Source organism: Ranitomeya variabilis, chromosome 3 (assembly GCF_051348905.1).
Source record: "Ranitomeya variabilis isolate aRanVar5 chromosome 3, aRanVar5.hap1, whole genome shotgun sequence".
Taxonomy (NCBI): Eukaryota; Metazoa; Chordata; class Amphibia; order Anura; family Dendrobatidae; genus Ranitomeya; species Ranitomeya variabilis.
In genome coordinates, this window is record NC_135234.1 from 759,199,030 (window position 1) to 759,271,118 (window position 72,089).

Sequence of the window (72,089 nt, forward strand, 5' to 3'; positions counted from 1 at the left end):
ACATAGGGGGCAGTATTATAGTAGTTATATTCTTGTACATAGGAGCAGTATTATAGTAGTTATATTCTTGTACATAGGGACAGTATTATAGTAGTTATATTCTTGTACATAGGAGTAGTATTATAGTAGTTATATTCTTGTACATAGGAGCAGTATTATAGTAGTTATATTCTTGTACATAGGGGCAGTATTATAGTAGTTATATTCTTGTACATAGGAGTAGTATTATAGTAGTTATATTCTTGTACATAGGAGCAGTATTATAGTAGTTATATTCTTGTACATAGGTGCAGTATTATAGTAGTTATATTCTTGTACATAGGAGCAGTATTATAGTAGTTATATTCTTGTATATAGGGGCAGTATTATAGTAGTTATATTCTTGTACATAGGAGCAGTATTACAGTAGTTATATTCTTGTACATAGGGGCAGTATTATAGTAGTTATATTCTTGTACATAGGGGCAGTATTATAGTAGTTATATTCTTGTACATAGGGGGCATTATTATAGTAGTTATATTCTTGTACATAGGGGCAGTATTATAGTAGTTATATTCTTGTACATAGGGGCAGTATTATAGTAGTTATATTCTTGTACATAGGGGCAGTATTATAGTAGTTATATTCTTGTATATAGGGAGCAGTATTATAGCAGTTATATTCTTGTACATAGGTGACAGTATTATAGTAGTTATATTCTTGTATATAGGGAGCAGTATTATAGTAGTTATGTTCTTGTACATAGGAGCAGTATTATAGTAGTTACATTCTTGTACATAGGGGCAGTATTACAGTAGTTATATTCTTGCACATAGGAGCAGTATTATAGTAGTTATATTCTTGTACATAGGGGCAGTATTATAGTAGTTATATTCTTGTACATAGGGGCAGTATTATAGTAGTTATATTCTTGTACATAGAGGCAGTATTATAGTAGTTATATTCTTGTACATAGGGGGCATTATTATAGTAGTTATATTCTTATACATGGGGGCAGTATTATAGTAGTTATATTCTTGTACATAGGAGCAGTATTATAGTAGTTATATTCTTGTACATAGGGGCAGTATTATAGTAGTTATATTCTTGTACATAGGAGCAGTATTATAGTAGTTATTTTATTGTATATAGAGAGCAGTATTATAGTAGTTATATTCTCGTACATAGGGGCAGTATTATAGTAGTTATATTCTTGTACATAGGAGCAGTATTATAGTAGTTATATTCTTGTATATAGAGAGCAGGATTATAGCAGTTATGTTCTTGTACATAGGGGCAGGATTATAATACTTATATTCCATGTTCTATATAACCAAGAAGATAAATACTACTCTACTGGTCTATCAGAAGCTGTACACCCAGGACTGCCACTAGGAATTTTGGGGCCCCATACTGGCAAAATTTTCAGGGCCCCCTTGAGACTCTGCCCAGGCTTCAACCCAGCCCCACCTCTACCCCTCGAACTGTGCACAGTCCCACCACCCTCTCTTGGAAAAACTCCATTTCTGCACCACAAAAGATTTTTTAATCCACCACCACAACAAGGTAGACACTTTTGGCTGAGCTCTACTTTAACCAATTAATCATTTGTTAAACTATCCAATAAAATTTAAGTAAATTTTTATTTATTTTTCAATGTTTAAAATGACCAATAATATCACATAAAAGCGACAAATAACACCGCACCATGACCAAATCATATATTACCACCACAGTGACCGAATACTACAATACTGATCATTAATTAAAAAAAAATACTAATATTACCATAAGTGCCAATATACACAGGAGATCTGTATATAGTATAGAGTATACAGTGTCCGTGTACAGGTAATACAGTGATCACCGGTGACATTGTACACAGGAGCTCTGTATATAGTATATAGTGTGTGTGTACATGTAATACACTGACTGAGCAGTGACGTCTCTAGGTGAAGTCCTTCATCTTCGCTTTTCATCTTCATCCAGCACAGACCGCCATCATTTCTTCCAGCCAGGGCTCATCTCTGCAGGAAATAACAGTTATCAAGAGCACCACTTGCAGAGCACATTACTTAATCTTTTCCCAACTTTTACACTACAATAGAAGCAGAACAAAAGGCGACATAGTGTCGCTCTGCACAATAATATCTCCCCCCCCCCAATGAAAACAGTATCCTCAAAAAATATGCGGTAATACATGACAGCAGTAATAATATCCCTTAATTACCCCTAGGGTAACAATATCCCCCATCCTGGCCCCCTTGTGTCTCATTCCTGGCTCCAGCCATATATTCTCCCTTCCTGCCCTCATGAGTATCCATTCTCCCCATGTGATGTCCCATCCTGACCCAACTGTCTCCATCCTACCCCATCTGTGCCATGATCCTGCTCCATCTGTCTCCATCGTATCATCCTGCCCCATAATTCTGCTCCATCTGTCTCCATCCTGCCCCATGATCCTGCCCCATGATCCTGCCCCGTGTCTCCATCCTGCACCATGATTCGGCACTATGTGTCTCCATCCTGCCCCATCTGTCTCTATCCTGCCCCATGTCTCCACCGTGCACCATGATCCCTCACCATGTGTTTCCGTCCTGCACCATGTCACCTGATGCAGGATCATGAGGCAGGAAGGAGACAGATGAGGCAGGATGGAGACAGATGAGGCAGGATGGAGACAGATGAGGCAGGAAGGAGACAGATGAGGCAGGATGGAGACAGATGAGGCAGGAAGGAGACAGATGAGGCAGGAAGGAGACAGATGAGGCAGGAAGGAGACAGATGAGGCAGGATGGAGACAGATGAGGCAGGATGGAGACAGATGAGGCAGGAAGGAGACAGATGAGGCAGGAAGGAGACAGATGAGGCAGGAAGGAGACAGATGAGGCAGGAAGGAGACAGATGAGGCAGGAAGGAGACAGATGAGGCAGGAAGGAGACAGATGAGGCAGGAAGGAGACAGATGAGGCAGGAAGGAGACAGATGAGGCAGGAAGGAGACAGATGAGGCAGGAAGGAGACAGATGAGGCAGGAAGGAGACAGATGAGGCAGGATGGAGACAGATGAGGCAGGATGGAGACAGATGAGGCAGGAAGGAGACAGATGAGGCAGGATGGAGACAGATGAGGCAGGAAGGAGACAGATGAGGCAGGATGGAGACAGATGAGGCAGGAAGGAGACAGATGAGGCAGGAAGGAGACAGATGAGGCAGGAAGGAGACAGATGAGGCAGGATGGAGACAGATGAGGCAGGAAGGAGACAGATGAGGCAGGAAGGAGACAGATGAGGCAGGAAGGAGACATGAGGCAGGAAGGAGACAGATGAGGCAGGAAGGAGACATGAGGCAGGAAGGAGACAGATGAGGCAGGAAGGAGACAGATGAGGCAGGATGGAGACAGATGAGGCAGGAAGGAGACAGATGAGGCAGGATGGAGACAGATGAGGCAGGATGGAGACAGATGAGGCAGGAAGGAGACAGATGAGGCAGGAAGGAGACAGATGAGGCAGGAAGGAGACAGATGAGGCAGGATGGAGACAGATGAGGCAGGAAGGAGACAGATGAGGCAGGAAGGAGACAGATGAGGCAGGAAGGAGACATGAGGCAGGAAGGAGACAGATGAGGCAGGAAGGAGACATGAGGCAGGAAGGAGACAGATGAGGCAGGAAGGAGACAGATGAGGCAGGATGGAGACAGATGAGGCAGGAAGGAGACAGATGAGGCAGGATGGAGACAGATGAGGCAGGATGGAGACAGATGAGGCAGGAAGGAGACAGATGAGGCAGGAAGGAGACAGATGAGGCAGGATGGAGACTCATGGATCTTCTATCCGTCTGGGTCGCAGGGGTCAGCGTCCTCCATTTTATTGGGGGGCCTTCCTTCCTTCTGGACAGGGATGTGATTACATTACCCTTTTGCACACTTGTTGGGTAGTCTGCACTTTTTGTGTAGCAGTTGGGTAAAGCTTGTACATGTAGGGGAGACCCTGCTCACCAGAAATTATTACACAGGTATAAAAGTTAGGAATGCTTAAAATAGCAGTCATAGGGGCGTGGTCAATCACTTTAAGGGCATGTCCATGGGAACACTTATTAATTATATGTCAGCACTAGAAGAAGCATAGACTCCTTATTTCCCTATATCACAGCCTCAGATGTCGGGCTCTTCAGTGCAGACAATCCCGGCTCCTCGGTGCAGCTGCCGCAGGAGTCCCGACAGCTGAGCGTGCGGCCCCGTGGCTGTCCCAGACCACGCCCCGAGACGCGCAGTGACGTCACTGCCCCGCCTGCTGGCGTCTTGTCCGGGTGTACCAAGATGGCGGCCCCCAGAGGCGGAAACGTGGACAATGGATCCCGGAGCCGGGATCCTGGGGACGGGGGATGGTTTGTGACTCTGGCTCTCGGGGTCTCCCTGCTGAAATGTCTCCTGATACCGACCTAGTAAGGACGGGGGGCTGCGTTATGTTTTGTATTAATAGAGAGCAAAGGGGACTACAAGTTCCAGCATCCTTTGCCTTGTAAGGGGGTGGGGATAGCAGAGCTGTATACCGGGGTCTCACAGCTGTCACAGATGTTATCTGCTCCTATAGACACACATTGCATGATTGGAAGTAAGTGCACCCCTTATATATTACCCCCTTGTGTGTGCTGTCAGTGCAGGGGGTGTACACATAGGGGGGGCCATGTAGACCACAGAAGTGTCACCTTATTAGCACCCCACCATTACCCCAGTGACCGGACTCCTCATCCTCACACAGTGCATGCTGTAAGCACGCATAATACCGCCATATAGTGCCCGAATAATGGTGCCTGCTACTGTGAGAATAACACTGTCCATGTGGTGCTGAAATCATGCTGCAATGCAACCTGCAGAGTACTGCCCTGAAGCCCACATAATACTGCTATATTGGGTTAAAGAATACTGCCACATACTATCCACATAATGTCCTCATATAGTGCAAAAGTAATCCTGCCATGTAGTGCCTTAAAGGGAAAACAGCCGCCCTCCTAATGTGTTTACATGGAGGTCATAGGGAGCTGAATACATTGATACTTCAGCTGTGATATCATGTCTTATTAAGAAAAACATAGATTTCTTTGGCATATGTAAATGAGCTGTTAAGATCTATGGGCGGGGCATAGATCTCCCCAATAATCTGCCTCCAGAGATTATTATAAATGATAGGGGGAGTTACCAGAGTGAGACACATAACGACTGACAGTCTGCTCTCATTATCGTATACAACTCTGTAGTGAGGTCAAAAGTAGAAGAGTACAGCAGAGCTAACCCGGGGTAGCAGAGCCAGGGCCGGACTGGGACTAAAATTCAGCCCTGGCATTTGAAGTTACACAGGCCCACTTGTCACATGGTGACGGTATAATATCTTTGTACACTTGTAGGCAGGGCCGGTTTTAGGCAAAGTGGGGCCCTAGGCAAAGTTTAAAATGGGTCCCCAAATGCTAACATATTGCACATCACACAGAAGCCTTTCTGTTGTATTTACGTGCGCTGAGTTCAGGACGCTAAATGAGTTTGATCGACAATACTGAAGTTGTTCAACGCTTGTTTCCCGGCCTCTTTCCACCAGCTGAGGAATAATGATGGGACAGAACGATCACTAATAGATCACTAACAGATCACCATACAGTATCATGTTTTCAGCAGCACATCTACAGTTTACACTGGCAATGTGCTGCTGAGAACAAGGATTTTTGTTCCGGCAAAAACAATCTGAATATGCAGCATTTTACTTGTTTAGTAAAATACACCCCATAGTCCTCCATATATTATAATGTGCTCCATAGTCCTCCATATAGTATAATACACTCCCTATAGCCCTCCATATATTAAAATACACTGCTCAGTCCTCAACATAGTATAATACACTCCTCATAGTCCTCCATATAGCATAATACACTCCTCATAGTGCTCCATATAGTATAATGCACCGCCACAGTCATCCATGTAGTACAATTCACTTCCCATAGTATAATGCACCCCATAGTTCTTCATATAGTATAACGTATTCCCCATAGTCCTCGATACAGTATCATGCAGCCCACATATAGTATAATGCAGCCACCCCACAGAGTATAATGCAGCCACCCCAGAGTATGTAACCCCCATAGAATATAATACAGCCCACCTCCCCATAATATATAATGTAGCCCCCCATAGAATATAATGCAGCCCCCCATAGTATAGAATATAATATACTCCCCATAGTATATAGCAAAGCCCGCATATTATATAGCACAAACCGCATAGTATACAGCACAGCCTGCATACTATAGCACAGCCTGTGTAGTAGATAACACAGCCCACAGAGCAGTATTCAGCACAGACCACACAGTAGTATACAGCACAGACCACACAGTAGTATACAGCACAGCCCACGTAGAAGTATACAGCACAGTCCACACAGTAGTATACAGCACAGCCCACAGAGTAATATATACAGCACAGCCCACAAAGTAATATATACAGCACAGCCCACAGAGTAATATATACAGCACAGCCCACAGAGTAATATATACAGCACAGCCCACAGAGTAATATATACAGCACAGCCCACAGAGTAATATATACAGCACAGCCCACAGAGTAATATATACAGCACAGCCCACAGAGTAATATATACAGCACAGCCCACAGAGTAATATATACAGCACAGCCCACAGAGTACTATATACAGCACAGCCCACAGAGTACTATATACAGCACAGCCCACAGAGAACTATATACAGCACAGCCCAGAGTACTATATACAGCACAGCCCACAGAGTACTATATACAGCACAGCCCACAGAGAACTATATACAGCACAGCCCACAGAGAACTATATACAGCACAGCCCACAGAGAAGTATATAAAGCACAGCCCAGAGTACTATATACAGCACAGCCCAGAGTACTACATAAAGCACAGCCCACAGAGTACTATATACAGCACAGCCCAGAGAGTACTATATACAGCACAGCCCACAGAGTACTAAATACAGCACAGCCCACAGTGTACTACATACAGCACAGCCCACAGAGTACTATATACAGCACAGCCCACAGAGTACTATATATAGCACAGCCCACAGAGCAATATATACAGCACAGCCCACAGAGTACTATATACAGCACAGCCCACAGAGTACTATATATAGCACAGCCCACAGAGTAATATATACAGCACAGCCCAGAGAGTACTACATACAGCACAGCCCACAGTGTACTATATATAGCACATAGCACACAGTAGTATACAGCACAGAACACAGCCCACAGAGAACTATATACAGCCCACAGTAGTATACAGCACAGAGCACAGCCCACAGAGAACTATATACAGCCCACAGTAGTATACAGCACAGAGCACAGCCCACAGAGAACTATATACAGCCCACAGTGGTATACAGCACAGAGCACAGCCCAGAGAACTATATACAGCCCACAGTAGTATACAGCACAGAGCACAGCCCACAGAGAACTATATACAGCCCACAGTAGTATACAGCACAGAGCACAGCCCACAGATAACTATATACAGCCCACAGTAGTATACAGCACAGAGCACAGCCACAGAGAACTATATACAGCCCACAGTAGTATACAGCACAGAGCACAGCCCACAGAGAACTATATACAGCCCACAGTGGTATACAGCACAGAGCACAGCCCACAGAGAACTATATACAGCCCACAGTGGTATACACCACAGAGCACAGCCCACAGAGAACTATATACAGCCCACAGTGATATACAGCACAGAGCACAGCCCACAGAGAACTATATACAGCCCACAGTAGTATACAGCACAGAGCACAGCCCACAGAGAACTATATACAGCCCACAGTAGTATACAGCACAGAGCACAGCCCACAGAGAACTATATACAGCCCACAGTAGTATACAGCACAGAGCACAGCCCACAGAGAACTATATACAGCCCACAGTAGTATACAGCACAGAGCACAGCCCACAGAGAACTATATACAGCCCACAGTAGTATACAGCACAGAGCACAGCCCACAGAGAACTATATACAGCCCACAGTGGTATACAGCACAGAGCACAGCCCACAGAGAACTATATACAGCCCACAGTAGTATACAGCACAGAGCACAGCCCACAGAGAACTATATACAGCCCACAGTAGTATACAGCACAGAGCACAGCCCACAGAGAACTATATACAGCCCACAGTAGTATACAGCACAGAGCACAGCCACGGAGAACTATATACAGCCCACAGTAGTATACAGCACAGAGCACAGCCCACAGAGAGCTATATACAGCCCACAGCAGTATACAGCACAGAGCACAGCCCACAGAGAACTATATACAGCCCACAGTGGTATACAGCACAGAGCACAGCCCACAGAGAACTATATACAGCCCACAGTGGTATACACCACAGAGCACAGCCCACAGAGAACTATATACAGCCCACAGTGATATACAGCACAGAGCACAGCCCACAGAGAACTATATACAGCCCACAGTAGTATACAGCACAGAGCACAGCCCACAGAGAACTATATACAGCCCACAGTGGTATACACCACAGAGCACAGCCCACAGAGAACTATATACAGCCCACAGTGATATACAGCACAGAGCACAGCCCACAGAGAACTATATACAGCCCACAGTAGTATACAGCACAGAGCACAGCCCACAGAGAACTATATACAGCCCACAGTGGTATACAGCACAGAGCACAGCCCACAGAGAACTATATACAGCCCACAGTGGTATACACCACAGAGCACAGCCCACAGAGAACTATATACAGCCCACAGTGATATACAGCACAGAGCACAGCCCACAGAGAACTATATACAGCCCACAGTAGTATACAGCACAGAGCACAGCCCACAGAGAACTATATACAGCCCACAGTGGTATACAGCACAGAGCACAGCCCACAGAGAACTATATACAGCCCACAGTGGTATACACCACAGAGCACAGCCCACAGAGAACTATATACAGCCCACAGTGATATACAGCACAGAGCACAGCCCACAGAGAACTATATACAGCCCACAGTAGTATACAGCACAGAGCACAGCCCACAGAGAACTATATACAGCCCACAGTGGTATACACCACAGAGCACAGCCCACAGAGAACTATATACAGCCCACAGTGATATACAGCACAGAGCACAGCCCACAGAGAACTATATACAGCCCACAGTAGTATACAGCACAGAGCACAGCCCACAGAGAACTATATACAGCCCACAGTGGTATACAGCACAGAGCACAGCCCACAGAGAACTATATACAGCCCACAGTGGTATACACCACAGAGCACAGCCCACAGAGAACTATATACAGCCCACAGTGATATACAGCACAGAGCACAGCCCACAGAGAACTATATACAGCCCACAGTAGTATACAGCACAGAGCACAGCCCTCAGAGAACTATATACAGCCCACAGTGGTATACAGCACAGAGCACAGCCCACAGAGAACTATATACAGCCCACAGCAGTATACAGCACAGAGCACAGCCCACAGAGAACTATATATAGCACAGAGCACACAGTGTTATACACCACAGAGCACAGCCCACAGAGAACTATATACAGCCCACAGTGATATACAGCACAGAGCACAGCCCACAGAGAACTATATACAGCCCACAGTAGTATACAGCACAGAGCACAGCCCACAGAGAACTATATACAGCCCACAGTAGTATACAGCACAGAGCACAGCCCACAGAGTACTATATATAGCCCACAGTGGTATACAGCACAGAGCACAGCCACAGAGAACTATATACAGCCCACAGTAGTATACAGCACAGAGCACAGCCCACAGAGAACTATATACAGCCCACAGTAGTATACAGCACAGAGCACAGCCCACAGAGTACTATATATAGCACAGTAGTATACAGCACAGAGCACAGCCAGAGTACTATATATAGCCCACAGTGGTATACAGCACAGAGCACAGCCACAGAGAGCTATATACAGCCCACAGCAGTATACAGCACAGAGCACAGCCCACAGAGAACTATATACAGCCCACAGTAGTATACAGCACAGAGCACAGCCACAGAGAACTATATACAGCCCACAGTAGTATACAGCACAGAGCACAGCCCACAGAGTACTATATACAGCCCACAGTAGTATACAGCACAGAGCACAGCCACAGAGAACTATATACAGCCCACAGTAGTATACAGCACAGAGCACAGCCACAGAGTACTATATATAGCACAGTAGTATACAGCACAGAGCACAGCCACAGAGTACTATATATAGCACAGTAGTATACAGCACAGAGCACAGCCACAGAGTACTATATATAGCACAGTAGTATACAGCACAGAGCACAGCCACAGAGAACTATATACAGCCCACAGTAGTATACAGCACAGAGCACAGCCCACAGAGAACTATATACAGCCCACAGTGATATACAGCACAGAGCACAGCCCAGAGAGAACTATATACAGCCCACAGTAGTATACAGCACAGAGCACAGCCCACAGAGAACTATATACAGCCCACAGCAGTATACAGCACAGAGCACAGCCCACAGAGAACTATATACAGCCCACAGCAGTATACAGCACAGAGCACAGCCCACAGAGAACTATATACAGCCCACAGTAGTATACAGCACAGAGCACAGCCCACAGAGAACTATATACAGCCCACAGTAGTATACAGCACAGAGCACAGCCCACAGAGAACTATATACAGCCCACAGTAGTATACAGCACAGAGCACAGCCCACAGAGAACTATATACAGCCCACAGTGGTATACAGCACAGAGCACAGCCCACAGAGAACTATATACAGCCCACAGTAGTATACAGCACAGAGCACAGCCCACAGAGAACTATATACAGCCCACAGTAGTATACAGCACAGAGCACAGCCACAGAGAACTATATATAGCACAGTAGTATACAGCACAGAGCACAGCCCACAGAGAACTATATACAGCCCACAGTAGTATACAGCACAGAGCACAGCCACAGAGAACTATATATAGCACAGTAGTATACAGCACAGAGCACAGCCCACAGAGAACTATATACAGCCCACAGTAGTATACAGCACAGAGCACAGCCCACAGAGAACTATATACAGCCCACAGTAGTATACAGCACAGAGCACAGCCACAGAGAACTATATATAGCACAGTAGTATACAGCACAGAGCACAGCCCAGAGAGAACTATATACAGCCCACAGCAGTATACAGCACAGAGCACAGCCCACAGAGAACTATATACAGCCCACAGTAGTATACAGCACAGAGCACAGCCCACAGAGAACTATATACAGCCCACAGTAGTATACAGCACAGAGCACAGCCACAGAGAACTATATATAGCACAGTAGTATACAGCACAGAGCACAGCCCACAGAGAACTATATACAGCCCACAGTAGTATACAGCACAGAGCACAGCCACAGAGAACTATATATAGCACAGTAGTATACAGCACAGAGCACAGCCCACAGAGAACTATATACAGCCCACAGTAGTATACAGCACAGAGCACAGCCACAGAGAACTATATATAGCACAGTAGTATACAGCACAGAGCACAGCCCACAGAGAACTATATACAGCCCACAGTAGTATACAGCACAGAGCACAGCCCACAGAGAACTATATACAGCCCACAGTAGTATACAGCACAGAGCACAGCCCACAGAGAACTATATACAGCCCACAGTAGTATACAGCACAGAGCACAGCCCACAGAGAACTATATACAGCCCACAGTAGTATACAGCACAGAGCACAGCCCACAGAGAACTATATACAGCCCACAGTGGTATACAGCACAGAGCACAGCCCACAGAGAACTATATACAGCCCACAGTAGTATACAGCACAGAGCACAGCCCACAGAGAACTATATACAGCCCACAGTAGTATACAGCACAGAGCACAGCCCACAGAGAACTATATACAGCCCACAGTAGTATACAGCACAGAGCACAGCCACGGAGAACTATATACAGCCCACAGTAGTATACAGCACAGAGCACAGCCCACAGAGAGCTATATACAGCCCACAGCAGTATACAGCACAGAGCACAGCCCACAGAGAACTATATACAGCCCACAGTGGTATACAGCACAGAGCACAGCCCACAGAGAACTATATACAGCCCACAGTGGTATACACCACAGAGCACAGCCCACAGAGAACTATATACAGCCCACAGTGATATACAGCACAGAGCACAGCCCACAGAGAACTATATACAGCCCACAGTAGTATACAGCACAGAGCACAGCCCACAGAGAACTATATACAGCCCACAGTGGTATACACCACAGAGCACAGCCCACAGAGAACTATATACAGCCCACAGTGATATACAGCACAGAGCACAGCCCACAGAGAACTATATACAGCCCACAGTAGTATACAGCACAGAGCACAGCCCACAGAGAACTATATACAGCCCACAGTGGTATACAGCACAGAGCACAGCCCACAGAGAACTATATACAGCCCACAGTGGTATACACCACAGAGCACAGCCCACAGAGAACTATATACAGCCCACAGTGATATACAGCACAGAGCACAGCCCACAGAGAACTATATACAGCCCACAGTAGTATACAGCACAGAGCACAGCCCACAGAGAACTATATACAGCCCACAGTGGTATACAGCACAGAGCACAGCCCACAGAGAACTATATACAGCCCACAGTGGTATACACCACAGAGCACAGCCCACAGAGAACTATATACAGCCCACAGTGATATACAGCACAGAGCACAGCCCACAGAGAACTATATACAGCCCACAGTAGTATACAGCACAGAGCACAGCCCACAGAGAACTATATACAGCCCACAGTGGTATACACCACAGAGCACAGCCCACAGAGAACTATATACAGCCCACAGTGATATACAGCACAGAGCACAGCCCACAGAGAACTATATACAGCCCACAGTAGTATACAGCACAGAGCACAGCCCACAGAGAACTATATACAGCCCACAGTGGTATACAGCACAGAGCACAGCCCACAGAGAACTATATACAGCCCACAGTGGTATACACCACAGAGCACAGCCCACAGAGAACTATATACAGCCCACAGTGATATACAGCACAGAGCACAGCCCACAGAGAACTATATACAGCCCACAGTAGTATACAGCACAGAGCACAGCCCTCAGAGAACTATATACAGCCCACAGTGGTATACAGCACAGAGCACAGCCCACAGAGAACTATATACAGCCCACAGCAGTATACAGCACAGAGCACAGCCCACAGAGAACTATATATAGCACAGAGCACACAGTGTTATACACCACAGAGCACAGCCCACAGAGAACTATATACAGCCCACAGTGATATACAGCACAGAGCACAGCCCACAGAGAACTATATACAGCCCACAGTAGTATACAGCACAGAGCACAGCCCACAGAGAACTATATACAGCCCACAGTAGTATACAGCACAGAGCACAGCCCACAGAGTACTATATATAGCCCACAGTGGTATACAGCACAGAGCACAGCCACAGAGAACTATATACAGCCCACAGTAGTATACAGCACAGAGCACAGCCCACAGAGAACTATATACAGCCCACAGTAGTATACAGCACAGAGCACAGCCCACAGAGTACTATATATAGCACAGTAGTATACAGCACAGAGCACAGCCAGAGTACTATATATAGCCCACAGTGGTATACAGCACAGAGCACAGCCACAGAGAGCTATATACAGCCCACAGCAGTATACAGCACAGAGCACAGCCCACAGAGAACTATATACAGCCCACAGTAGTATACAGCACAGAGCACAGCCACAGAGAACTATATACAGCCCACAGTAGTATACAGCACAGAGCACAGCCCACAGAGTACTATATACAGCCCACAGTAGTATACAGCACAGAGCACAGCCACAGAGAACTATATACAGCCCACAGTAGTATACAGCACAGAGCACAGCCACAGAGTACTATATATAGCACAGTAGTATACAGCACAGAGCACAGCCACAGAGTACTATATATAGCACAGTAGTATACAGCACAGAGCACAGCCACAGAGTACTATATATAGCACAGTAGTATACAGCACAGAGCACAGCCACAGAGAACTATATACAGCCCACAGTAGTATACAGCACAGAGCACAGCCCACAGAGAACTATATACAGCCCACAGTGATATACAGCACAGAGCACAGCCCAGAGAGAACTATATACAGCCCACAGTAGTATACAGCACAGAGCACAGCCCACAGAGAACTATATACAGCCCACAGCAGTATACAGCACAGAGCACAGCCCACAGAGAACTATATACAGCCCACAGCAGTATACAGCACAGAGCACAGCCCACAGAGAACTATATACAGCCCACAGTAGTATACAGCACAGAGCACAGCCCACAGAGAACTATATACAGCCCACAGTAGTATACAGCACAGAGCACAGCCCACAGAGAACTATATACAGCCCACAGTGGTATACAGCACAGAGCACAGCCCACAGAGAACTATATACAGCCCACAGTAGTATACAGCACAGAGCACAGCCCACAGAGAACTATATACAGCCCACAGTAGTATACAGCACAGAGCACAGCCACAGAGAACTATATATAGCACAGTAGTATACAGCACAGAGCACAGCCCACAGAGAACTATATACAGCCCACAGTAGTATACAGCACAGAGCACAGCCACAGAGAACTATATATAGCACAGTAGTATACAGCACAGAGCACAGCCCACAGAGAACTATATACAGCCCACAGTAGTATACAGCACAGAGCACAGCCCACAGAGAACTATATACAGCCCACAGTAGTATACAGCACAGAGCACAGCCACAGAGAACTATATATAGCACAGTAGTATACAGCACAGAGCACAGCCCACAGAGAACTATATACAGCCCACAGTAGTATACAGCACAGAGCACAGCCACAGAGAACTATATATAGCACAGTAGTATACAGCACAGAGCACAGCCCACAGAGAGCTATATACAGCCCACAGCAGTATACAGCACAGAGCACAGCCCACAGAGAGCTATATACAGCCCACAGCAGTATACAGCACAGAGCACAGCCCACAGAGAACTATATACAGCCCACAGCAGTATACAGCACAGAGCACAGCCCACAGAGAACTATATACAGCCCACAGCAGTATACAGCACAGAGCACAGCCCACAGAGAACTATATACAGCCCACAGTAGTATACAGCACAGAGCACAGCCCACAGAGAACTATATACAGCCCACATCTCTTCTCTTCCTCCCCTCACCTCCTCCGAGAATGGCCCCACAGTCCAGAAAAAAAAAAAACTCTCCTCACCTCTCCTCTTGCCAGCGTTGCTTCCGCCTTCCTGCTCCTGTCTCTGTCTCAGCAGCGTGCAGTCTGCCCGGGACACAGCAGGTGCGCGATGATATGACGTCATCGCGCACCCGCAGTGTCAGAGGCAGAGCGGGGAATGATGGGAGAGGAGCGTCTGTAGACGCTCTCCTCCATCATTGAATTCAACTGTACCGGCGTCTATACGCCGGTATAGTTGAATGCGACGGCGGGGGGAGGCGGATCGAGCGGCCCACTACTGGCACCGGCCCTTCTGGCATTTGCCAGAAGTGCCCAATGGCCAGTCCGGCCCTGAGCAGAGCCGACACCGTACAGTAGAAGTGAAGTTTGTTTCATTGCAAAAATATATGCAATTGTCCTCTTTTATGCTGCTTCCTATGACCTTCATGTCCATATAGGCGACTTAGAAAGGTTGATCCTACTAACAAATTACTTCTAATGCTGTTAAGTAAAACTTCCATGCACAGCCCACATAACGCGATTATATAGCGCCAAAGTAATGCTGCCATACAACCCACGTAATACGGATTTTCATTGGCCAAATGATTCTTGCAGTCTGTGCACAACTAATACCGTAGTATCATACATAGACCTCAGAATACCAACATGAAGGACAAAAATAGTTCTGCCGTACAGCCCATATAATACTGCCATATATTGCTACCATGCAACCCACATAATGCCTCACATTTCCTAGCCCTAGCATTGATGCCATATGCAGCCCACATGTTAGCACCGTATTGTGGTGAAATAGTGCTGCCATACAAAGCACATGATAATATGGACATACGCAGTCGAAATACTGCTGTCATTTAGTGTTCGAGTCATTGTGAGATACGCAGCCCTGGTAATACTGCCACGTAACGCGGCCATACAACCCACATAATATAATAATGCCGTCTTATGGGCAAATAATGCTGCAAAAGGCAGTAAGTTCATAATCCGCCTTTTATTTTTTGCGATGTGTTTACTCCGCAGTCACTCTACAGATTTTGAGGTCCACAGAAACTGGCTGGCGATTACCCATAGTTTGCCCGTATCGCGGTGGTACTATGAGGTAGGTGTTCTCTTAAAACACTAAAGAATATTTCTTTACTTTTTTTTCTGGTAGTTCTCCTTCATGACTATTGACACTCGGATGTTTTGGCTTTTAGTCGGCATAAGACATTTACAGTCATGGCCGAAAGTGTTGGCACCCTTGAAATTGTTCCAGATAATGAAGTATTTTTCCCAGAAAATTATTGCTATTACATGTGTTTTTTTTAATATATATATATATGTTTCCTTTGTGTGTATTGAAACAGCACAAAAAAAAACAGCAAAAAAAGGTAAATTGGACAAAATTACACACAAAATCCCAAAAATGGTCTGGACAAAATTGTTGTCACCCTGAACTTCATATTTGGTTGCATCCTTTGGGATAAATAACTGCAATCAGTTGCTTCCTATAACCATTAACAAGCTTCTTACTCGTCTCAGCTGGAATTTTGGAGCAGTTTGTTTCCGTTCATTTCTGGGGCTTCTTGAAGTATGTTTAGGGTCGTTGTCCTGCTGGAAGACCCATGACCTAGGATGTAAACCTAGCTTTCTGACACTGGACACTACATATTGACCCCAAATCCTTTGGTAATCTTCAGATTTCATGATGCCTTGCACACAATCAAGGGACCCAGTGCCGGAGGCTGCGAAACAACCCCAATAAATCTTTAAACCTCCACCATATTTGACTGTAGGCATTGTGTGCTCTTCCTCATTCCGTTTTCAGTAAACAGTAGAATGATGTGCTTTTGCAAAAAGCTCTTTCTTGGTCTCCTCTGCCCACAAGATGCTTTCCCAGGAAGATTTTTTCTTACATACATTTAGGAAACTGCAATCTAGCTTTTTTATGTCTCTGTGTCAGCAGTGGGGTCCTCCTAAGTCTCCTTCCATAGCATTTCATTCACATGTGGACGGATAGTTCGCACTGACACTGATACTCCCTGGGTTGTAAACTTCTTGATTATGCTGCACACAGTGGACAAAAGAACATGAAGATCTCTGGAATTTCACTTGTAACCTGGAGATTGTTGATATTGTTCAACAATTTTGTTTCTCAAGTCCTCTGACCGTTCTTTTCTCCTCTTTCTGTTCTCCATGTTTAGTGTGACTCACAAAGCAAAGATTGCATCAGCTTCTCCCCTTTATATCCGGTTACAGGTGTGAGTTTCATATTGCCCACGCCTGTTACTTGCCACAGGTGAGTCTGAACGAGCATCGCATGCTTGAATCAAAGTTATTTACCGACCGTTTAAGAAAGATGCCGACAATTTTTTCAAACCCATTTTGGGGTTTTGTATGAAATTGTCCCATTTGCCTTTTCTTCTTTGTTTTTTTTATGTTGTTCCAATACACACAAAGGAAATAAACCGCAGGGCGTGGCTATGGAGTAAGTGAAGAAGGACGCGTTCTGGGAGAGCTCCCCAATATCCTGCCACCATCCTGCCTATTAGACCCCTTTCTAAGTACATACCCCACTGCTGCCGGGACCCCTGGAGACATAGAAGCTGCTGGCCCCTGGAGAGGGCTGAAGCGGTGACTGGAGAGCGTCGGCGAGGGAGGAAGATCAGCGGTGCGGTGAGCCCTGCATGTGACGGCGGCCATCTTCCGGGAGGACGCTCCTCTGACACAGGGCACGGCGCTGCAGATAACGGCGGCTGAAGTTCCTCCTTAGTCTCAGGAAGGCAGTGGACGCCTGCAGGTGAGAGCTGCGGGACCCTGGCTCGGTGGGAGAGAAGAGGAAGATATACTGGTGGCAGGGGCGGCTATGTGTGGCGGCCATTACTGAAGCGCGCGCCCCTGCAGTAGAGGGTGCAGCGCAGCTCCTCATTGTTACAGCGCGGCTGAGCAGCGCATCTCTACTCTCCATACACTCAGGGACAACGTGGTGTGAGCTCTGAAAGATTGAGCCCCACGTTCCCCCATAAGTAATAATTCGGCCGGCTGTACTTCTAATTGGAGACCTCCTGGGGCCCCTCCCCTCACCGCTATCACCGCTACTTAGGACTTTCCCTATCGCAGGGACTGCCGTTAATTTTCAACCTACATCTCCTGATCATAGAGGCTCCCAGCAACATTACACACTATATACAACAACTCTGGTGTGGCCGCTAGACACTGCTGCGGTTCTGATTTGGACCACCCTGCTGCGTCACTCACCTATCAATCATGCAGCGTACAAAGAATACATCTGCAGCTGACAAGCTAAGAGAGTTTGCTAGGAGTGATGCCCAAGATAATGCAAGATCTCTTAGGAATAGCTCCTCACAAGTGCAGCGGGGGAAAAACCGTCCTTCTGATAATATTGATGAGGTTGAGCAAGATGAACTGACTCTTACGCAAGCATCTGCACAATTAATGCAAGCTATATCTCTGACTAGAACGCCCCTTTCTGAGCAAATAGAGGACGTGCACACTGAGGTGGGACGTCTAAGACAAGACATGCAAGCTATGAAGGGACGTATGGCGGAAGTGGAGACAAGGGTGTCTCAGGTAGAAGACACCATTAAACCTATGGAGGCAAAATTGGCAAAAGTTGCTGGTTCCACGAATGCCTGGAAACAAAAGGCTGATGATCTAGAGAACAGAATGCGTCGCAATAACATTCGCATCATAGGTCTGCCAGAACGTGCGGAAGGCCAGCAGCCTGAAAAATTCCTGGAGGATTGGCTTAAGTCCTCGTTGGGAGACACATTTTCCCCAATGTTCTCGGTGGAAAGAGCCCATAGAGTCCCCACCAAGTCTCTTCCTCCTGGAGCTCCGCCCAGACCTTTCCTGGCGCGTATCCTCAACTGCAAGGACAGAGATGCTATCCTGCGGCTGGCACGACAAAAGAGTCCCATCAAGTTCGACGATGCTACAATCTCGATATTTCCAGACTTCTCCGTTGAGCTCCAGAAACAGCGGGCAAGATTCGTAGATATCAAGAAGCATCTTAGAGATAAGAACATTATTTACTCCATGATCTACCCGGCGCGTCTGCGGGTTGTCAGCAATGGTTCCTCCCTGTTCTTCACTGACCCGTCAGAGGCAGCGGACTGGCTGGGTTCTCGTGGGAAGTCTAATGGAGCAGAACTCTGATAGGTTCTCAGCTGATTTACAGCTATTCAATTGTTGAATTGGAACTCTCCCTGTGAGCGTTTAATGCACCAACAATACCGGACGCTGGAATCAGCGGGGGTATCCCCAGGTTTATTTGAGGATGGGAGCGTTGAATTAAGCTCCTGGATCATTCAATTCTTGTTAAGTTGTTTTTTTTCCTTGTTAAAGTTAACTAGCCTCAGTAGGTATTTAGGTAAAAGCCGCCTTCGACACTGTTGTAACCTTCTATGTGTAGTCTGTGGACTCTTATTACTATCAATGCATATCATGTCTTTAACAGGTGGATATGGGGTCTGAGCTAATATGTATGACGTGGAACATACGGGGTATTAAGTCACCCCGGAAGAAAATTAAGGTGTTTTCTCAGATAAGGCAGTACCATCCCCATATTGTGGTCCTGGTGGAGACACACCTGACCAGAGATACGGCCAACTGTGTACAGAAGCCTTGGGTACAATGGCATGCTCACGCGTTTCACACTAGTTACTCGAGAGGGGTATCATTATTAGTACATAGAGATGTCCGATGGGAAGCCCAAACGACTCGGCGGGATTTGGAGTGACGTTTTGTTTTTGTCCATGCATTAATTAATTCCCACGAATATGTCATATTGTGTATTTACAACCCTCCTCCGGCCAGTACCTCAATACTTAAGATGGCAATGAGCTTTGCGTTAAATTACCCAGATGCGCATGTTATTTGTATGGGTGACCTCAACCTAATTATGGACAGTGATCTCGATAGAGTGAGATTGGGAGATGGATCTCCTGGGGGGTCCCCTGCCCTTCCCCCCTTCTTCGGCCCCGACTCAGCTGGCACTATTCATAGAAAATAGCGGCTGGATAGACCTATGGAGGATGCGCCGCCAGGGGGAGAGGGGATATACCTGCCACTCATCCACTAAACGTTCTCTCTCACGTATAGACTATATTTTCGGATCCGGCAACTTGGCGCAGTGGGTGGATAGTGTGGAGCACGGTAATAGAGGAATTTCAGACCACAGCCCGATTATACTTAAACTCGTGTTTGGGAAAATGAATAATGGTAGAATATGGAAGTTAAATCCCTTCTGGCTCAAACTAATAGACTCAGATGATAGGACGGTCGACCAGTTGAACTGCTACATCCAATCCCACTCAGATCTTCAGAATATTAATTTATTTTGGAATGCACTTAAGGCATATTTAAGGGGCTGTCTGTCTTCTACAATCTCTTATATCAAAAGGGTAACATCAAGGGAGGACGATGAGGTTGAGCAACGTTTGAGAAATGCTGAGGCCGCATATACGGCCGATCAGACTAATAATAATAGGATTGAGTGGCTGACTCTACAAAGATAATATACCCAACACTTGGACACTAAATCTAAGCGTAAACTTTTTTTTACGCGACAATCGTACTTTGAAATGGGGAATCAGGCGGGAAAATTTTTGGCCTACTTGGTGCGTCAACACAACACATCTAACATAATACAAATTCGCTCACCAGATAACTCATTAAATTCCACTACTGAGGACATTCTTCAATGTTTTTATAATTACTATAGAGGGTTGTATGAGTCTAGGAGTGGTTTTAGCGTTTCCGATTGTCTGGATTATTTGTCCGATATAGCGTTCCCCACACTGAGCCCCACCCAGCAGGCCTTTATGGACGCTGAGTTTACTCTAGAGGAAGTGGAGCAGGCTATAACGGATATGGCTTCTGGGAAGGCCCCTGGGCCCGGATGGCTTCCCTGTAGAACTATATAGGAGATACCGGGAGATACTGGCTCCGCTTTTGCTGAAAGTATTTAAAGAGATATGGGAGGGTGGATGTCTACCTGATTCTTTTTATGAAGCACATATTATCGTACTTAAGAAGGAGGGGAAAGATCCTTTGGAATGTGGATCCTATCGTCCCATATCGCTGGTAAACGTGGACTACAAGATCTTTGCTAAGATACTGGCGACCAGGCTGAACTCCATCATATTAGATATTATACATCCAGATCAAACAGGCTTTATGCCTGGTAAGAGTACATCTATAAACATTAGGCGGGTCCAATCAGTGATCCAATATAGCTCTTTACTACCAGATAACAGTTGGGCGCTGGCGTCGCTGGACGCGGCTAAGGCGTTCGACTCTCTTGAGTGGCCCTTTTTATCTGCTTGTCTGCAGAAGTATGGCTTTGGGTAAAAATTTTTGAAATGGGTTGGTGTATTATACTTGAAACCTAAAGCCCGCGTAATCATAAACGGCTCTATGTCTGAGCCATTTTCATTGCATAGGGGAACTCGTCAGGGGTGTCCCCTCTCCCCAGCCTTGTTTGCTCTAGCGATAGAGGCATTGGCTATACGTCTACGTTCTGCCCCCGATATTGATGGTATTAAAATAGCGGATCGTACCGACACCATTGGTCTATATGCTGATGACATGATAGTATTCATGGATAAGGTAGAAGAAACGTTACCAAAGGTAATTGCTACCATAGATAAATTTAGTGGGTTCTCAGGCCAATATATTAATTGGGATAAGTCTGCCCTATTGCCTCTGTCCCAATCCCCAATATCTAATCTTAACGCTCTTTCCCCGTTGCCTGTAGTGTCTGAATTTAAATACTTGGGTATTTATATGTCCCGATGTAGGGGATCGGATCTACAACTCAATGCCCTCCCCCTGCTAGAACACGCCAAATCGAAATTCACATCTTGGAGTAAACTTCCATTGTCTGTAGCAGGCCGCATTAATCTCATAAAAATGATTCTGCTCCCTAAATTCAACTATTGTCTTCAGCATAGCGCGGTAACTGTACCAAAATTCTTTTTCACTAACTTAAATTCTTATGTTGCCTCGTTCGTGTGGGGGAAGGGCAGACCCAAACTTAAAATGGCGACTTTGCAAAGGCCTAAGTAGGGGGGAGGAGCGACATTGCCAGATTTCTTTTTATACTATCTGGCGGGACAGGCCAAGGCACTTTGTAAATGGATGCCTCATAATTGTCTCCCTAATTCTGAAAGCCACCTGGTTAACTCTGTTGGTGCTAAGTGTCCACTGGGTCTTCTACAATCAGAAAAAATAAATGCCCCTCGGTTGTTGCCCATGATACGATTGGCGTGATCCACTTGGAAGAAAATTAAAAGGGTCACTAGGTTTGGGGACATTGTAGCCTCTATGCCTCTGGGATAATGGTTATTTCCCGACACTGGTGAATCACCCGTCTGCAAACTTTTGGGTTTCCCACGGAGTCCTGTCAATGGGAGATTTGTACGATCAGGGGGTCTTTAGATCCTTTGAGCAGCTACAAGTTAGATATGATCTTCCAAGATCTCAATTTTTCCGATACCTGCAGCTCAGATCTGCCATTCAGTCATTTGTCAGGAGTGTGGGAACAAACCGTAACATTTCATCTTTGCCCCTGATAGGCATTCTTAAGTCACAGGGTCCTCAGGGTCTTATCTCGTCCCTATACACATCTGCTATCAACGGGAGCGAATTCTGTTATAGACTCGGTGAGAGGCAAATGGGAGGGGCTTATCACTGATATGCAGAATGAGGAATGGGAGGATATTTTGGACTCCCCCCTCAAAGTCTCCCCGTCGGTCAATAACAGGATGACCCAGCTATATATACTCCACCAGTCATATTTGACCCCACTGAGACTCTTTCAGATGGGTCGATACTCTTTGACGGAATGTTTGCGTTGCCACTCACCAGAGGCTGACTTTGTACATATGGTATGGCAGTGCCCCATTGTTCTTCACTATTGGAGGGAGGTAACGTCACTATTGGCTTCTATACTGCCAATCCCGGTTCCTCTTGAGCCTTTAGTCTGCCTGTTTGGAGTGTGGGACGAGGAGGCTTGGGACCATTATGTGGGGATTTTTCTACGTGAAACCTTGTTTTTGGCACGAAAGTTGTTAGCCCTGCGATGGATGGGGAATTCACCCCCCTCCATTAGGTCCTGGATCAAGTTGGTGAATGCAGTCGTACCTTATGAGCGCACTCTTTATCAAAACAGGGGTTGCCCGGGTAAGTTCAACATAATCTGGGATAGATGGAACACCTCTCATCTCACCCTGTGACATGACTAATAGACAAAGACGTGGTTTATCTGACTTTTGTTCTGCAAGTACTGCGCAATGGAGGGGGGAAATAATATTCCACTATCGTTAAATGGCGGCTTAATAGTTTCAGAGGCTTAGTTTGGTTGTAGTTTACGAGTTTTATGTTTATAACTTTATGTTTTGATTGTTTTATAATTATACACATATGTTTTCCTTCTGTGAAATGATTGGCATATGTATGTGCTGTCCTTACCATCCTTTGTAAATGTAACCATGCAGACTAATGACAAGGACAAATATGTATGCTATACTTTATTTGTGTTTGAAAATAAACGAATTTTAAAAAAAACAAACAAAGGAAATAAACCTGTGTATAAACAAAACGTGTAACTGCAATAATGTTCTGGAAGAAATACTTTTTTTCGGGAACAATTTCAAGGGTGCTAATACTTCCGTCCCTGACTGTATTATGAGCCCTTTTTTCTTTCTATGTCTATAAACCTGATTGTTGATCTCCAGGCGACTTCCGAGTGGACGCTGGATTACCCTCCGCTTTTCGCCTGGTTTGAGTTCGCGCTCTCCCACGTGGCTCGTTACTTTGATCCAGAAATGCTGAAAGTGGAAAACCTAAACTACGCCAGCCCGAATACCGTCCTGTTCCAGAGGTTCTCCGTCATCCTAGCCGATGTCTTCTTCATCTATGCTGCCAAACAGTAAGATCCTGACACGTGTCCATACAGAGAATGGGTCCTCCGTCTCATTATTCCCCCTTCTCACTTGTTGTGTAGTTATTTGTAGATTATAAGCTTTCTGTCTCTGCTGCGATAAGTCAGTTCTCCTTCTACTTATGCCTTGGTCAGTTTGTGAAGACACAAGGCTGCAGGGTAAAGCATGGTGGCGAGACAGTTCTTTATTCCTATGCCATTTATTTTCAGGGGTGTTTTTGGTCTTATCCTCCCTTCCATTATTTAATGTTGTTCTTTTCATTTTCTTTTTCCTTTTCTGTCCTGGGTCTGCTTATTCCTAATGTTACATTCTTTACCTCTCTGTTCTTTGTCCACTGATTTTTCTTGCTATCATTACTAATTGTCTGTATCTCTCCTATGTCGTCACCTAGTCTAGGTCTCCTCTCCGTTGTCCTCACCTATGTATACAAACGAACCCAGGTGCATAATAGATGCCATTGAGTGGGGGTACTAAGTAGTAGCCCAACACATGAAGAGCGATTCAGACTCCATAGATACTATAGGACTCAGGAGCAAAATAGAGGAGCGACTTGAATCATAATATATAGAAAAAAGTACAAATTTATTTAAACAAATATTTTTTTAAAAACATAAGATATGATAAGGTTTCAGAATGTGCACACAGCAGGCCAATAACAAAGTTTTAACAGTAGTTATATATCAAGATATAATTACACATATAACTTCAGCCCTTTAAGAGCAACATAAATAGTTATAAAAAAATGAGTGCATGTCATGCAGTAATATAGAGCCCAGCCTTAATAACCACAGCACAATATTATGTCATAGCAGTTATGTATAAAACGCTGACACAGGTTACATTTTATGGTTGTGGCTATAGTTTGTAAACAGCGGCAAGAGAGGCAGGTAAATTCCAATATATAGCTGGATACAGCCCAGGTGGGCGTAGACTCAGTACACGCTGTGCTATGCTACAGGGCGCTATATAATAGTGCGTGTAAGTTGACATCTAGAGAGCGCTTACAACAATATCCACATCGCCAGTGAAATATGCTTATAGTTATGGCTGTAATCTGCGAGGAGCGGCAAGAGTAACAAGTAAGATCCGGCACAAAGCCAGGTGCAGCCCAAATGGGGAAAAAAAAAAAGACACACTATGCCATGCTATGAAGTGCTGCAGAACAGATATGAGAAAATAACACAAGGCGCGTACTAAGATAGCATCCGCAATGCTTACCGCTGTGTGCACAGACCCTCTCTAGATGGTGAGAAGCCCGACGCGCGTTTCGTGTCCACGCTGGACACTTCTTCAGGGGGTATACTGACTCAGTATACGTAGTCATGGAGACGCAGCATGTGACACATCACAAGGTCTAAATAGACCAATAGCAAAGCGGCATAAGCGGCGCGTGCGCAGTGCGTACCCCAGGTCCCGGCATGGTAAATACCGGGCGCCACGCGTCACAGCGCGTGCGCAGGGAAAAGAGGTCCCTGGGCACGCGCAGGAGGCTAGAGAGACGCCAGGAACCGTGCCGGATCCGGGGACAACAGCGCGCACGCGCACAGCCGCACAGAAATATATAATCAGGTCATGCATACGATACTGATATGTCTATAATAGTAAAGATCAAACATATGTACTGTATACATTACATTATAAGGACACAGTAAACAAGCGGCAATCACAATGACAGATATTAACAAAACATTTACAGCAGTGTTGCATCCGAGCCGCCAGTAAAGCGCTGTAATTGTCCATTGTGTATTATCGTTTGAAATGACATGCCAAATATCTGGATATTATGTTTGCGCAGTCTCCATGATGTGATGATAGAGGGAAATTCCGGAAGCGGAGCTTGACCATACAGACTTATCACTAAATAGAACAAAAATAAAAATAATTAAAAACAAGCGAAAAAGTACACCATCGGGAGGGACTAATTGAGCATAAAATGGGCCAATGAGTAGTCGATGTGGGACACATATTTATAAAAAAGAGGCAAAACTAAGAGACTCGTTTAGACCCTTTGGGGTCATGGTGTCATGTATTACAATCCATCTGGATTCTTTTTGGGCCAGTATCTTTTTATAATTCCCACCGCGGATCCCAAGATGGATGGCCTCAATCCCTCTCACTTTAAATGTAGTTGGGTCACAATTGTGATAGGCCTTAAAGTGGCGAGGGATGGGTTTAAGTTCAGCATAATCAGCCACTGTCTTGGCCGCGCAAATGTCCCGCACATGCTCACGTACCCTAATACGCAGTTCTCTTGAGGTGAGGCCAACGTATATCATGGAGCACCCGCATGTAGCGTAGTATATTATATTGGCGCTACTACATGATATACGCTGTCGTATTTGAAATTGCCTCAAGCCGTCAGATGATTGAAAGGTAGAGCAGCGCAGGACATTTGCGCAGGCAAGACAGTGGCCGCAAGAGAAGCACCCAGGGGTAGGTCCCTTTGAGTTGAATGGATTCACCACTTTTGGAATGTAGTGACTATTAACAAGTAGATGATTTAGATTTTTAGATCTTCTTGACGTCATGGAGGGAAAGCTGCCAATAAATGGACCTAGGGAGGGCTCTGCACTCAAGACAGCCCAATGTTTCGTTAGAATATTTCGCATATTATTCCACTCGTGGTTGAATGTTGAAATAAAGCAAATTTTTTGGTTATCAATCTTAATTCTATCTTCACGAGGGTATAATAAGTCGCTGCGTGGGGTCTTTCTTGCCCTATCGTAACCCTTCTTTATGCATCTATTACTATAGCCGCGGTTCTGAAAGCGGATTTTGAGATCTGCTGCTTGTCTTTCAAATCGCAAAGGAAAGACAGTGGGGGCACCACGGTCAGTGGGACTCAAACCCAGGCCTCAACACTACCAGGAAACATATAGCAAGAAAAAAGGTAGGCCTTACAAATGGGAGTCACCATAAGTCAATACAAAAACACAGCTTTATTGGACAAATGTACATGCAAAAAGGCAAAACACATTTAAAAGCATTTAAAACAAGGGGATGTAACATAACCCCATACTCACAAAAGCCCACAATAAGGCCAAAAACCCGCACAGACCCAAGCAGAGTGAAATACACATGCCCATAAATACAAAAGGCCTAAATGACAACATAATAACAAGATGTGACCAGCCCACCCGGTCCCATAGGGTCACTGACATGAACAGATGTAATATAAACCAAGGGACGAGCCAGACCTGACACGCACCCTATGATAAATATGCCGTGAAGTCCACAAATCAAATAGTTATACAAAAACTGAGACCGGCTATAAAAGTAGTGCAGGCAGGGCTGGAAATATAAGTGCAAATAAGCAAGTAGTCCTATACCCACCAGAAAATACGACCGGACGCCTAGAATGAAGTGAGAGCATAAAGTCACCGGTAATGGGCAAGACCAAAAAGGGCATGTGTACCCTGAACAAGGAGAGTGCGGGCAGCAGACACCCAACGCGTGTCGCCACGCACTGGTGGCTTCGTCAGGTTTGTCTTTCAAATCGATCATTAGTGGAGCAGATCCGCCTCATCCTGAGAAATTGACCGACCGGGACGGCACTAATGGTAGCAGGGTTATGTGAAGAACTAGCATGAATAAGTGAATTAACTGATGTCGGTTTTCTGTAGACGTCGGTCTGTACAGATCTATCAGTATCGATCGTAAGCGAGACGTCCAGAAAGTCGACAGTAGTATTATTGAACTTGTAGGTCAGTTTGATATTCTGTGAATTACTATTCAAAACAGACATGAATTCCCCGAGCTCCTGCGCTGTCCCGTCCCACAAAAATAAAACATCATCTATAAAACGAAGCCAGCACAGCACATGGGTAGCAGCCTGCGCGCCTCCGTCGCCAAATAAAGATCTCTCCCAGGCTCCCAAGAAGAGATTAGCATACGAAAGCGCACAGGCCGCGCCCATGGCCGTGCCGCGCTTCTGTAGATAAAAATAATCTTTGAAAACAAAAAAGTGGTGGGTAAGGACAAAGCGCAGGAGCTCGAGGATAAATTCCACCATTTCGCCGTCCAGGTCGGAAGTCCACAGGAAGAGGCGGACCGCATCCAGACCGTCATTATGATCGATGCAAGTATACAAGGATTCGATGTCTGCAGTGACCAGCAGCGTATTTTTGTCCACAAGGATGCCATCAACCCGCGCCAGGACATCCGTCGTGTCGCGAATAAATGATGGCAAAAGTTCTACAAGTGGTTTAAGGTAGAAGTCTATAAATTTACAGATTGGGTCACAAAGACCTTCAATCCCCGACACGATAGGACGTCCCGGGGGGTTAAGGGCATCCTTGTGAACTTTCGGAAGAAAGTGTTGTCCTCACCTAGTCTGGGTCTTCTCTCCAGTGCCCACACCTAGTCTAGGTCTTCTCTTCGGTGTCCGTACCTAGTCTGGGTCTTCTGTCCATTGTCCTCACCTAGTCTGGGTCTTCTCACCGGTGTCCGTACTGTGAGGCAGTGACCCCTGTTACAGCTCCAGAATGTGCACAGAGGTGTAGTGAGGCCATGAGGGTGTACAGCAGACACAGGTGTAGCTGTAATTAGAATGGTGAAGCAGTGACTGATTAAAAGCACTGTAGTATAGGGAGAGGTGTGTCAGTGTTGTTCTTGGAAGCAGACAGAGCAGTTGTCTGCAGAGCACTCCCTGTGTGAAGCAACACAGGGGCAAGAGGAACTAAAGAGACTGACACCCTGCGTCTTGGGCTGTCATATGTTTACCCGGCTGCAATCCAGAGGATAAAGCGTGCTGTGCACTGCGTGAGTACAGAGACTTGGTCCTGACGTGCGGTCGCCCAGGGAAACTGGACAAAGGGAAGTCCGGCCTGTTTATGGACTGCAAACTAAAGCCGTGTACTGTATATTTCTAATTACTGTGTGAAGTAACACATTAAAACAATGTTTTGTTTGAACTTGCTTGGGTCACTGCCATTTCACTGCGTACGGTGTTACCGCTGCATCACAGTACCTAGTCTAGGTCTTCTCTCCGATGTCCTTACCTTAATCTGGGTCTTCTCTCTGTGTCCGTACCTAGTCTGGGTCTGCTCTCCGATGTCCTTACCTAGTCTGGGTCTTCTCTCCGGGGTCTGTACCTAGTCTGGGTCTTTTCTCCAGTGCCTGTACCTAGTCTGGGTCTTCTCTCCGATGTCCGTACCTAGTCTGGGTCTTCTCTCTGGTGTCCGTACCTAGTCTGGGTCTTCTCTCTAGTGTCCGTGCCTAGTCTGGGTCTTCTCTCTAGTGTCCGTGCCTAGTCTGGGTCTTCTCTCTAGTGTCCGTGCCTAGTCTGGGTCTTCTCTCTAGTGTCCGTGCCTAGTCTGGGTCTTCTCTCCGGTGCCCGTGCCTAGTCTTGGTCTTCTCTCCAATGTCCGTACCTAGTCTAGGTCTTCTCTCTGGGGTCTGTACCTAGTCTGGGTCTTCTCTCCGGTGCCTGTACCTAGTCTGGGTCTTCTCACTGATGTCCGTATCTAGTCTGGGTCTTCTCTCTAGTGTCCGTGCCAAGTCTGGGTCTTCTCTCTGGTGTCCGTGCCTAGTCTTGGTCTTCTCTCTAATGTCCGTACCTAGTCTGGGTCTTCTCTCCGGTGTCCGTACCTAGTCTGGGTCTTCTCTCTGGTGTCCGTACCTAGTCTGGTTCTTCTCTCCTGTGTCCGTACCTAGTCTGGGTCTTCGCTCCGGTGCCCGTACCTAGTTTGGGTCTTTTCACCGGTGTCCGTACCTAGTCTGGGTCTTCTCTCCAGTGTCCGTGCCTAGTCTGGGTCTTCTCTCAGGTGTCTGTACCTAGTCTGGTTCTTCTCTCCTGTGTCCGTACCTAGTCTGGGTCTTCTCTCCGGTGCCCGTACCTAGTCTGGGTCTCCTCACCGGTGTCCGTACCTAGTCTGGGTCTTCTCTTCGGCATCCGTACCAAGTCTGGGTCCTCTCTCCGATGTCCTTACCTGTTTTTTTCCTTTCCTACAGTGTCTGTAACAAGGCCAGTCCTTCCTTTTCCATTCTGTTTCCTTCTTTTACCTTCCATCATCTTCACTTTCCATTCCTTTCTTTCTACGGGTTTTCTTCGATCCTTTTAAATTTTTTTGCCTTGTGATTTGATCCAGGTGCTGCCAGTGTATCAATGATAAAAAAGACCGGAGGGATTTGCTGGAGAAACCGGTGTTCATCTTCGCTGTCCTTCTCCTCTGGAACTTCGGGCTACTGATTGTAGATCGTATCCTTTGACGTCTCTATTCATGCCTACGATAAATGCTGATGTAAACTGACTTTTGATTTAATGACGTTTTCCACAGAATATACCATAAATGTCTGATAAGTCCTAGTGCTGGGACCAGGAGTCCCCTGGCCTGCCAGATCCCCCACTTTCAATGAGAGGGCTCTCTGATATTTAACACCTTCTTGACATAGGATGTACTATTATATCCTATGTTTGGGTACATATGTATGTAGCGGGCTCAGGAACTGTGTTATACAGCTAATCACATAGCAATCGATTCCACTGATTTCTGACGGCATTTAAATAATGCAATCCCACTTTGGTCCACCATCTTGCACCCCCCATGATGTTGCTGCCATTTTGGTCTTGGTCTCATGTGAAGCTCAGCCAAAGTCTTCATAGGAAACTGTAATTTTCATTCTATACTGCAGTAGAGAAGTGTTACAATATTTATAATACAAGAGATCAAACCATCGCAGGTTCAAGTCCCTTAGGGAGCTAAAAAAAAAAAGTATTCAAAATACTTTTTTGAAAATTAAAAAAATGTAGTTTGAATCACACTCTCCTTTTACCAAATGGTAAATTTGTAAAGAAATAAAAATAATAGAAACCCCAGAGTTGTTATTTTTTGATTGCCGCACCTCACCCCAAAAATACAATATAAAGCGATCAAAACACTGTATGCACCCTAAAATGGTATTGATTACAAACTACAGCTCGGCAGTCCTTACCTAGTCTAGATCTTCTCTCCAGTGTCCTTATCTAGTTTAGATCTTCTCTCCGGTGTCCGTACCTTTTCTAGGTCTTCTCTCCAGTGTCCTTATCTAGTCTAGATCTCTCCGGTGTCTGTACCTTTTCTAGGTCTTCTCTCCGGTGTCCGTACCATTTCTAGGTCTCCTCTCCGGTGTCCTTACCTTTTCTAGGTCTTCTCTCCAGTGTCCTTATCTAGTCTAGATCTTCTCTCCGGTGTCCATACCTTTTCTAGGTCCTCTCTCCGGTGTCCGTACCATTTCTAGGCCTTCTCTCCGGTGTCTGTACCTTTTCTAGGTCTTCTCTTCAGGGTCTGTACCTTTTCTACGTCTTCTCTCCGGTGTCCGTACCTTTTCTAGGTCTTCTCTCCGTTGTCCTTATCTAGTCTAGATCTTCTCTCCGGTGCCGGACCTTTTCTAGGTCTTCTCTCCGGTGTCCTTATCTAGTCTAGATCTTCTCTCCGGTGCCGGACCTTTTCTAGGTCTTCTCTCCAGTGTCCTTATCTAGTCTAGATCTTCTCTCCGGTGTCCGTACCTTTTCTAGGTCTTCTCTCCGGTGTCCTTATCTAGTCTAGATCTTCTCTCCAGTGTCCGCACCTTTTCTAGGTCTTCTCTCTGGTGTCCGTACCTTTTCTAGGTCTTCTCTCTGGTGTCCGTACCTTTTCTAGGTCTTCTCTCCGGTGTCTGTACCTTTTCTAGGTCTTCTCTTCAGGGTCTGTACCTTTTCTAGGTCTTCTCTCCGGTGTCCGTACCTAGTCTAGGTCTTCTCTTTGCCGTCCTTTATTAGTCTGGGTCTTCATTAGTCTTCATTATGGTTTCTGAACCTAGTCTAATTCTTCTCTATTATGTCCATACCTAGTCTGGATCTTCTTTCCGGTGTCATTACCTAGTCTTGAGTCTTCTCTCCGTTGTCCGTACCTAGTCTAGGTCTTCCCTCTGGTGACATTACCTAATCTAGGTCTTCTTTCCGGTATCATTACCTAGTCTAGGATCTTCTCTCTGGTGTCATTACCTAGTTTAGGTCTTCTCTCTACTGTCATCACATAGTTTAGGTCTGCAATCTGGTGTCCGTACCTAGTCTAGGTCTTCCCTCTGGTGTCATTACCTAGTCTGGGTCTTCTCTCCGGTGTCATTACCTAGTCTAGATCTTCCCTCTGTTGTTATTACCTAGTCTAGGTCTTCCCTCTGGCAACATTATCTAATCTAGGTCTTCTTTCCGGTGTCATTACCTAGTCTAGGTCTTCCCTCTGGTGTCAATACCTAGTCTAGGTCTTCTCTCCGGTGTCATTACCTAGTTTAGGTCTTCTCTTTAAAAAGTTTAATTACTTTTTACCACTTAAATAAGGCAGAATTTAATTTTAATTTTTCACTGCATTTGTCTTTTTTTTTTTACCTGTTTTGCAGCACATTATATGGTGAAGTGAATTGTGTCATTCAAAACGACAACTCTTCCCACACAAAAAACAAGGCCTGATACGGCTATGTGGTCAGAAAGCACAAAAATTAAATTGGCCGTGGCAGGAAGGGGTTAAGGTAATTAACATTTGGTGATTCTTGTCCGTCCTGAATACTTTCTTAGATATCCACTTCCAATATAATGGATTTCTCTCCGGGATCATGCTGCTGTCCATCGCTCGCATGTTTCAGGTAAATGTTATGGCGGTAATATACACACTTTTTTTTTTTTTTCTGGTGCATTGCATTGTAGTATGTGGGATTTTAAAGTTTGAGTCTTGACAACTCTTTCTCTATAAATCTCCCGAGTCTGTAGTCAGAATCTCCCGTTCACTGCAATAGGGCTGTAATAATCAAATAGTAATTTCTGAGCCAGGTTCTTGGTGCTATAAGTTTTGACTGAATCTACTGGTCCTGGTGAACACTTTGTGTCACAAGGCAAAGACTTTTCTTAAAAGCAGTCTTGTGTGTATTTAAGGACAGTTGTCTCTGATCTAGTGGGTGAATACTAGCTGCTATGATGTTTTTCATACACTGCACACAGACATGATATATACCTGCTCTCCTGTCTCTATATAGAAAATGTTCAGAAGCAGCAACATCATGGAGGACTTTATACAGCAATGCTGAGCAGTGTAGCTGTGAATCCAGATTTAGGGTGATATAAAGAAAAGTAGTAGAAAGAATCAGCATTGAGGAACGCATACATGATAACTGTGCAATGTAGCTGTGATTCCTGCTGTGGAATGAGATATATGCTAATGAGGCTATTCATTAAGGTTTTTCCACTAGAAATCTGGCATAAACATCTTAATATGTTGCAATATTTTTGCGCAACTTGGAAGTTTTTACACCCCAATCTCAGCCAATATGGCAGGGCGGGACGGGTTCATGCTCGTTCACCCGTCGAATTCATCATAAGTTACTCCACTAAAGTGGTGTAACTTATTCAAGAAATGTATGTTAGTCCACAAGTGGTGTACAATTCTGGCAGTGGCGCATGCTAGGTAACAGACCCACCTAAAACATTAAGCGGCCGCTTAATGAATCAGGAACTGTACTCCTAGCATGCTCTACTCCAGCCTTAATGAATTTCCTTATAAGTGTATTCACATCCGGCCACTTCACTGCATTATATTGTATTACTGTGATCAAATCATCTTGTTACTAAATCCATAAAAAAAATATAAAAAAAAAATCAAATCAACTTTAGCATCATCAGTACTGTGCAGTGTAACTGTGAATCCTGCACTGGGAAATAGATGAACACCTACCAAAAAGCAGCAATATTTCTATGCCTGTGCTAGCACTGCAGTGTAATTATTGATAGGCTTACTGCCAGATTCCCCAGCTGATCATTGGGAGTCTCAGCACTGGGATATCAAGTGATTAACTTATTATTGGGGGACCCAATGTCAAGAATGAAGACCCCCCTCTTTAAGAGGTTAGAGTCTGTTCCAAAATAGAAATAAGATGCTAAAATAATAAATTGCCACTTTTCTTTTGGCAGAAAAGACACCTGGAGAGCGCACTCCTCTTCGCTGTCCTACTAAACTTTAAACACATCTACCTGTACATCGCCCCGGCGTACGGCATCTACTTATTGCGCTCTTACTGCTTTACGGTGAATAATCCAGGTTAGTGACGGTACTATCACTATTATATTAGCTTCTCCCTGATTATGGCTCAGTGTCTTCTCCCGTCTTGCTCCACAGACGGCTCTATACAATGGAGAAGTTTCAGTCTTTTGCGCTTCCTCGCTTTGGCCGTCATAGTTGTGCTGGTTTTCGTGGTTTCCTTTGGACCCTTTATTTACTTGGTATGTTTTATTCACCAATGTGCATGCAAATTCTGGAATGTATGCGGTACATCTGATCATCCAGAATATTTTATGATCTGGCACCTGTCACATAATTTCCAGATTAAAGGAATTTTACCAGATCTAATTTGGCTTTGATGAAAAAAAGAAAAAAAGATATTTGCTCATTAATTTTGCTCCAAGAGCTGTATGAAGACTCTTGTTTGGTTCTTTTTTTTTTCGAGGTACATTTGACTTTTTGATCGCTTTTTATTAGACTTTTTGGGAGTTGGAATGAGCAAAAATCAATCTAACATCAATTCTGGATTTAAAAAAAAAAAGTCCATCATTAATTATATTCAACACGTCAATGAAAGAACGACCATACCAAATTTATCATGTGATTGCCGGGTGCAGGGAGAGCAGAAGCTGCTGGGGCCTAGGAGACTCATTCAGCTCTACTATGTGTGCAGGAGGCTGAATTTCTCCTGTAACTGGGGAAAATATATCAACCCCAGTTACAGAGGAAATCCGCAATAAAAATAATGTGTTCTTCTTAGGATAAAATAGGGGGGCACAGTCAAAAAAATGGTAAAAAAAGCAAAAAAAAAATGATCTAAAATAAAAAGCCCCACTGCTGTCAAAAGAATAATATGTCCAATGTGTACAAATAATTTCTATGCCAAGGAGAATGACATAAAAATATTTGTTAGCGGTCCGTTATAGTTGTAAAAAATCTAAATAATTTCCTTTTTTTTTCTTTATATATTCCCCTGATATCCGCAAAAAATAAAAAACAAAAAAAGTACATTTTTTTTAAACCATTTTTTAATTCCAAGGATGAACAAAAAGGCAGCAATTACTTAAACTGTTCAACCTTATTTATCTGCAGGATTAATTATGGTATCATTTTATTGTACTAGCAGGAACAATTACTGTGATACCAATTGATGGTTTTGTTCTTGCTTTATTTTATACATTTTACTATTTTAACTCAAGAAAATCACTTTTTTAAAAAAAGAAAAATTAATAATTTTTTTTTCCAACATTCTGAGAGCCGTATTTTTTCCCCATTAATTTCAGAGCTGCAGAGCGGCTTCTTCCCCCAGATTAAACATTATTAAACAATTTTTTTACCTTTTTTAAAAATATATATATTTTTTTAAACAATATTTTTTAGCCCCATAAAGGCTTTTGAACAAGTTGTTAATTAATCGCTTATATAATACACTGACGGGCAGCCTATGAGATCCTGCCTCCCTTGTCGATATATCATCACATGAAGTTACAGGCCCAAAGCCTGAGGCTGCACTACTTTGATAACTATATGATTTCAGTCAGGAGCTGTGTTGTCATGGAGACGGTGTACATCCGAACCACCAAATATAACAATCTCTACATCTGACCTGACTGAAAAATGTCGGATTATATGAGAACCGTTAATGAAGATGGTGCAGGTCTCCATGACAACAACAACGCCTGACAGAAACATGTCGGCCTAAACTGCCACCTCAGGCTTTCGGGCCTGTAACATCAAGTGATCAGATCTCAGTATAGAAATAGCATACTACAAAATGATATTCAATGTATATTAACTCCTTCCTGAAATAAGACGTGCTATCTTTGTCGGGGGCTCAAGAGCTGAACTCGCATCTTTCCCAACAAATGGCGGCCATGTTACACAGCACCATTTACGGCACGCGCCCCAGGGAGATGGCATTTACGGCAGGCGTCCCAGGGGCGCACCATTCCACATGCCCATCGCCCTAGCTCCTTCCTCGTGATGCAATGTCGATGGGCTGCCATGTTTGCTCGGGGTCTCCTGAAGTCACCTGTGCCTACCATGATGGTACTTCTATCACAGCCAGTTTGTGGACGGCATTCATAGGAGACCACGATTTTTCTTTACTGCATAATGCAAAACTGTGGTATCGCAATGTGTAGTATAAGCGATCAGATGATCAGAGGCTCATGTCAACCTTAGACTCTAAAAAAAAATAAATAAAGGATAACGGAGAAAAAAAATGTAAAAATGCAAGTGACCCTTTCCACCAATTAAAAAGCAAGATAAAATAAAATGTACGTGGTGTCGCCACGTACGTAAAAGTCCGATCTACCAAAATATAAAATTAAGTTGATTGGTTAAAACAGTAAAAAGAAAATAAATTGAAATGCCTGAATTAGATCTTTTTGGTTGCAAAATAAAATGCAGTAAGAAGTCATCAAACCTTTGTGCATCAACCCCAAAATGGTATAAATGAAAACACGAGCTCGCCTTGCAATAGAAAAATCCCTCGCACAGCTCCATCAACAGAAAAACACAGAAAAAATAAGGAAAATGACATTGAAAAAAAAAATGTTTTTTTTTACATTTTTTCTTCACTTAAAAAAACTTAAAAAACAAAACATCAGTGTTTGGTATTGCACTGTCCTGAAGACTCACGTCACTAGGTCATTTTTTTACCATACAATGGATGCTGTAAAAACAGAACCCCAAAAAACAATGGCGGAATTACATTTTTTTTTTTTAATTATTTTATCTCATATGTAATTTTTTTCCCCTGTTTTTCAGTACATTGTATGGTAAAGCGAATGGTGGCATTCAAAACTACAACTCGTGCTGCAATTGTGATTTTAGAGCAAGGAGGATTGTGGGGTCCCGCTCAGCATTATGGAATCCTATAATCCAGAGGTTCGGACGTGACTATTCCTAGAAAGTAGGATCCTCTAGGGAGGGCACTTGGGACTATTCTGATTGCTTTTTGTAATAAGTGTTTGTTTTTTAAAAATCACAAATCTGATGCTGCCGACTCTGTCCCGTTTTCAGAAAAGTTTTTGCTAGAAGGTCTGTTAGTAGTTAAAAAAAAACACACACAAAAAAAACAATCAGCGCTTTACTCACTCTCCCTGGCTGCAGTGTTAAGTTTCCGCCACACGTCCTGATATTTTCAGTACTGGAAAAACAAGTATCTGTGCTATCCGTGTCCATGTGTCATATCCGTGTGCAACATCAGTGTGACACGTACTGGTGTCTGGGAAAAGCAGTACAGTTACCGCTGTTATCAGGCGCCGGGTGCTGAATCCAACTCTCATCCTGTTTGCCTGGTTTCCCTGCGATCAGCGCGACCAGGCTCCACTGATGACAGTTGTAGTCAGCACCCGTCATTTGTGTACATTGCACATTAAATAAATATCATATTTTTCGGATTATACGACGCACTGGATCATAAGACACACCCCAAATTTTGGGGTGGAAAATAGCAGGAAAAAAAAAGATTTTTATAAGATGGGGGTCCGTCTTATTGTCTGAATTTAAGGTATCTTACCTGGGGGCTGGTGGTGGTACAGTGGGGTCACAGAAGGCAGGGTCCCCTCCTCAGGATGCCAGCGGCCACAAAAGTGGGACAATGTGCAGTCTCGGGGTGCGATGCTGCGGGTCCGGTGTCGGCAGTGAGGCAGAGCATGGAGCAAGGTCCCTTTCTCAGGATGCCGGCGGCAGCGCAAGTAGGGCAATGCTGCAGTCCCGGGGTGCGATGCTGCAGGTCCGGTGTCAGCGGTAAGGCAGAGCATGGAGCAGGGCCCTTCTTCAGGATGCCGGCGGAAGAAATGTGGCATCACCAGTTTCCCTGCTGCCATCTTCCTGAAGCCGTGACCCGCTGGAGGCTTCAGTAAAATGGCCGCAGGTGTGCAGATTGAGATCTCGGTGGCACTCGGCTTCAGGAAGATGGCCACCGAGATCTCAATCTGTGCACCCGCAGCCTCAGTTGGCCTTTTTCCTGAAGCCTCCGGCAGCCCACAGCTTCAGGAAGAGAAACCGGTGATGCTCTTGGCTCTGCTCACCATGGACACCGGGCCGCGGCGTCTCCACATTTATGCTGCCAGCATCCCGAAGAAGGGACCCTGCTCAGGTGCACTCCGCACCGCCCACTGCCGCAGCATCGTCACACCTCTGCCGCAACCCCCCGTTAAGCCTGCGTTCTCACTATAAGACGCACCCATTTTCTTCCCAAATTTTAGGGGGAAAAATTGTCTTATAGTCCGAAAAATACGGTAAATGTAAAAAAAAATAAACGTCGTGAAGTCATCTTTATTTTCTTAACCAGCTGAGGGAAAGCCGACGGCTGGGGGTTTGTTCTTCTGGGAAGAGGCCAAAAGCCATGAAGGTTTCCAGTCTATTAATAACAGTTCACATATGTCTGCGTAGCGTTTACTGCTTAGTAAAAATAGGGACCCCAAAAAAAAAAATGTCAGGTCCCCCCTAATTTTACTAACCAGTAAAGGCTAAACAGATAGCTGCAAGCTGATATTAATAGACTGGGAAGGGGCCATGGATATTAGCCCCCTATCAGACTTAGAACACCAGCCCTCAGCCATCCCAGAAATGGTGCATCCATTCTTAGCCTTGGCTCTTTCCGATGCCCTGGTGCATTGGCAAGTGGGGTAATGGTTTTGAGGTTGATGTCAGCTGTGTAATGTCAGCTGACATCAAGCTCATACACCCCCATTACTAACCCCGTAGTCAAGATGAATAAAGACACACACAGAAAAGTCTTTTAATTGTACAAATCACTCCCTGACAATTCCCCTTTTTTACCCATTTTTTATCCTAACAATGAAAAATCAAATTAGTCTTCACCTGTCCTCTGTTAGTCCATAATGATGAGGTCCCAGCACTATCTCTGCTACATCCGGATAGTGTGGTGAGTGATGACCTCAGTAATGTGACCGCTCACCACGCCAGCCAGAACTCACTGAGCTTAGCGTGAGAAGGCTGCTGCAGTGACATAATTAAGGACATAATTAAGGTTACCGCAGGTCACAGGCAGCGGTGCCTACTGTAAGCTTTGTATGCCAGCCTGTGAACTGCTTTAACTTTGCTGATGTCACCACTCGCAGTGTGAGAAATTTGCAGCTGTGAGCTGTTATTAATGGGCTTAGCGATCTTTGTGGCTATTGGCCCCTTCCCAGAATAATAACATCAGCTGTCGGCTTTCCCTCAGCTGGTTAGGAAAATTAAGGGGGCCCCCCGCCGTTCTTATTATTTTTATTTATTTATTGCACGCTAAACAAAGACGGTGGGTGCTGACTACAACTGTCATCAGCATTGCCTGGTCTCGCTGATCGCAGGGAGACCAGGCGACAATGATGAGAGCTGCATTCAGCATCCGGCACCGGGGAACAGCGCTAACTGTAAAGATTTTCCCAGACTCTGGGACCGTGCTGTGGGTAAAAAACGGACATGTCTGCGTGTTTTGCACACAGACACACGGTCTGTGGAAACACACTGACATGTGTGCAGACCCATTGATTTGAATTGGTCTACATGTGTGTCTCCAGTACTTGTGACTGACGTGTGAAGGGGTCCTTATTGTCTGCTGACATCACGTTGATAGCGCTGCAGCCGATCAATGAGCTATAGAGAGCATGAGCCACTGAGCTCTGCTGACCTCACAGATTGGTTGCAGTGCTGTCGACATGATATCAGCGCTGCAGACAACAACAGATACCATAGTTTCCGTGCTGGACATGGGGAGGGTGAGTAAGGCCCAATTGTTTGCTTTTTGTTTTGTTTTTACTACTAAAAGGTCTTCTAGGAAAGCTTTTTCTGAAAGGAGAGAACCCCTTTAAATGAAAAGCGTAGCCCCCGACTGCTGATATGTACAATTAAAGCCTACTGTTTGATTTGACCAGAGTAACTATGGATGATGAATATATCAGTGGCAGCCATGAATGTGATATATTTTTTTGTCTTTTATAGGGTCAGCTTCCTCAAGTCCTTTCTCGCCTTTTTCCTTTTAAGAGAGGCCTCTGCCACGCTTACTGGGCTCCAAACTTCTGGGCATTGTACAATGGCGCGGACAAAGCCCTGTCTGTTGTTGGTAATAGTAATAAACCACACTTGTCACTATCCGGCCCTGGCGTCCTCCGAATGTTAAAGATTTTATCAGAAGAGTTGTGAGATTGATCTCTGCCAGGGAGCACTGGGTGACAAACTGTTAGGACTCATGCAGATGTTCCATTTTTCTCGTATGGAGAAAAAAAAGAAAAGATTATCCTCCTCTTTTCTGGCAGTCTGTGAAGATCGGGACCACGCTTGGATGTCATCCGATTGCAGTCCTGATTTTTACACTGACCCATACACTTGAGCTGACTATTCTGATCTGTCACTCAGTGTATATATATATATATATATATATATATATATATATATATATATATATATATATATATATATATATATACAGTACAGACCAAAGGTTAGGACACACCTTCTCATTTAAAGATTTTTCTGTGTTTTCATGACTATGGAAATTAAATTCACACTGAAGGCATCAAAACTATGAATTAACACATGTGGAATTATATACTTAACAAAAAAGTGTGAAACAACTGAAAATGTGTCTTATATTCTAGGTTCTTCAAAGTAGCCACCTTTTGCTTTGATGACTGCTTTGCACACTCTTGGCATTCTCTTGATGAGATTCAAGAGGTAGTCACCGGGAATGGTTTTCACTTCACAGGTGTGCCCTGTCAGGTTTAATAAGTGGGACTTCTTGCCTTGTAAATGGGGTTGGGACCATCAGTTGTGTTGTGCAGAAGTCTGGTGGATACACAGCTGATAGTCCTACTGAACAGACTGTTAGAATTTGTATTATGGCAAGAAAAAAGCAGCTAAGTAAAGAAAAACGAGTGGCCATCATTACTTTAAGAAATGAAGGTCAGTCAGTCTGAAAAATTGGGAAAACTTTGAAAGTGTCCCCAAGTGCAGTGGCAAAAACCATCAAGCGCTACAAAGAAACTGGCTCACATGAGGACCGCCCCAGGAAAGGAAGACCATGAGTCACCTCTGCTTCTGAGGATAAGTTTATCCGAGTCACCAGCCTCAGAAATCGCAGGTTAACAGCAGCTCAGATTAGAGACCAGGTCAGTGCCACACAGAGTTCTAGCAGCAGACACATCTCTACAACAACTGTTAAGAGGAGACTTTGTGCAGCAGGCCTTCATGGTAAAATAGCTGCTAGGAAACCACTGCTAAGGACAGGCAACAAGCAGAAGAGACTTGTTTGGGCTAAAGAACACAAGGAATGGACATTAGACCAGTGGAAATCTGTGCTTTGGTCTGATGAGTCCAAATTTGAGATCTTTGGTTCCAACCACCGTGTCTTTGTGCGACGCAGAAAAGGTGAACGGATGGACTCTACATGCCTGGTTCCCACTGTGAAGCATGGAGGAGGTGTGATGGTGTGGGGGGGCTTTGCTGGTGACACTGTTGGGGATTTATTCAAAATTGAAGGCATACTGAACCAGCATGGCTACCACAGCATCTTGCAGCGGCATGCTATTCCATCCGGTTTGCGTTTAGTTGGACCATCATTTATTTTTCAACAGGACAATGACCCCAAACACACCTCCAGGCTGTGTAAGGGCTATTTGACCAAGAAGGAGAGTGATGGGGTGCTACACCAGATGACCTGGCCTCCACAGTCACCAGACCCGAACCCAATCGAGATGGTTTGGGGTGAGCTGGACCGCAGAGTGAAGGCAAAAGGGCCAACAAGTGCTAAGCATCTCTGGGAACTCCTTCAAGATTGTTGGAAGACCATTCCCGGTGACTACCTCTTGAAGCTCATCAAGAGAATGCCAAGAGTGTGCAAAGCAGTCATCAAAGCAAAAGGTGGCTACTTTGAAGAACCTAGAATATAAGACATAATTTCAGTTGTTTCACACTTTTTTGTTAAGTATATAATTCCACATGTGTTAATTCATAGTTTTGATGCCTTCAGTGTGAATGTACAATTTTCATAGTCATGAAAATACAGAACAATCTTTAAATGAGAAGGTGTGTCCAAACTTTTGGTCTGTACTGTAGATACTGGTATATGTTTATAGATATTTATTTATTTATTGGTTAAAAAAAAATCTGAACTTTGTTAAAATAAATTAAAAAAACACATTTTTTTTCATTTGTTTTTTTTTTAACCATTTACTTTTTTAATTTTTCAGCTGATAGAGCAGTTCTTGTGTTTTTTTTTTTTTGTGACGTGCTGCAGTTTTTATGGTTCCTTATCGGAGTAGAAAGGACGTTTTTATCACCGTTCACTGGAGGAGATGCAATGGCCAAAAAATGCTCTTTTTTCCCCCCCTTTAAGGCATATACCATATAGGTAGAATCATATTGTATTTTCATGCATCGCACATTTGCATATGTTGTGATGCCAAACTTTTTTTTTTGTATTGGGAAAAGTTGATTTTAAACTTTTTTTCTTACATTTTCCTTTTATTTTTTTGTGTTGCTTTAGGGGACCTGCAATTCTAGGATCACACGTGCGATATATGAAGCTTTGCTTTAGTATCCGCCGTGGGCACCTCACGATCGTGTTGCAGGGTGGCCTGTGGATGTCGGAACCGAGCCTTGCCCAGTATCGCACCATTTAAATGTCGCTGCCATAAATTGAGAGCAGCATTTAAGTGGTTAAACAGCAAGCTATAGTTATACTTCCAGCACCTACCTATAACACAGCTGGCATTCGCTGAATATGAAGTGGCCATGGCTTCCTGACTTGTACATGTGCGGCAAGAAAAAAAAAAAAGGGGGCTACAGAATTACAAAAAACATGTCTGCTTATTGCAGAAACAGCGCCGCCCCTGTTTACAGGCTGTGACTGGTATTGCAGCTCAACTGCATGGAACCTATATACAGGCGTAGCGCTGTTTCTTAAAGATGGCAGACTTTCAGGAAACCTTATTTTTCATTGTTTTAGTCTCACCTCCGTCTTTGTCATTCTTGTAATTTCAGGCATTAAGATGCAGCTGCTGAACCCGTCTTCAGTCCGCACAGGATCGATGACCGGGGGTCTGGTTCAGGAGTTTGAGCACAGCGTCCTTCCGTCTATCACGCCATTGACGACTTTAATACTTACACTTCTATCTATACTGGTACTGCAGAAGCACAAATCCCTCTCCTGATAGTTTGTTAAAATGTGACCGTGTGGAGTCCAGGAACACAGAAATGTTAAGCAATGATCTGTGTGGTTTATTAAAGGGTTACACTTCCATCTTCATAAATGGATATTTTCGGATAGTGCTAGTAAATACAAACAATTTTTCAATTTACTGCTTATTAAAATTTGTATCCGTTCTTGAAATACTAACACTTTTTCCTTTTGTTTACAGCTCGTTGCCTTGGAGACCGACCACTGCTGATAGCGCAGTGCTTAAAAGATCTATTCTGTTGCACTTGTAAGCACTTGTTTTGAAGTTGATCAGGACGGCTGGAGCGCGTTGTTACCTCTTAATCAAAGCCAGCTTCAGAGCAACGCTTACAAGCTTCAGCGGTGGTCGGTCTCCTTGGTAACGAACTATAAACCAAAGAAAAGTATTAATATCTCAAGAACGGCTGCAAATTTTAATTAGCAGCAAATTGCAAATGTGTTTGTAAAAACAAGCACTATCTGAAAAATATAAATATTTGAAGATGAGAAAATCCCTTTTAAATCTGCTTGGTGCCTAATCTCATAGATGGTGAAGGATTGAAGCAGGTTATGTTAGAAAGTTTTAGAACTTATTTTATTTTTACAAAACAATCAAGCTTTATTTTCATTAAAGGGCCATTCCCATTGTATACAGCGATGTTATATAGCTAGGATATGCCATGATTTTATCCTGACAATGAGTGGTCTGCATCCTTGGGGGTAGTGCTACGTCCTCCTCTCTGTTTTACCTGTGCACGATGTCTGTCGGCTAACCGTCCATGAAAGGGAACTGCAGAACTGATCCAATCAAGTGAATGGGGACGGTTGCAGGAGGGAAAAAATAGAAGGGGAAGCAATGCTTGTTCCCAGAATCTAGGGGGTCGCAGAGGTAAGACCCCCACCTATCGTAAAGTGATAACATATCTAAGAGGTACGGCATCACTTTAAATTAAAAAAAAAAAAATCTCCCTTCTTGGTTTGGATATTGCAGGTTAATGTATTTTGCCCTTTCTCCTACGCCTCATTGGGGGACACAGACCGTGGGTGTTATGCTGCTTGCCACTAGGAGGACACTAAGTGATACAAAGAAAGTTAGCTCCTCCCCTGCAGTATACACCCTCCTGCTGGCCCTCAGCTAACCAGTTCTTGCTTAGTGTCTGTAGGAGGCACTTGGGTCTGTTTTCAGACCCCAACTTTCTTATTTTAATTTTAATTTTTATTTTTCTGTAAATTTTTATTTTTTATTCAACGGAGTGAAGGGGGCGACGGATCCTTTTTTATGGGACCCGCTCTCCCCCGAACCAGCAACAGGCGAGCACGGCGAGTATACCTCCCCGTCCCTCTCCTGCGACGTTGGAGCACGCCAATTTTTACTGGGGCAACGGGTTTCCATCTTTGGTCCCGATTTCCCTTCCCCCTGCAAGACGGCGAGCACATAGAGCCTGCTCTAATGTTCCTCTCCGGTGGCCCGACATACAAGGCCCACATCACATGGCGTTGCATACTTGCGGCTAGAGCCCAAAGGGATTACAGAAGAGGATGGAGCGCGCAGGTACAGGGGGACCTGCATTACAGGACTGTGAGTATATCAGGAGTTCCCCTCCTGCGCTCCAGATCACTTTGCGGCTGCACACCGCCGGGCAGGCCGGAAATTTAGTCCCCGGCTTTTCAGCCGGAGTAGGCCGCAGTGGCCTCTATGGGGCAGGCGCCGGCGGTACTTGCGGCAGAGCCCCTGGGGACAGGCGCCGGCGGTCGGGAAACTGCGGCGGTTAGCGTCGCTCCGTTGCGGCCGCCGCGCATCGCCAGGCAGGCCGAAAATTTAGTCCCCGGCTTCTCAGCTGGAGTAGGCCGCAGTGGGCAGATCCCTCCCACGGCCGTAACCCCGCCCCCTATATCGGCGCTTCTCGTCTGGGACGAGAGGCGCCCTGCAGATCTCGGGGGCCATTCTTCCTCACGCTGCCTGCGTGGAAGATGCGGTCCTGGGGGTGCCACTGGCCGGTACGCCAGCGGCAATCATTCGGCGCGCGGCCCGCCGACGCACTCCACCGGCAGGCTCCAAAAATTTAGTCCCCGGCTTTTGCAGCCGGACTAGGCCGCAGTTGAAATCCCTTTCAGGGGCGAAGGTGCCTTCATGGTCCCGATGGGCTGAACTTCGTGGATGTACAGAAGCCCCCCTCCATGGTCCGGGCAGCCCCCACTATCCCACCACTGTGAAAGCGGATGGCACAAGGAGGCAGACGGTTCCTCTCCACCTCCCTAACAAAGGGATGATGGATTGAGGTTTATCTCTCTATCCCTGCACCGTCCACGCTGCAATACCTGACATCCGCGGCGGCTCCATGCCGGGACGCGCACCGTTGGTAAGTGGATCCTGCCAGCAGTGGGCTTCTGCAGCGGGATATTGACAGGCAGTCTCACACTTCCCTGTGGCCACCTCCCTGAGGTAACGCTCCAGCCGGCTAACAAATTTAGCTCCCGGCTTCGGCCGATGTGTAGTCCGCACCCCAGAAGCGCACCGTGTCGTTTCCTGGTGCTTAGCGCCTGACGCGGAAGCGCTCAATTTTCTCGAGCAACGGGTGACCACCCCTAACTTCTACGCTGACGCCGGCTGCAGAAATTTACGCCCCGGCTGGGGCCTATTCATGGAAGTTTCGAGGCTCCGCCCACGTCGTGCCTGTGGCTCCGCCCCCTGAATTGGCGCTTCTCACCCGCTGCGAGATTTTACCTAAACCCGCATGACCAGTATTCCTGGTCTTAAAGTCACACGACCAGTATTCTCTGGTTTTAAAGGCACGTGACCAGTATTCCCTGGTCTTAAAGGCACGTGACCAGTATTCCCTGGTCTAAAGGCACGTGACCAGTATTCCCTGGTCTTAAAGGCACGTGACCAGTATTCCCTGGTCTTAAGGGTACGTGACCAGTATCCCCTGGTCTTAAAGGCACGTGACCAGTATTCCCTGGTCTTAAAGGCGCGTGACCAGTATTCCCTGGTCTTAAGGGCGCGTGACCAGAATTCCCGGGTTTTAAAGACACGGGACCAGTAAGTATCCCCGGGTCTTAAACGCACACGTTCAGCATTCCCTGGTCTTAAAGGCACACGTCCAGTATTCCCTGGTCTTAAAGTCACACGACCAGTATTCCCTGGTCTTAAAGGCGCACGACCAGTATTCCCTGGTCTTAAAGGCACACGACCAGCATTCTCTGGTCTTAAAGGCACACGACCAGTAATCCCTGGTCTTAAAGGCACACGACCAGTATTCCCTGGTCTTAAAGGCACACGACCAGTATTCCCTGGTCTTAAAGGCACACGACCAGTATTCCCTGGTCTTAAAGGCACACGACCAGTATTCCCTGGTCTTAAAGGCACACGACCAGTTTTCCCTGGTCTTAAAGGCACACGACCAGTATTCCCTGGTCTTGAGGGCACCATGACCAATCCGAAACTGGTCATAAATGAGGAGCCCTCTGCCGCTGATCCCAGTTTATCCCAGTGTAACTAGTTCCCTCAGCCTAAACTCCCTCGTAGAGCTTTTGCCATCCAGTCCGGATATGCGATTCACTGGACAGAAGCCTCTACGTGGGACGCTATGCCTGGTCTGATTTTTAAGGGCGACAGGCACTTTAAAGGGCGCCAGTCTCCCCACACCATCAACAGACGGGCACTTGAAGGTCCAGGCCTAACGCCAGACAACCTGTCCTGTCCACCCGGAGACCTGCACTCTGTGGATGTACAGAGGCATCCTTTTTTCGGGCGTCTGAGCACCCCCCTCTGCATCACCAAGGCGAATTTCCCTCTCCACTTCCTTGTTAAGAGGATGGTGGATTGAGGCTCCTAATTTTTAACTCTGCAATGACCTGCTGGAAGCAGCGGCGCATTCTGCCACTCGGCAGATTAACCGGGTACAATCTCCTGTGGGTTACCTACCAGTATCCCTGCCCGATATGTCCTCCATTAAAAATGCCACGATCTGTCAAATAGCACATCTGGTTTGTTCCGTTTGGCAGCTACGGGTCCAGCCCTTTAACCTCCCTATCCGCCGCATGGATTGCTAGAGCAACGGTCTCCTGCTTGGAGTCCTTAACTACTTTGATTCACACCAGTATCCCTTTCCTGAAGACAGTTCAGCTGGTCAATCATATTTTTGAGCGGGAGACTAACGAAGAATCATACGTTTCCGCAGCCCCGACCAACAGTAAAAGGGTTGTCCAGGACAGTCTAGATCTAAGGGATCTTGGTTCCTAAAAGGGGGAACGATAAGTAGGACCGATCCCAGACCTCAAACTTCTAACAATCTTTTCACAAGGTTCTTCTTCTTCGATTGGAGTCTCATCCGCTCAGCCATTACTTCAACAAAAAAGGTGCAGTTTCTGGCATCCATCGACATTCGGGATGCCTAACCTCTTCAAAAATTCCTTTGCTTTTCCATTCGTGAACAGCATTTAAGTCACGACCTTGTTCTTCGGCCTTGCTACCGCATCCAGGGTGTTCGCAAGGGTCATGGCGGCTGTCATCTTGCACCTAGAGGCGTGGTCATCTTACCCTGTTTGACCGACTGTTTACCCACCCTTGCAGGACTACGCTAAGTCGTCTATATCACTTGCGATACCCTCTCACCTGGGCTGGTGGCTAGACTTAGACAACTCCTCATTTCCAGTCCAACAGATATCCTTTTTGAGGATGATCCAGTATTCTTCTAGAAGGGTGGTAAATCTCCCTCCAGACAAGGTCATGGTTTTTCAACAGGGAGCTCGCGCTCTTGCTCACTCATCCCCTTATTTCATTCGATTTGCTGGGAGGGTTCCAAAAAAAAAAAAAAAAACTGAGACGACAATGGAAGCAGTTTCCTTTGCTCCGTTAGTTTTCAGCAAGTCAAGCAGCCTTTCAGACGATAGTCTCTGAGCTCCTTCTTCATCCGGAGTTTTTTCTCCCGGTTCCATGGTTACTAGTAACTTCCAATGCCAGTCCTCTTCTCCCGATCATTGCTCTGGAGATCTCAAGGGTAGTCCTATAGTAGGTCCACTCCTTATGGCGGGTCAACCCATCCGAATTCAATTGGACAACGCCACGGCTGTGTCATACGTCAATCATCTAGCGAGTACCCACGTTCAAGCACCATGGCCAAAGTACCTCACATGGGCCGAGATCTATCACTCGGTGATCTTGGCAGTACATATCCCAGGAGTAGAACTCTGGGCTGCGAACATATTTAGCCGTCAGGGTTTCACCTCAAGTGAGTGGGAACTTCACCGGAAGTATTCCATCAGACCCGCCTTCACTGGAGCTCTACAGTTGTAGCTCGGATGGCGTCCTGACTGATCGCCTGTGTACTGGAGTTTGTTGTTCGGCCTCGAGATCCAGGAGCCTTCGCACTGCATGCTCCGGTTATTCCGTGGTACCAGTTTCCACTTCCGAAAGCTTTTCAGAAGCAGAAAGGGCCCCAGTGATCCTCGGAAATCCGCACTGACCACGTCAGTTCGCTTGCGGAGCTGGTAGCTTTCTGTCTTTCTGCAACAAAACTGCAAGTAGGGACCACCTCGCAGGATGTTTTTCACATGTAGTTCTTCCCTATTGCATACCGTTAGATCATTGGGATCTATTCTATTAGGGAAGGTTGCCCCCTTTTCTCTCGGCGATATCCTCATCCTGACGAGTCTTCGGTGCTAACGGGTCTTTTCAGACTTTTTTCTCTTATTTCCTTCAAGGCAAGGTTGTCCTCAAGCCTTCCCTGTCCCTAGTTACCAAGGTGGTATTGTATTACTACTGTCATGAGGGCATAGTTCTTCCCTCATCTCTTTTGGCACCACTCCACAAAATGGAATGAGGTCCCCATATTCCGGACAGAGCAAGTGCTCTGAGTAGGTATGTCTTGAGGACGGCGTCCTTCCGAAGGTTGGACACTGTATCTTGGGTTTCCTACCGGTAAGAGGAAGGCTTCCTGACTTTTACAGGAAGGGTTTGGCCGTCTCCATCGGCCATTTAGCCTGGTGTATTCCTTCACCATCCAGGAGTCCTTCCGTGTTAGATGACAGCCTATTTTCCCGTCTATCGTGGGTTCCAGGCACCAGGCGTCAACAAGACACGCCTGCAAGCTTGCGGATTCGTCCAGTCCGCATGCATTCTTGAAGCATTATAATTCCCAGACTTCCACAGATGTGACTCTGGGCAGGCGGACTCTGCAGGCCACGGTGGCGCACTTGTAAGTAGCAGTTACACAGAGCCTGATCTGACGTTGTCCCCACCCAGGGACTGCTTTGGTACGTCCCACGGTCTGTGTCCCCCAATGAGGCGTAGGAGAAAAGGAGATTTTTGTTTACTTACCGTAAAATCTTTTTCTCCGAGCCAATCATTGGGGGACACAGCTCCCACCCTGGTATTGGCTTATGCTTGTTTTTACAATCCGATATGCTATACTCTCATATATAATATGACATGCTGTAAGCTAATATGTTGTTACTGATCTCCTACTGCTTTTTGCACCGAACTGGTTAGCTGAGGGCCAGCAGGAGGGTGTATACTGCAGGGGAGGAGCTAACTTTCTTTGTATCACTTAGTGTCCTCCTAGTGGCAAGCAGCATAACACCCACGGTCTGTGTCCCCCAATGATTGGCTCGGAGAAAAAGATTTTACGGTAAGTAAACAAAAATCTCCTTTTTCTATTTTGCAGCCATCGGTTTTGTGTCTGTGGTTTAGACCCCAGGGACCACGAAGTTTCCTGCGCTGTCTGATCCTCTGCGCCCTCAGCTCCTTTATGTTCGGATGGCACGTCCATGAGAAGGCAATCCTCCTGGCGATTTTACCTTTCAGGTGAGAGGGGAGTACGAATAGGATATAGTGTTTATTTTACTTGTATTACTTTTTTTTTGCTTTTTTTCAGCTTACTGGCAGTCAGCAGTGCAAAGGATGCCGGGATGTATTTGATTCTAACGACTGTGGGTCACTTCTCATTATTTCCTCTTCTCTTTACTCTCCAAGGTAAAGTGATCGTCCCATAAACTCTTTATCAAACTTTTTAAAACAAAGAAAAAGTTCAATAAACTTTTATAAAAACTTAGTGAGGGTCATTGGTTGCCATCCTACTGGTCTCAGTAGTGCAGCCTCAGGCTTTGGAGCTTCAGGACCTCTGATCTCTGCCATTTAACACTTTTAATGCCACAGTCGGCGCCGATCGCAGCATTCATCCTATGACGGTAAAAAGAGATGAAGCTCTAAGTTGATAAATGGGGTGCAGACCATTAACCCGACGTTTCTGTGCCTTTCAGAGCTGCCTATTAAGCTTTTGCTGATGGCCATTTTCACCGTGTTCAGCTTCGGTTCATTGAAGGCTTTGTTCAGGTAAGTAGAATTCACCGGCGCCTCTGTATCAGTCCCAATGTGGTCGCCCAGCGAGGCGAACACTATGGCAACTCCTGCGGGCAGCGCTGTGTCAGAATAAGGACCAGGTCATGGCTACAAAAGTCCTACAAAACTTGTCTGTCCGCTTCTCGTCTTCCCTTTTACATTCTCCCAGCTGTCGACTCTACTTGTTGATGGTTTCCTCTGCCGGAATTAAAGTTTTATTCTCTTTATAAGTGAGCCTTGAATCTGTCTAAGGAGGAAAAACTGTCCACAGACTAATGGAGATGTATTCTTGTCACTCCTGAAGATGTCCTCCGATATCCTACGGTAGAGGAGCTCTTAAAGGGGTTGTTGAGAACTTTGATACCGATGACCTGTCCTTTAGGATAGGTCATCTCTATTAGGGTGCATTCAGACGTCCGTACAAATCGGTCACAGTTCACGGACTGGCCGTCAGGTCTCCTGAGTGTGACAGCTTTATAGAAATATGAAGCTGCTGCACTCGGGTCGGAAAACCCGCGGACAGTCTGTGCATTGCGGTCTGATTTGTATGAATGGTCTGGAGGGCCGGCCCTGATCAGCTGTCAGCCCAATTAAACAGGATGGCCCATTATCAGGCACTGCTGATCAGACCTAGACACAGCTGACCGGTGGGTTTACCTGTTGTTAGACCCCCACCGACCTGATATTGATGGCCTGACCAAAGGATAGATTATCAATATCTTGGTTATGGACAACCCCCTTAAAGACAGGGAAGGCTTCCTGTAGCCAACACTAGGGGGTGTTTGCCGTATTTATATTGTTAGGGTTCTGAAATAACTTAGGGGGTTGTCCAGGGAATATAAATTGTATAAATGCCTTTATAATAAAAGTAGTAATACTGATCCCCTGGATATCCCATTCAGATGTTTACCCGATCCTCTTTGGTCTGTGTTCGACACACTGTGGCCGGAAATCCCCGATCATCCAATCAATGGGCCACCACTGCTGTCAGTCATTCGCTAAGAAGCCATTTTTGATGTGGGGACCCTGGGAATAGGAGTTTTGTGGGGGGGGATCGGTCTAGTGAGTATCACTATTTTTATTATAAGGCATTCGCTGGACATCCCCTTTAATATAGCGGAGGGTCTATATCACTTTAATTCCATCAGAGGGTCTGAATTAATCCTGTTTGGTTTTGTTCTTATGATTTTTACAGGAAAGAAGGGAATCTGCTGAGCCGGCTGGAGGCGCTGTACATCTGCGGCCTCCTACCCCTGGGGTTACTGTGCGAGATCATTTACCCCCTCACCCCCTGGCAGCGGCGCCTGCCCTTCATCCCCCTGCTGCTCACCTCTGTGTACTGCACCCTGGGCATTACCTACACTTGGATCAGACTTTATATTTCCGCCTTCACCGGACCTTCGCCGAGTCTTAAGAAAAGTCAGTGAGGACACGTCCGTCCCTGCCCCCGATCTGCCGAGGACCAAGATTGACTCTGTAGAGAAATTTTATTTTTTTATTACAGACATAAAAGAAAAGTTTGCTTTTTTTTTTGTAAATAAATTTTTTTTCATCACAAATTTTACCGTATCTTGATCGCTTGTGTGCAAAATGGCGAGTCAGGAGAGTTACCTTCTCACTTTACGTCATGCCATGTGTTTGCCTTAGTCCGGGTGGCTACTGCGCAGGTGCATTGATATCCCTCCTACATGCCCCAAATTGTAAGGGGAGACAGCAGTAGGTCAGGCTGAGAATGGAGCCGGATGTGGAAAAGCTTCATATATTTGCTGCTGATAAATAAAAAGGAATTTTAAAAAGTTTAAAGGGATTGTCTGCCTCGATTAAAAACTTTACAGGCAGCTTGGAAAAGATAAAGGTACAAAAAATGATGTATTCTCGCTTGCTCCCGCCCCCGAGGATCCAGCGCAGGCTGCTTCAGCGATTTGTATCTGTATGGAAAGTCTTGATACATCGCCATTTTGAGAAACCTTAGATGACGGTCACCTGACTGCTGCAGACAATCACAAACCAAACTATAGTGTTTATGCTCTTTAAAGGGGTTCTCCGCTATTTGTTTTTTTATTATTTTAAGTGACTTCTAAAATAAGAAGAAAAAAAATGAACTCTGCTACAGAACTTTTGCCATTCTTCTGTATTCTTATTTATTTCTCCTTCACCTCATTGGGGGCCACAGACCGTGGGTGTATGCTGCTGCCACTAGGAGGCTGACACTAAGTGATACAAAGAAAGTTCGCTCCTCCCCTGCAGTATACTCCCTCCTGCTGGCTCTCAGCTCCTCCTCTGCAGTATACTCCCTCCTGCTGGCTCTCAGCGCCTCCCCTGCAGTATACACCCTCCTGCTGGCTCTCAGCTCCTCCCCTGCAGTATACACCTTCCTGCTGGCTCTCAGCTCCTCCCCTGCAGTATACTCCCTCCTGCTGGCTCTCAGCTCCTCCCCTGCAGTATACTCCCTGCTGCTGGCTCTCAGCTCCTCCCCTGCAGTATACACCCTGCTGCTGGCTCTCAGCTCCTCCCCTGCAGTATACACCCTCCTGCTGGCTCTCAGCTCCTCCCCTGCAGTATACTCCCTGCTGCTGGCTCTCAGCTCCTCCCCTGCAGTATACACCCTCCTGCTGGCTCTCAGCTCCTCCCCTGCAGTATACACCCTCCTGCTGGCTCTCAGCTCCTCCTCTGCAGTATACTCCCTCCTGCTGGCTCTCAGCTCCTCCTCTGCAGTATACACCCTCCTGCTGGCTCTCAGCTCCTCCCCTGCAGTATACACCCTGCTGCTGGCTCTCAGCTCCTCCCCTGCAGTATACACCCTCCTGCTGGCTCTCAGCTCCTCCCCTGCAGTATACTCCCTGCTGCTGGCTCTCAGCTCCTCCCCTGCAGTATACACCCTCCTGCTGGCTCTCAGCTCCTCCCCTGCAGTATACACCCTCCTGCTGGCTCTCAGCTCCTCCCCTGCAGTATACACCCTGCTGCTGGCTCTCAGCTCCTCCCCTGCAGTATACACCCTCCTGCTGGCTCTCAGCTCCTCCCCTGCAGTATACACCCTGCTGCTGGCTCTCAGCTCCTCCCCTGCAGTATACACCTTCCTGCTGGCTCTCAGCTCCTCCCCTGCAGTATACACCCTCCTGCTGGCTCTCAGCTCCTCCCCTGCAGTATACACCTTCCTGCTGGCTCTCAGCTAACCAGTTCTTGCTTAGTGTCCGTAGGAGGCACAATGACTGGTCTGCTATTCAGACCCAAAACTCTTTATTTTATTTTTACCTTTTACGTCAATTATCTAGCAGGTACCCGCGGTCAGGCGCCATGGCCGAGGTACCTCGCATTCTCTGATGGGCCGAGATCTATCATTCGGTGATCTCGGCAGTACACATCCCAGGAGTAGAACTCTGGGCGGCAAACATATTCAGCCGTCAAGGTTCCGCCTCAAGTGAGTGGGAACTTCACCGGAAGTCTTCCATCAGATCTGCCTTCACTGGAGCTCTCCAGTTGTAGATCGGATGGCGTCCAGACTGAACGCCAATGTACTCGAGTTCGTGGTTCGGCCTCGAGATCCAAGAGCCATCGCAGTGCATGCTCTTGTTCTTCCGTGGTACCAGTTTCCATAACTCTCCTTCCACTACTTCCGAAAGTCTTTCGGAAGCAGAAAGGGCCCCAGTGATCCTCGGAGATCCGCACTGACCACGTCAGTTTTTTGTTTGCGGAGCTAGTATCTTTCCGCCTTATTGCAACAGAACTGCAAGTAGGGTCTTTCTCGCAGGGAGTTTTCACACGTAGTTCTTCCCTATCGCATACCATTGGATCGTTGGGACCTTAATGGTCCTGGCAGTCTTACAGTAGACTCCTTTTGATCTGCACAGACTTTACTATCAGGGAAGGTTGCCCCTTTTTCTCTGCGATATCCTCATCCGGACGAGTCTTCGGAGCTAGCTGCTCTGTTCTTTCAGACTTTTCTCCTTTGTTACCTTCAAGGCAAGGTTGTCCTCAGGCCATCCCCGTCCCTTGTTACCAAGGTGGTATTGTATTACCACTGTTATGAGGGCATCGTTCTTCCCTCATCTCTTTCGGCACCAGTCCACAAAATGGAATGAGTTCCCCATATTCTGGATGAAGTGAGTGCACTGAGTAGGTACGTCTCGAGGACTGTGTCCTCCTTCTTGGAGGTCGGACGCTTTATTTGGGCTTCCTGAAGGTAAGAGGAAGGCTTCCTTACGTTTACAGGAAGGGTTTAGCCATTTCATCGGCCATGTTAGCCTGGTGGATTCTTTTCACCGTCCAGGAGTCCTTCCGTGTTAATGTCAGCCTATCTCCCTGTCTATCGAGGGTTCTAGGCACTACGCGTCGGCAAGGCACGACTGCAAGCTTGCGGATTCATCCAGTCCGCATGCATTCTTAAAGCACTATAATTCCCACACTTCCACAGATGTGAGTCTGGGCAGGCGGACCCTGCAGGTCGCGGTGGCGCACTTGTATGTAGCGGTTACACAGGGCCTGATCTAATGATGTCCCCACCCAGGGACTGCTTTGGGATGTCCCACAGTCTGTGTTCCCCAATGAGGCGAAGGAGAAATAGGGATTTTTGTGTACTCACCGAAAAATTATTTTCTCCGAGCCATTCATTGGGGGACACAGCTCCCACCCTATAATTAGCTTGTGCTTGTTTTATAATTTGACATGCTATACTCTCATATATTATTGATCTCCTACTGCTTTTGCACCGAACTGGTTAGCTGAGAGCCAGCAGGAGGGTGTATACTGCAGAGGAGGAGATAACTTTTTTCGTATCACTTAGTGTCAGCCTCCTAGTGGCAGCAGCATACACCCGCGGTCTGTGTCCCCCAATGAATGGCTCCGAGAAAAGGATTTTTCGGTGAGTACACAAAAATCCCTATTTTTTGAGCACTATTGATTCCATAGTGCTAGACATGAGGAAGGGGTAAATGCAAAATATAAGTATAAATTACAATTAAAAACTAACAATGACAGACTGGTACGGAGGGGAGAGTGTCCTGCTCTTGGGGGGCTTACAGGATGGGGAAGGAGACAGTAGGTTGGGGGGTTGTGGAAGTTCCGGCAGCGCCGGTGGTGGCGAGGTGGCAGCTCTGATGGTGGTGAGGTGGCAGCTCCGGTGGTTGTGAGGTGGCAGCTCCGCTGGTGGTCTGGTTGAAGCTCCACTGGTGGAGAGGTGGTAGCTCCCATGGTGGTGAGGTGGTAGCTCCAATGGTGGTGAGATGGTAGCTCCACTGGTGATGTGGTGGCAGCTCTGCTGGTGGTGTGGTGGCAGCTCCGGTTGAGTTGAGGTGGCAGCGGGGTCATTGCAGGCTGATGAGTTTTCAGGTTCTGAAGGAAGTGTGGCGGATGATCGGACGTGTTGGGGAATAGAATTCCAGAGGAAAGGAGACACAGGGGAGAAGTCTTGGAGATGATTGAGTGAGGAACATATGAGCGTGGAGGAGAGAAGGAGGTCTTGTGAGGACCAGAGATTACATGTGGGTCAGTATCAGTAAATTAGTTTGGAGATATATGGAGGAATCAGGTTATGGATGGCTTTGTAGGTCATTATTAGTAGTTTGAACTGGATACGCTGAGGAATTGAGAGCCAGTGAAGACATTTTCAGAGGGGGAAAAGCAGAGGAGTAGTTTGGAGAAAGGTGGATTAGTCGGGCAGCAGAGTTAAGGATGGATTGGAGAGGTGTGAGGGTGTTAGCAGGGAGGCCTGAGAGGAGGGTGTTGCAGTAGTCAAGGCGGGAGATGAGGGCATGCACAAGTATTCTAATAGATTGATAGTTAAGGAAAGGATGGATTCTGGAAATATTTTTTGAGCTCGAGGCGGCGAGAGCATGGATGTGCAGTGTAAAGGAGAAGGTAAAGTCGGGGGTGACTCCGAGGCAGCGGATCTCCAGTACAGTGATGTCATTTATTGTGATAGAACAGGTAGGGGATTAGGTGAGATGGAGGAAAGATAAGTTCCGTTTTGTTCACATTGAGCTTTAGGTAGAAAGAGGAGAAGAAGGAGGATATGGCTGATGGACGCTCTGGGATTCTAGACAGCAGAGAGGTGACATCTGGGCCGGAGAGGGAGATCTGAGTGTCATCAGTATATACAGTGGATATGGAAAGTATTCAGACCCCTTTGAATTTTTCACTCTTTGTTTCAGTGCAGCCATTTGGTAAATTCAAAAAAGTTCATTTTTTTCTCATTAATGTGCACTCTGCACCCCATCTTGACTGAAAAAAACATAAATGTAGAAATTTTAGCAAATTTAATAAAAGAAAAACTGAAGTATCAGATGGTCATAAGTATTCAGCCCCTTTGCTCAGACACTCATATTTAAGTCACATGCTGTCCACTTCCTTGTGATCCTCCTTGAGATGGTTCTACTCCTTCATTGGAGGCCAGCTGTGTTTAATTAAACTGATAGGACTTGATTTGGAAAGGCGCACACCTATCTATGTAAGACTACTTTCACACTAGCGTCGTGCACTGCACGTCGCTATACGTCGTTTTGGAGAAAAAAACGCATCCTGCAAAAGTGCTTGCCGGATGCGTTTTTTCTCCATTGACTTGCATTAGCGACGCAGTGCGACGCATTGCCACACGTTGCTTGTAACGTTTTTTGGTGCGTCGTTCCCGTCTTTTCCAACCGTGCATGCGCGGCCGGAACTCCGCACCTGCCTCCCCGCACCTCACAATGGGGCAGCGGATGCGTTGAAAAACAGCATCCGCTGCCCCCGTTGTGTGGCGCATTCACTCTATGCGTTGGTGCGCTGCAACGTCGCATTGCGACGTGCAGTGAACGACGCTAATGTGAAAGTAGCCTTAGACCTCACAGCTCACAGTGCATGTCAGACCAAATGAGAATCATGAGGACAAAGGAACTGGCCAAGGAGCTCAGAGACAGAATTGTGGCAAGGCACAGATCTGGCTAAGGTTACAACAGAACTTCTGCAGCACTCAAGGTTCCTAAGAGCTCAGTGGCCTCCATAATCCTTAAATGGAAGAAGTTTGGGACCACCAGAAGTCTTCCTAGACCTGGCCGTCCAGCCAAACTGAGCAATCGTGGGAGAAGAGCCTTGGTGAGAGAGGTAAAGAAGGACCCCAAGATCACTGTGGCTGAGCTCCAGAGATGCAGTAGGGAGATGGGAGAAAGGTCCACAAAGTCACCTATCACTGCAGCCTCCACCAGTCGGGCCTTTATGGCAGAGTGGCCCGACGGAAGCCTCTCCTCAGTGCAAGACTGAAAGCCGCATAGAGTTTGCTAAAAAACACACATGAAGGACTCCCAGACTATGAGAAATAAGATTCTCTGGTCTGATGAGATGAAGATAGACCTTTTTGGTGATATGAGTGGAGAAAACCATTCACTGCTCATCACCTGCCCAATACAATCCCAACAGTGAAACATGGTGGAGGCAGCATCATGCTATGGGGGTGTTTTTCAGCTGCAGGGAGAGGACGACTGGTTGTCATTGAAGGAAACATGAATGTGGCCAAGTACAGAGAGATCCTGGATGAAAACCTCTTCCAGAGTGCTCTGGACCTCAGACTTGGCCGAAGGTTCACCTTCCAACAAGACAATGACCGTAAGCACACGGCTAAAATAACAAAGGAGTTGCTTCAGAACAACTCTGTGACCATTCTTGACCGGCCCAGCCAGAGCCCTGACCTAAACCCAATGGAGCATAACTGGAGAGACCTGAAAATGGCGTCCACCAACGTTCACCATCCAACCTGACGGAACTGGAGAGGATCTGCAAGGAAGAATGGCCGAGGATCCCCAAATCCAGGGGTGAAAAACTTGTTGCATCATTCCCAAGAAGACTCATGGCTGTACTAGCCCAAAAGGGGCTTCTCCTCAATACTGAGCAAAGGGCCTGAATACTTATGACCATGGGAGATTCCAGTTTTTTCTTTTTTAATAAATTTGCAAAAATGTCTACATTTCTGTTTTCTTTCAGTCAAGATGGGGAGCAGAGTGTACATTAATGAGAAATAATGAACTTTTTTGAATTTACCAAATGGCTGCAATGAAACAAAGAGTGAAGTATGTAAAGGGTCTGAATACTTTCCGCACCCACTGTAGATGGTACTGGACGCCACGGGACTTCATTATTTTTCCCAGGCCAAGGGTATAGATAGAGAAGATAAATCCACAAAGAAAAAAAAGACACGGCGTTAAATGGCTAAAAGCAGGAAATATTTTATTACTGTACATACAAAGTGACACAGAAATCAGACATTTGTAGATGGCCGAGAGCAGCGCACCGGCGACCAGATAACGAGGATGTAATAAGCTCCACATGTAATGTACGAAGCATTATAAAGAGAGAGACCGGCCTCAGTAGAGAGGGGGAAAACGCCCCTATAATATATCCGCACCGTGCTCATGCTGAATGCTTCCCCAGACTGCCAGGACTCATGTCCATCACAGAGTACAGCCAGTGAGGGCGAAGGACATGGAAACAGCCCCGACGCGCGTTTCGCATGTTTGTGCTGCTGCTTCTTCAGGGGGGGATGATACATAACACTAGAGCGCAGGTACAATCGGCGGACACATGACTGCAGTTCCTCTAATAATGTCCAGGTGAGCGGCGGCCATACAACCGCAATTCCACAAATGACGTACGGGGATGCGCCCCCACCGCAGCCATGAAGGCTCCTGCACTCCTCAGAAAACCAGGATGTGTGAACGTGGTCACAGTGTGCGCAGACACCATATAGATAGTATATGTTTTTCCATGGTCCTTAATAGATCATCGTTATTAAAGGGATTTTCAAATCCCTTTAAGGGCTCGGTATAGTTGAAGCTTTTCAAGATACGTGTGCGCACAAGTCGACAAGTACAGCGTGTAATAAATAATCAGGACCATAAATACCATTAATACAGCACATTTCATGCTCAGGATTAATCCTTGTAGGATTGTTTCGTTATAATGCGGCCGTCATTACTATATGTCCCCACAGATGGTACATTATATCCTACTATACCACCTGCATCAGTGCAACAAACAAACTCCTCTAAAAAACCCTGATGTGGCCGTGTAAGGGTTAAGGAGCCGGTAGTTCACGTGACCTGCTGCAGACGGAACCTTCCGCTCAGTGACTTAATTTCCCACCCGGATGGAATTCAACGTTACCCTTCTCTCCGTCCGTCCTTGATTGTTGTCCCCCGGTGTCCTTGGACAGCAGTAGCAGCTATGGGGTGGTTTGAGTTTCCAGACGAGGGTCGGGTGCTGCCGCCACCTTCGCTGGTGAACAGAGGCTCCGTGTACTTGGGCTTCCTCGGCTACATGTCCGCCATCATCCACAACGCCCTCAATCAGTATCCGGTGCTGCGGACGGGTGAGACAGACACCCCGATAGTCTCACAGGGAGCCCTATATCTGCCATTAGTGACTACCATAGAGATGTCAACCCCCCCCGTACACACATCACCCCAGTCATCATACTGTACCCCTGTAACCCCCAATACTGTGATAGTGCCCCCCATATACACATAACCCCAGTCCTCATACTATACCCCTGTAACCCCCAATACTGTGATAGTGCCCCCCATATACACATCACCCCAGTCCTCACACTGTACCCCGTAACCCCCCAATACTGTGATAGTGCCCCCCATATACACATCACCCCAGTCCTCACACTGTACCCCGTAACCCCCCAATACTGTGATAGTGCCCCCATATACACATCACCCCAGTCCTCATACTGTACCCCGTAACCCCCCAATACTGTGATAGTGCCCCCATATACACATCACCCCAGTCCTCACACTGTACCCCGTAACCCCCCAATACTGTGATAGTGCCCCCATATACACATCACCCCAGTCCTCATACTGTACCCCGTAACCCCCCAATACTGTGATAGTGCCCCCATATACACATCACCCCAGTCCTCATACTGTACCCCTGTAACCCCCAATACTGTGATAGTGCCCCCCATATACACATCACCCCAGTCCTCATACTGTACCCCTGTAACCCCAATACTGTGATAGTGCCCCCCATATACACATCACCCCAGTCCTCATACTGTACCCCTGTAACCCCCAATACTGTGATAGTGCCCCCCATATACACATCACCCCAGTCCTCATACTGTACCCCTGTAACCCCCAATACTGTGATAGTGCCCCCCATATACACATCACCCCAGTCCTCATACTATACCCCTGTAACCCCCAATACTGTGATAGTGCCCCCCATATACACATCACCCCAGTCCTCACACTGTACCCCTGTAACCCCCAATACTGTGATAGTGCCCCCCATATGCACATCACCCCAGTCCTCATACTATACCCCTGTAACCCCCAATACTGTGATAGTGCCCCCCATATACACATCACCCCAGTCCTCATACTGTACCCCTGTAACCCCCAATACTGTGATAGTGCCCCCCATATACACATCACCCCAGTCCTCATACTGTACCCCCTAACCCCCCAATACGGTGATAGTGCCCCCCATATACACATCACCCCAGTCCTCATACTGTACCCCCTAACCCCCCAATACTGTGATAGTGCCCCCATATACACATCACCCCAGTCCTCATACTGTACCCCCTAACCCCCAATACTGTGATAGTGCCCCCCATATACACATCACCCCAGTCCTCATACTGTACCCCTGTAACCCCCAATACTGTGATAGTGCCCCCATATACACATCACCCCAGTCCTCATACTGTACCCCTGTAACCCCCCAATACTGTGATAGTGCCCCCCATATACACATCACCCCAGTCATCATACTGTACCCCTGTAACCCCCAATACTGTGATAGTGCCCCCCATATACACATCACCCCAGTCCTCATACTGTACCCCTGTAACCCCTATACTGTGATAGTGCCCCCATACACATCACCCCAGTCCTCATACTGTACCCCTGTAACCCCCAATACTGTGATAGTGCCCCCCATATACACATCACCCCAGTCCTCATACTGTACCCCTGTAACCCCAATACTGTGATAGTGCCCCTATACACACATCACCCCAGTCCTCATACTGTACCCCTGTAACCCCCCAATACTGTGATAGTGCCCCCCATATACACATCACCCCAGTCCTCATACTGTACCCCGTAACCCCCCAATACTGTGATAGTGCCCCCCATATACACATCACCTCAGTCCTCATACTGTACCCCTGTAACCCCAATACTGTGATAGTGCCCCCCATACACACATCACCCCAGTCCTCATACTGTACCCCTGTAACCCCAATACTGTGATAGTGCCCCCCATACACACATCACCCCAGTCCTCATACTGTACCCCTGTAACCCCCAATACTGTGATAGTGCCCCCATATACACAAGATCCCAGTCCTCACACTGTACCCCTGTAACCCCAATACTGTGATAGTGCCCCCCATATACACATCATCCCAGTCCTCACACTGTACCCCTGTAACCCCAATACTGTGATAGTGCCCCCCATATACACATCACCCCAGTCCTCATACTGTAACCCCCAATACTGTGATCGTGCCCCCATATACACATCACCCCAGTCCTCATACTGTACCCCTGTAACCCCCAATACTGTGATAGTGCCCCCCATATACACCTCACCCCAGTCCTCACACTGTACCCCGTAACCCCCCAATACTGTGATAGTGCCCCTCATACACACATCACCACAGTCCTCATACTGTACCCCTGTAACTCCCAATACTGTGATAGTGCCCCCATATACACATCACCCCAGTCCTCACACTGTACCCCTGTAACCCCCAATACTGTGATAGTGCCCCCCATATACACATCACCCCAGTCCTTACGCTGTACCCCTGTAACCACAATATTATTACTGTATCGGTGGCAGAGTGGGGTGTGAGACCCCAATATTACAGCCTGCCCCATACATATTCCCATAGAACACTGTGGTGCGGCAGATATACCTGTATTCTGCATACAGGGTGTACACCCACCATCTAGTGCTGTGGACAGATGAGAGCAGACACTGTCATTGGGGTACCCCATTACATAGTGCAGAGAGGAAGGACAGGGACCCCAATATAATGCTGGACCTTACATTGTAACACCAGGGTGTCCACAATATCAGCTCTGACTCTTCTGTTCTTGTCATCTGTATACCAGGTGTTCACCGCCAGATCCTCTACACCACCATCGGGGTCTTCCTCGGGTACCACATGACCAAATACGAGAACTACAAATACGCCAAGAAGGATCGGGAACTGTTTGACTACATCAGGCGCCATCCTGAGATCCTGCCACATAAGGGTACGAGCGCAGCTCATCACACCCGGGCGGATAACACTCGGCTTGTGCGCGGCGGTCGGCCATGAAGCGTAACGTTTCCAATCACTGTCCTCAGTTACAGGCTCCTCACTGTCCTTTCCCATATGGGTGAAATATAGTTAAAACCCCCCAATATTTTTCACCTTTTAAGAACTCAAACATTTTTCACTCTTCCACTTACATTTATTTTTTTTCCCCTTTTTCTAACACTTCTTTTACACTTGCCGTGTTTTTTGCGGCCCGTATTGCTGCAATTTTCATGGTCTGCCGCAATATCAGACTGCAAAAAACATGCGGATCTCCGTTTTTCTGGTTTCCAATACTATGGAAATAGTATTGGGAGACAAAAAAAACGGCGTTCCGCAAAAACGTAAGTCATAGTGCACCGCGACAACAAACTTCCGTTGTTTTAGCGGCCCCATTGATTTTTAATGGGGGCCGTGTCCGTAAGCCATGAGAAAAATCTAGCGGGCTCGACATTTTTTCACGGCGGTAAATACGGCGTACAGTGCTCTGTGGAATTATTATGGCCCCATAGAAATCTATTGGGGTCGCAAAAACGGGACGCAAAAGCACAGCAAGTGTAAAAGAAGCCTAAGAGTCTTCCAATTTTTATTTCTTAAGTCCACCTCAGCACAGTTGTGCTTCTTTTTTTTGCACGATGAGTTGTAGTTTTGAATACATAATTCACTTTTATTTTTTGGGGTATTGTTTTTGCGTCGTTAACCGCGTGGTAAAAAATGATTTGGAAACATTCAACAGGTCAGTAGCTAGACAGCCGCACCAATATTAAAAGGTTTTATTTATTTAATTTTAGTGGTTAAAAATAACTAACAAAGAACAGTAAAAAAAAAGTTCGAATCACCCCTCTTTTCCCATACTAAAAGTAAAGCTTATAAAAAAAAAATACACATTTTATATCACTGCATTCAGAAAAGTCTGAACTATCTAAATATAAAAGATGTGGGCAGCGAGCTGGCTCAAGAGGGCAGCACAGGGGCTCGGGGCAGCACTGATGCTTTGCAGCCCTGGGTTTGAATCCCACCAAGGACGACATCTCCAAGGAGTTTGGAGTGATGATGATGTCTGTAAAACAATGTATCAGGGAGTAAAATACATAATTACAACATGTTCAGTTGTTTTCTCACAGTTGATTCATGTTTCTATTTTTTTTTAGAGGCAAGATTGATGTCGGAAGTCAGCGAAAAGTTCACTCCTGTTCGTTAAGTGAAGCTGTCTGCCCCCCGCTGTCCTGCCGTATGGTCCCCACTTATCACTAACGAGCTCTTCTCAGTCTTCTGTGAAATATGTTCTGTAAAAATAAAATATTTAGAATTTTGACTGTTAAACTTGAGACTGACGCAGATTTATTAACGACCCTTAAAAGCAGCATCTAATGTCACCATCATGTTATGTATCGGTTACAGTCACCTGTTATTTCAGGCGACATTTCACAGTTACCCATTCTGTGTGTAGAAGAAGAATGGCACAAAGTCTGGCGTTATGTGACTGCTACCCTGACTTTCTCCAGTGTCCCCCTCTGCAGGCTTTATCTCTAATTTTCAGTTATCTCCGAGCTAGTGGGAGAAGTATAGCTGCTGTGATGTCTCCCATACACAGCACACACGGACATGAGGGATTCCTGCTCACCTGTCTCTATGCAGCACATGTTCACAAGCAGCATGGAGGACATTATACAGAAGTACTCAGCATTGTTACTGTGAGTCCAGCTCTGGTATAATACAGGATTAGTAATGTATGTACACAGTGACTGCACCAGCAGAATAGTGAGTGCAGCTCTGGAGTATAATACAGGATGTAACTCAGGATCAGTAATGTATGTACACAGTGACTGCACCAGCAGAATAGTGAGTGCAGCTCTGGGGTATAATACAGGATGTAACTCAGGATCAGTAATGTAATGTATGTACACAGTGACTGCACCAGCAGAATAGTGAGTGCAGCTCTGGGGTATAATACAGGATGTAACTCAGGATCAGTAATGTAATGTATGTACACAGTGACTGCACCAGCAGAATAGTGAGAGCAGCTCTGGAGTATAATACAGGAGGTATTTTTTTGTCACACTTACAAAAATTTCTTTAAATTCAGTAAATGACAGTAATGTTGTTAGAATCTCTCTCTCCAAACTTCTGCCTAAACCTGTGTATCTGTATATGTAGTGTATGTGTAGGAATATACTCGCGTCTCTCCGTCTTTCCCTGTGTCCAACGCCGCTCCTGTCCTCTCCTGAGTCACATAACAGCGGTTCAGAGTCTCCGGATCACACTGTCACCCATGTGTGAGCGGCATGTGGCCTACAAGCAGGGCCGTATTTGCCACTAGGCACTCGAGGGCACGTGCCTAGGGCGGGGACGATGCAGGGGGCGGCACCTGAGCAAGTGAGCAAGGTTTTTTTTGTTTTTTTTTCACCTCCGAGTCCCGACCGCCCCAACCCCCGCCCGCCCCCCCTGGGCCCAAATCCCCCCCCGCCCTCCTTGAAGACGATACTCACCCTGCTACAGCGATGCCTGGTCTCAGCTTCTGTAGCGCGTCCTGAGTAAGCGGTCACGTGGTACCGCTCATTAAGGCTCATGAATATGCGCAGGAAGAAGGTGCTGCGCCTGTGCGCCGGGAGTCGGGACAGAGCCGGAGGGATGTCGGCGCGCCCGCTCGGTGTGAGACAGGTGAGTATGAGGGACAGAGGACGGGGATGAAGGAGGACGGTAAGCCGCCCGCGCCATGCAAGATGGGAGAAGGAGCGGGAGCGGAGGGGGGTGGTGGAGAGATGAGCCATGCATGGGGGGGAGGGTGGAGAGATGAGCCATGCATACAGGGGGGGGGGGTGGAGAGATGAGCCATGCATACAGGGGGGGGGGGGTGGAGAGATGAGCCATGCATACAGGGGGGGGGAGAGATGAGCCATGCATACGGGGGGGGGGGGGGGTGGAGAGATGAGCCACGCATAGGGGGGAATATGAGTCATGCATACAGGAGGTGGGGGGGATATGAGCCATGTATACAGGAGGAGGGGGAATATGAGCCATGCATACAGGGGGGGAATTATGAGCCATGCATACAGGAGGTGGGGGGAAATATGAGCCATGCATACGCGGGGGGGAATTATGAGCCATGCAAACAGGAGGGAGGGGGGAATATGAGCCATGCATATGGGATGGGAGGAGGATGAGCCATGCATACAAGATGGGAGGGGGGCATTATACACTATTGAGCATCATGTGGGGTCATTATACAGTATTGAACATCATGTGTGGCCATTATACAGTATGGAGCATCATGTGCGGTCATTATACAGTATGGAGCATCATGTGTGGCCCTTATAAAGTATGGAGCATCATGTGTGGCCATTATACAGTATGGAGCATCATGTGTGGTCATTATACAGTATGGAGCACTGTGTGGTCATTATACAGTATGGAGCATCATGTGTGGCCATTATACAGTATTGAGCATCATGTGGGGCCATTATACAGTATGGAGCATCATGTGGGATCATTATACAGTATGGAGCATCATGTGTGGCCATTATACAGTATTGAACATCATGTGGGGTCATTATACAGTATGGAGCATCATGTGTGGCCATTATACAGTATGGAGCATCATGTGCGGTCATTATACAGTATTGAACATCATGTGGGGTCATTATACAGTATGGAGCATCATGTGTGGCCATTATACAGTATGGAGCATCATGTGCGGTCATTATACAGTATTGAACATCATGTGGGGTCATTATACAGTATGGGGCATCATGTGTGGCCCTTATAAAGTATGGAGCATCATGTGTGGCCATTATACAGTATGGAGCATCATGTGCGGTCATTGTACAGTATGGAGCATCATGTGTGGTCATTATACAGTATGGAGCACTGTGTAGTCATTGTACAGTATGGAGCATCATGTGTGGTCATTATACAGTATGGAGCATCATGTGTGGCCATTATACAGTATTGAGCATCATGTGGGGCCATTATACAGTATTGAACATCATGTGGGGTCATTATAAAAGTATGGAGCATGATGTGTGGCCATTATACAGTATGGAGCACTGTGTGGCCATATTTTTTTTTGTTTATAATTATTGTATATAAAACAGTGTGATCAGCAGTGCTAAATGGGTGTGGTTGGGACTTGGATATGGGTGTGACTAGTTGTGAAATGGGTGTGGTCAGAGGCGTGGCCTAAAATTTGCGCACTACATGCGCCGCAACCTTTATACCTCTTTCCCTTCAAGAGATGGGAGGTATGGTACCGCATTTGCCAGATCACAGCAAGTGCCGCAAATCCCATAGGGAATGAATGAAGCCAAATGCAGTGTTGCCATAAGTGATCTGTTACGCGGCAGATGTGAAAAAACTGCCCGATCTGCTGCAAAAGGCGACTTTCACATCAGCGATTGTTGCCAAAGTCACTGCCGATAGTGTCATACTCACCAATGGGGGAGGCAGCACTAAAAGTGCCTAGGGCAGCAGAAACTCTAAATACGGCCCTGCTACAAGTGTATGGAGCCTGCTCTCAGCCTCATTCTGATGCTCCATAGATGTAACCTATAAAGGCTCGTTCACACGACTGTATTTTCCCGACATACGCCAGGTCTGTCACTTCCGTTTTCCCCACTGTTAAATTTAGAGAGAAAAAAATGAAATAATAAATATCACTGAGTCCATAAATGTATAATTAATTCAATCTGTAAATGCCAAGAGAAACAAAATCGAAATACCAGAATTGTTTTGTTTGTTTCTGTAGCTGTATAACTGCAATGAGCGATGGAAACCTCCTATCTGCTCTCAAATGGTGTCAATAAAAAGGCTACAGATCTTGGAAAATGACGACACACGCAAACATATTTCTTTGAATTTCCGAATTTTTTTCTACCACTTAAAACAGTGTCCTCTCTACAGGTGCCCCTGGTGCTGATCTGATCCTGGGTATGTGTCTTTGTACCCGCGCGATATCAGATCTTACTTCCACCCTCAATCACGCCCTGAGTGTCACAGTTTATTTTTGTCACAGGGAGTGTGGAAATCCTCCATGTCATGCCCTGGTGTCGCAGGCAGGGTGCGGTGATCTGCTGTATTGACATAAGAAAACAAATTTACCCAGAGCCTTCAGCTCCAAAGGACGAGCAGCTGAAAGTAGAAGGCTGGTGCTCGGCCCTGATACGGAGGGAAGAGTCTGACACAGTCCCCCGTAACGTTACAAAGTGGGGGGGCAGAGGGCAGAAAAGACCACCGCTCTGCTGACCCCATAACTGCAGAGTCCAGACCTCCTCTGGTATCAGCACAAACACTGCGCCCCCACCTGGATCTTCATGCAGCCGTACATCACCAAGCACAATGCTGAGCGTCGGCGGAGGGAGTGGTGTAAAGCCGCCACCACTGGACTCTGGAGGAGACGTGTTCTGTGCAGTGACCGATCACACTTCTCTATCTGCGTCTGATGGAGGAGTCTGGGTTTGGTGAAGGAGAATGTTAACGTTCCCACAATTAATTTTTGATGTTGCACATTTGCAACATGTGACTTTTTCTTGTGGATTCACCAAGTTTTATGTGCGGATTTTCCCCATAAAATTGCATTGGATGTGGAAATTGTGCAGGTATAAACACCTGTAATCCGCACATGACTGTAGTAATAAGGATTTACAAAAGCCAAATATCAGAAAGTATCAATAACAAAGCAGCTTTGTGAAAAACATGATATTGGAAACGGAGACAAAAAACAAAGGTAAAAAAGGAATAACACAAAGGTGCAAAAAACCAACATCAAAATCTCACAGTGGGAACGCGGCCGTACACTGACTGCAGGTCTGAGCCCAACGTCCATAAATCACCTTAGATATTTTATATTTTTCTAAATATTTATTTTTGTGAATCAGTGCTGGCTTTTCCTGATGACACAAGCTGTAAAGTGACAAGTGTATATGTGAGGATACGTGTGCGGAGGCAGCGCCCGGCCCTGAGAGTAAACAGCGCGCGCCGCAGCGATCACAACCCGAGCGCTTATCTCCCAGCATCCTGAGGACGTCTGAGCGACCCAAACTATGAATTCCCAGAAAGCACAAAGTGCCGAGCAGGTGAGTCACACCGCGACGTGTGAACAGCGTCAGAGGGCGAGAGGCAGCGCCGAGCAGTGCATGATACTAAAAGAAGCCCAGCACGCTATAACCTGGGCATCTCCTGTATATAATTATATATGTACGGCTGGTATAACCTGGGCATCTCCTGTATATAATTATGTGTACAGCTGGTATAACCTGGGCATCTCCTGTATATAATTATATATGTACAGCTGGTATAACCTGGGCATCTCCTGTATGTAATTATATATGTACAGCTGGTATAACCTGGGAATCTCCTGTATATAATTATATATGTACGGCTGGTATAACCTGGGCATCTCCTGTATGTAATTATATATGTACAGCTGGTATAACCTGGGAATCTCCTGTATATAATTATATATGTACAGCCGGTATAACCTGGGTATCTCCTGTATATAATTATATATGTACAGCTGGTATAACCTGGGCATCTCCTGTATGTAATTATATATGTACAGCTGGTATAACCTGGGTATCTCCTGTATATAATTATATAGGTACAGCTGGTATAACCTGGGCATCTCCAGTATATATATATGTACAGCTGGTATAACCTGGGCATCTCCTGTATATAATTATATATGTACAGCTGGTATAAGCTGGGCATCTCCTGTATATAATTATTTAGGCACAGCCGGTATAACCTGGGTATCTCCTGTATATAATTATATAGGTACAGCTGGTATAACCTGGGCATCTCCAGTATATATATATGTACAGCTGGTATAACCTGGGCATCTCCTGTATATAATTATATATGTACAGCTGGTATCACCTGGGCATCTCCTGTATATAATTATGTGTGCAGCTGGTATAACCTGGGTATCTCCTGTATATGTACAGCTGGTATAACCTGGACATCTCCTGTATATAATCATATATGTACAGCTGGTATAACCTGGGCATCTCCTCTATATGTACAGCCGGTATAACCTGGGCCCCTCCTGTATATAATTATGTATGTACAGGTGGTATAACCTGGGTATCTCCTGTATATAATTATAGATGTACATGTACAGCTGGTATAACCTGGGCTTCTCTGTTATGATCCGGTGACCTTGGAGCCGCATGAAACTTTCTCTGGAGTCGGTGGAACCTATACTGACCGCAAATCCTGAACTAACACCGCAACTAGAAGTAGCCGTGGGGTGTGCTTAAGAAACCCTAGACACCTCGACACAGCCGGAGGACTAAATACCCCTATAGATGGAAATAGGAATGCTATCTTGCCTCAGAGCAGACCCCCAAAGGATAGGCAGCTCCCCACGAATAATGACTGTGAGAAGGAGAAGATTAGACACACACAGGTAGAAAACAGGATTTAGCAAAAGAGGCCACTCTAGCTAAATAGGAAAGGATATAACAGATTACTAGGCGGTCAGTATTAAAACCCTTCCAAAAATATCCACAGCAGATAATACAAAAAGTTCCACAATCTAACTAAAGACATGGAATGTATATCTGCCACTCCAGAGAATCCAACAAGATTGAGAAAATACTGACACAATCTAAGCTGGACAAGAAAACACAAGGAATAGCACTGAATTGTGAAGCACACAGGATGTGTGTCACAGAAAAAAAAACCAGACACTTATCTTTGCTGAATTGGCAGGAAGGCAGGAGGAACCAGGCAGAGGTAATACACCTCCCAACAACAATTGACAACTGGCAAGGACTAATGAATCCTGCAAGCCTAAATACCCCAGTCAGAACTGCAATCAGCAGATACACCTGACCAGGACTGCAACTCAGGGACAACTGCATTACCACCTACAACCACCGGAGGGAGCCCAAAAGCAGAATTCACAACACTTCTCCTGTATATAATTTATATATGTACAGCCGGTATAACCTGGGCCCCTCCTGTATATAATTATATATGTACAGGTGGTATAACCTGGGCATCTCCTGTATATAATTATGTGTACAGCTGGTATAACCTGGGCATCTCCTGTATATAATCATATATGTACAGCTGGTATAACCTGGGCATCTCCTGTATATGTACAGCCGGTATAACCTGGGCCCCTCCTGTATATAATTATGTATGTACAGGTGGTATAACCTGGGCATCTCCTGTTTATAATTATATAACCTGGGCATACTGTGTGCTGATGTCCCAGATTTGCTCGATGGGAGACAAGCCCGGAGACAATGCAGCCATGGGGGCATGTACAGGTCACACAGGCGGCTCACAGTAGTACGAGCAACATGTGGCTACTGGTAAACTTTGGAGAAATGGCCGCACCCCTGGGTCCACGACTGATCTGTTCTGTGCGGTGGGTGAAATAGACGTCATATACCGAGCCTGAGGCGTCTGCACCACACGCCGGACGTCCGGCTACAGGAGACCACTGACCTGATGTCCCAGGCAGCAATGGAGGTCCGTCCTCTTCAGCGAGGAGCCTGGCTTTTATCTTTGATCCAATAATAGCCGGAGATTGGTCTGGGGATCACGTGGGCGACGCCATGAAGGTTACAACTGTGGAGAAAGATGTGGACCCCACATCCAAATATTCTACCTCCACCTACTGCGCACAGAAAGGAGCAGAGTACATGATGCCCACTAAAAAACAAGTAGTAAAAATAATGGGAATAGAAAAAGGTCCAGCTCACCGCAGTAGACAGGAAAACGCTGTGTCAAAGCGTGGAGCAATCAAAACATAGAAAAATAATTATATGGTATAACACAAGGTGGCCGCTAGCCAAAGAGGCAGGGACGGCGGCCAACCATGACACCGCACCAGAAGGGCGAGCACACGGTGTGCCCCACTGCACCACAGCAGAGCCCCCCACAGGCCCAGCAACAATGGCCGACCACGTAGGACCAACACCAAGGATGAGGAGCGTAGGAAAGACCCCTCTGCTTCCACAGAGGAAAATAATCAGAGACCTCTGCAGTCTGCGGCTCATTAACCAC

The 72,089-nt window shown here is 46.2% G+C and overlaps 2 protein-coding genes and 1 long non-coding RNA gene across 4 annotated transcripts in view; 2 read left to right on the forward strand and 1 right to left on the reverse strand.

Annotated features, from left to right (window-relative positions):
• Nucleotides 1–4,246: 4,246 nt before the first annotated feature.
• On the forward strand, nt 4,247–52,582 carry ALG8 (ALG8 alpha-1,3-glucosyltransferase). Of its 2 annotated transcripts, none has more exons than XM_077298676.1 (13): nt 4,247–4,419; nt 16,337–16,415; nt 24,058–24,251; nt 30,354–30,463; nt 32,795–32,862; nt 34,181–34,307; nt 34,386–34,489; nt 40,227–40,347; nt 43,266–43,405; nt 50,106–50,245; nt 50,316–50,413; nt 50,701–50,773; nt 51,975–52,582. In XM_077298676.1, exons 1-13 carry the CDS (start codon nt 4,295–4,297, stop codon nt 52,204–52,206), a joined length of 1,611 nt encoding a protein of 536 aa, XP_077154791.1. In that variant the 5' UTR covers nt 4,247–4,294; the 3' UTR covers nt 52,207–52,582. The 2 variants fall into 2 exon arrangements, with proteins under 2 accessions (XP_077154791.1, XP_077154792.1); XM_077298677.1 differs by lacking the exon at nt 4,247–4,419 and adding an exon at nt 4,544–4,589.
• Nucleotides 52,583–59,867: 7,285 nt separating this feature from the next.
• NDUFC2 (NADH:ubiquinone oxidoreductase subunit C2) lies at nt 59,868–64,394 on the forward strand. The gene is made up of 3 exons (XM_077298684.1): nt 59,868–60,110; nt 62,884–63,027; nt 64,223–64,394. The coding sequence occupies exons 1-3, from the start codon at nt 59,966–59,968 to the stop codon at nt 64,270–64,272; spliced, it is 339 nt and encodes a 112-aa protein (XP_077154799.1). The 5' UTR covers nt 59,868–59,965; the 3' UTR covers nt 64,273–64,394.
• LOC143817332 (uncharacterized) overlaps nt 64,222–72,089 on the reverse strand; it is an 8,624-nt gene continuing 756 nt past the window's right edge. Inside the window, exons 2-3 of the long non-coding RNA XR_013224117.1 lie at nt 67,503–67,685; nt 64,222–64,357 (exon numbers count right to left, since the gene is read on the reverse strand). This is a non-coding gene — a long non-coding RNA (uncharacterized LOC143817332). The remainder of the gene's footprint in view (nt 64,358–67,502; nt 67,686–72,089) is intronic.

Excerpts from the sequence above, each read along its gene's own strand:
- ALG8 (XM_077298676.1), top strand. The coding sequence starts at position 4,295 with ATGGCGGCCCCCAGAGGCGGAAACGTGGACAATGGATCCCGGAGCCGG. Across the intron at positions 24,252-30,353 it reads TTCATCTATGCTGCCAAACA|GTGCTGCCAGTGTATCAATG; the intron begins GTAAGATCCTGA and ends GATTTGATCCAG. Across the intron at positions 32,863-34,180 it reads CCATCGCTCGCATGTTTCAG|AAAAGACACCTGGAGAGCGC; the intron begins GTAAATGTTATG and ends TTCTTTTGGCAG.
- NDUFC2 (XM_077298684.1), top strand. The coding sequence starts at position 59,966 with ATGGGGTGGTTTGAGTTTCCAGACGAGGGTCGGGTGCTGCCGCCACCT. Across the intron at positions 60,111-62,883 it reads GTATCCGGTGCTGCGGACGG|GTGTTCACCGCCAGATCCTC; the intron begins GTGAGACAGACA and ends TCTGTATACCAG. Across the intron at positions 63,028-64,222 it reads TGAGATCCTGCCACATAAGG|AGGCAAGATTGATGTCGGAA; the intron begins GTACGAGCGCAG and ends ATTTTTTTTTAG.